At 32.3% G+C, this 72,089-nt stretch overlaps 1 protein-coding gene and 2 pseudogenes across 1 annotated transcript; 2 read left to right on the forward strand and 1 right to left on the reverse strand.

Moving 5' to 3' along the window:
• Nucleotides 1-39,469: 39,469 nt before the first annotated feature.
• LOC131173139 (uncharacterized) lies at nt 39,470-40,650 on the reverse strand (annotated as a pseudogene).
• Nucleotides 40,651-41,273: 623 nt separating this feature from the next.
• Nucleotides 41,274-56,243, forward strand: LOC131168869 (uncharacterized; annotated as a pseudogene).
• A 2,384-nt stretch (nt 56,244-58,627) lies between these two features.
• On the forward strand, nt 58,628-61,967 carry LOC131172873 (squalene monooxygenase SE1-like). Its single transcript, XM_058134413.1, has 8 exons — nt 58,628-58,870; nt 58,981-59,092; nt 59,219-59,393; nt 59,537-59,705; nt 59,852-60,070; nt 60,284-60,559; nt 60,720-60,998; nt 61,872-61,967. The coding sequence occupies exons 1-8, from the start codon at nt 58,640-58,642 to the stop codon at nt 61,965-61,967; spliced, it is 1,557 nt and encodes a 518-aa protein (XP_057990396.1). The 5' UTR covers nt 58,628-58,639.
• The last annotated feature ends 10,122 nt before the right edge of the window (nt 61,968-72,089 follow it).

Here is a 72,089-nt window from a genome sequence, read left to right on the forward strand (position 1 = left end):
CTGATATCAGCAGCAGAGACAAGTGAATCAAGCACCTCCGCCTCCCTCAAAATCAAGGTATGTCACTTGATGAAATTGTTAAGGTTTTGGCTAACAATACCCAATAGTTTCAACAGGAAACCAGAAATAGCATTCAAAACATAGAGAGGCAGATTGGTCAGTTAGCTTCATCTGTGAGTAAACTGGAAGCTCAAGGTTCTGGAAAGCTTCCATCACAAACATTCATGAATCCTAGAGAAAATGCAAGTGCAATACTATTGCGAAGTGGGAAAGAAGTTGATAATCAGACTCCACATGAGCCAATAAAAAAGAAGAAGCAAGGAGCAAAAGAGTCTGAAGTTCTTGAAGTTGAGGTAAATACTAAACATAAATTGAATAAGGTTAATAATTCTGTTCTTCCTCCATTTCCATGCAGGTTGGTTAAAAATAAGAAAGAAAAACAAGAGAAAAAAATTTTGGAGACTTTCAGAAAGGTGGAAGTGAATATACCTTTACTTGATGTGATCAAACAAGTTCCTAGGTATGCTAAATTCCTTAAGGAATTATGCACTACAAAGCACAAGTTGAGGAATAATGAGAAGATCAGTGTGGGGGAAAATGTGTCAGCATTAATTCAGCGAAAATTACCCCCTACGTGTAAGGATCCAGGTTCGTTTTCTATTCCCTGCAGAATAGGTGATTCTAAATTTGAAAGTGCAATGGCAGATTTAGGAGCATCTATTAATGTTATGTCAAATTCAGTTTTTCAAACTTTAAATTTGGGTCCTTTGAAAGAAACCAGTGTCATTATTCAGTTAGCTGATCGTTCTAATGCTTACCCATTGGGAGTAGTTGAGGATGTGTTGGTGCAGGTTGGAGGATTGATTTTTCCTGCAGATTTTTACATTCTGGATATGGAGGATGATAGTGCTCTCTCATCAAATTCAGCTTTGATTTTGTTTGGAAGACCTTTCCTAAAAACTGCCAAGACAAAAATTGATGTGGATGAGGGTACCTTAACTATGAAGTTTGATGGAGAGACTGTCAAATTTAATATCTTTGATGCTATGAAATATCCTGCTGATAATCATTCTGTCTTTTCTATTGATGTTGTTGATACATATGTGCAGGATAATTTTGAGTTAAGCATGGAGGATGAGTTAGAAAGAAAATCACATTTGCATAAATTAGAGGAAATTCGCCTTAAGGCTTATGAGAATTCTAGGATCTATAAAGAAAAAAACAAAGGCATTCCATGACAAAATAAGGAAGTAGTTTATGATTGGACAAAAAGTTTTATTGTATAATTCTAGATTGAAGCTAATGCCTGGTAAGTTGCGTTCTCGTTGGATTGGACCCTTTGTTGTTACTAATGTGTTTCCTTATGGTGCAGTTGAAATTCAATGTTTAGGAACTAACAAAGTGTTCAAGGTCAACGGTCATGAACTCAAGCCATTTTATGAGGGGTTTCAGAAGCATTCAGTGGATTAAGGAGTTTTACCATGTCGAGCTAACTACGTTAAACAAAGGCGCTTCTTGGGAGGCAACCCATGGGTGGCTTGTTAGCCACAATCAGATTTGTTTTCTTTCCCTTATTTTATTTTATTTTCTAGCATTTTTTTTCTTTTCTTTTTCATTTGGGCTTTACATTGGGGACAATATAAGTTTTAAGTGTGGGGGAGGAGAAATTTATTGCTGCAATCTTTTTAATTGTTAAGAAAAAAAAATAATAATAAAAAAAATTAAAAAAATAAAATAAATAAAATAAAATTTGTTCTCATAAGCTTGATTTATGATTCTATATTAACTCTCGAAGAGAAGTGCTTTGTCCTTGAAATGACTTTTCTATTTTAGATTGAATTTTTGAGTTTTTAGGCAAGGTAATAGTAACTTTAATGATAGATTTTCCTTCTTCTCCATACCATAGAGCAATTTTTTTCTGCATAAATCATTTAGGCTTGATTTAATGGTGAAATGATTAGTTATGTGAGCTTTATACTAGTGTCATGCATATTTCAAAACTTTGTTTAATCTATCAGGGCACATTATAATATGTAGATGTATAAATTGAGGGAAATAAAATGTTGAACTTGAAAATTGCCCCACTATTTTAGTTAAGCAAACTAACCAGGGGTCTTCATGAATCCCATGTCGATTCTCAGGCCAAAAGCTAGCTAAGATATGAGCAAGGTACTTTTCTGAAGGTGACGGTTGAAATAAAAAAAAAAAAGTAACTGTGAGAAGAGAGAAGTACCAATTTTAAATATATATATATATATATATATATATATATATATATATATATATATATATATATATATATATATATATATATAAAAGAAAGGCATTTCTATCTCCCCTAAGATTTGCAAAGAGCTATAATTGTTGTGCCTTGATAAATTAACCTTGTGTTTTGGTGTGTATTGACTTAAAATTTTATGAAACTTTAATTGTGTGAGCTTAATTGATTTCAAGCCTTTTGTTTTGTGTTGGAAAATTGTTGATATATTGGTATGGTGTTAATGAAATTTATTATGATGGTTATTACCTTACTTGCTTCTTCTTTCAAACTTTTAATCTTTTGTTAGAAAATGTTGTGATAGGGTGAATTTAAGGAACTTCTAAGTGGAGTTGATTGAAAGTTTAAATCATGCATGAGGACAAGCATGGAATAAGTGTGGGGGAATTTTATAAGTGCATAATTTATTAATTTTACTCCAATCACATTTAGTGTTTTTAGTCTGTTTTTATGTTTAATTCAATTGGTTAAAATATATTTATCGTTTAGACATATTTTTAGATAGTTGTGGAATAATTATGTTAAATGGAGAAATTTTCAGTGTTTGACTTTTGCTGTATTTTTCAGGTGTCTCTAAAGTTGTGGGTCTCCAAATTGATTGCTGTTTAATCCATTGAAAAGCTAAGATAGAGCACTTCAAATGATAAAGAGGGACCAAAGCCCAAATCAGTCTCCAAGGTTAACAAAATGAGCTATGGATCTATTGCAAAAGCCCAGACTCAATGGGTCACGACTAGTTTCAGTATTTATTTTGTATCTGGAGTTTCAGATGTCCAAATGAAGCAAGGCCAAGCCCAATTGAACCTTAAGAGCCACCTCTACAACTTCTATTAAGGGCTGGATGCGAGATAAGGCCATTTTAATTGTCAAAAATGGCAATGAAGTTGTCACAATGGGCTGGACCGTCTGACTGAACTAGTCCCGATTTTTGGGCCATAACTTGGGCTGTAGACCTTGGATTTGGGTCCATGAGTACTCGTTAGAAAGCTAAGAAATAGGGCTACAACTTTCCTGAAAAGGGAAGAGGCAGATTCGTAAAGAAAGTTGCTGAAATCTGCCTTAATTCCATAAACGTGAATGCAGGCTGAAAATCTGCATCTTGAATTTCGAAACCTTTCCTAGTTTGGTTTGGTTCCTATCTTTGGGATTAGGTTTTTTTTAGTATAAATACGTCTTTAGGCAGCAGCTAAGAGCATCCCAATTCAGACCTTCATTCTCCATTTGAAGGCTTTTATTCTCCATTCTCTTTTTAGATTTCTTTTTCATTTTTCTTTATTTTTCTATAAGCCATGAATATGAGTGGCTAAGTTTTTAATTCAGTTCAAGGGATTCATGTTCCTATGTGTGATTTGTGAGACCAGGTTCTTAATTTAATTTATGTCTTTTTGAATATCTATTGTTTTCTGATTTAATTGTTTTTGATCTGTTGAATGATTTGCTAAAAAGGCCTATTAGTTAATTGTTTAATTTGATCAATTACTAGTTCATTTTCATAATCCGTAATTGTTGTGTAAGATTGAACATGAGTAGCAATTAGGTTTTATTGATTATGATCCCAGTTTTCGATAATAACCTAAGGAAACAATAGGGTGGATTAAATGATTTATGCTTCATAAATTGTTATTCAGCTTAACTACTTCCTTTTCTTAAAGCAGTTATTAATTTGATGAAGATTGCTTAATACCAACTTAGTTAATAATTAGAGTCAATAAGAGTTCTGGGCTCGATTTGATGAGTATAGGGAAGTCAGGGGTTTACCTCGCTGTTTGCTAAATCTACGTTAAGTATTCAATAAGATATAATTGTATTTCTTTTGTCTATGATCAAATCAATGCATTGGAATGCGAATTACCTTGGACTGAAGTTTGTTTAATTGGAGAGTTTCTTATTTTTATATCTTAATTTTGGATTTTTGATTTCTTCTTTGGATTGTGAATTAACACTCCCCCCAGCTTGATGAAGCCAAGAATGAGGATGAAGTTGGAGGAGTGAGAATGCTCATGTTGAAAATGGTTTCTTTAGTTTTAACCTTAATTAAATAATGATCAAAATCACAAAAACACCCTTAAGACAATATTGTAAAAGTCGAAGAAAGGCGTCGAGCGAGGCGAGGTGAGCCATCGGAGAAGAGTTAGCCACCCCATACTAGCGAGGGGCATTAAGGCACCGCCTTGTCAAACTAACAGAAAATTTTTATTTTAATTTTGTCTTAACAGCATAAAACAAAAAGAACCCTAAACTATCTCAACTTAACGCACCAACAGAGCAAATTGTAAGGAGAAACAAAGCAGTTCTTCCTTCTTCTTCTTCTTCTCTCTCTCTCTCTCTCTCTCTCTCTCTCTCTCTCATCTTCACATTCTTTCCCCTCTCTCTCCTTTAATCTTCTTCTACCTTCTTCTCCTCTCACTCTCACACTGCGCAACCTGCGACCCAGATCTAGTGATTTTTTTTTATATATTTTTTTTCTTTTGTCTCCTCCTCTAATTCTGTTGAATCTATTCACGGCTTCATCACGTTGCACAACCAACCATTACTAGTCCAGCACTTTTTTTTTTATTAAATTTCTTAAATATTTAGTGTGATGTATTTTTATTATTAAATGGGTATTGTTGTGATATGTTTTTTTATTAAATGGGTACTGTGTTTGTGATATGCTTTTGTTATTAAATGGGCATTGTTGTGATATGGGTATCATGATTGTGATATATTTTTATTAAATGGGTATTAATGCTCTTGCTATGATGTGTAAATTGTAATTGAGCAAATTATTGAAAAAAATATGTTGTTTAATAATTTAATTTCTTATTTGCTTGAATTGGAAGTCTAGAGGACATGGACCTGGACCACCCTCAAAAGAGAGATGGTGGTAGAATGAGAAAATACAAAAGGTAGTGAAGAGAAAGAGGGAATGATATAAGAAATTACATAAGTGTGATAATAATGAGGCATATGAACAATATAAAATAGCAAAGAAAGAGGCAAAAAAGGCAGTTAGTCAAGCAAGAGCGCAGGCCTTTGAAAAGTTATATGAGAAACTTGGAACTAAAGAAGAGTTAGCCATCCCATACAAGCGAGGGGCGTTGAGGTACTGCCTCGTCATACTAACGGAAACTTTTTTATTTTAATTTTTTCTTAACAGCATAAAACAAAAAGAACCCTAAACTATCTCAACTTAACGCCACCAACAGAGCAAATTGTAAGGAGAAACAAAGCAGTTCTTCCTTCTTCTCTTTCTCTCTCTCTCTCTCTCTCTCTCTCTCTCTCTCTCTCTCTCTCTCTCTCTCTCTCTCTCTCTCTCACATCTTCACATTCTTTCCCCTCTCTCTCCTTTAATCTTCTTCTACCTTCTTCTCCTCTCTCTCTCACACTGCGCAACCCAGATCCAGTGATTTTTTTTATATATATTTTTTTGCTTTTGTTTCCTCCTCCTCTTATTCTGTTAAATCTATTCACGGCTTCATAACGTTGCACAACCAACCACTACTAGTCCAGCACTTTTTTTTTTTAATTTTTTTGTTAAATTTGTTAAATATTTAGTGTGATGTATTTTTGTTATTAAATAGGTATTGTTGTGATATACTTTTTATTAAATGGGTATTGTGTTTGTGATATGCTTTTGTTATTAAATGGGCATTGTTGTGATATGCTTTTTATCAAATGGGTATCATGATTGTGATATATTTTTATTAAATGGGTATTGATATCTTACTATGATGTGTAAATTGTAATTGAGCAAATTATTGAAAAAAATACGTTGTTTAATAATTTAATTTCTTATTTGCTTGAATTGGAAGTCTAGAGGACATAGACCTGGACCACCCTCAAAAGAGATATGGTGGTGGAATGAGAAAATACAAAAGGCAATTAAGAGAAAGAGGAAATGGTATAAGAAATTATCTAAGTGTGATAATAATGAGGCATATGAACAGTACAAGATAGCAAAGAAATGGGCAAAAAAGGCAGTTAGTCAAGCAAGAGCATACCCCTTTGAAAAGTTATATGACAAACTTGAAACTAAAGAAGAGTTAGCCACCCCATACTAGCAAGGGGCATTGAGGCACCACTTCGTCAAACTAACGGAAACTTTTTTATTTTAATTTTTTCTTAACAGCATAAAACAAAAAGAACCCTAAACTATCTCAACTTAACGCCACCAACAGAGCAAATTGTAAGGAGAAACAAAGTAGTTCTTCCTTCTTCTCTCTCTCTCTCACATTTTCACATTCTTTCCCCTCTCTCTCCTTTAATCTTCTTCTACCTTCTTCTCCTCTCACTCTCACACTGCGTGATTTTTTTTTATTTATTTTTTTTCTTTTGTCTCCTCCTCCTCTTATTTTATTGAATCTATTCACGGCTTCATCACGTTACACAACCAACCACTACTAGTCCAGCACTTTTTTTTTTTAATTTTTTTGTCAAATTTGTTAAATATTTAGTGTGATGTATTTTTGTTATTAAATGGGTATTGTTGTGATATGCTTTTTATTAAATGGGTATTGTGTTTGTGATATGCTTTTTATTAAATGGGCATTGTTGTGATATGCTTTTTATTAAATGGATATCATGATTGTGATATATTCTTATTAAATGGGTATTGATGCTCTTGCTATGATGTGTAAATTGTAATTGAGCAAATTATTGAAAAAAATTTGTTGTTTAATAATTTAATTTCTTATTTGCTTGAATTGGAAGTCTAGAGGACATGGACTTGGACCACCCTTAAAAGAGAGATGGTGGTAGAATGAGAAAGCACAAAAGGCAGTGAAGAAAAAGAGAGAATAGTATAAGAAATTACCTAAGTGTGATAAACAGTATAAGATAACAAAGAAAGAGGCAAAAAAAACAGTTAGTCAAGTAAGAGCGCAGGCCTTTGAAAAGTTATATGAGAAACTTGAAACTAAAGAAGGAGAGAAATATATTTATAGATTAGCAAGGAGGAGAGAAAAAAAATGTAAAGATCTCAATCAAGTTAGGTGCATTAAGGATAAAGAAGGAAAAGTGTTGGTGAAAAATGAGGACATTAAAGAAAGATGGAGAAATTATTTTGATGATCTCTTTAATAATAGTCAAAGTGATAATTGCGTAAATATAGACTACAGAGCAATAGAAAAGAATGTGAATTATACTAGAAGGATTAGATCTTTAGAAGTAAAGAAAGTACTTAAAAGAATGAAAGTGGATAAAGCCTGTGGACCCGATGGAATACCAATTGAAGTGTGAAAATGTTTGAGAGATATGGGAGTGGCATAGTTAACTAAATTGTTTAATAAGATTTTAAACTCAAGATTTTCCTATCTCAATTGGATTACACCAAGGTTCAGCTGTAAGCCCTTACCTTTTTATATTAGTTTTAGATGAATTGACGAAACATATACAAGAGAGTATCCCTTGGTGCATGATGTTTGCAGATGATATAGTTTTGGTAGATGAGACACGAGAAGGAGTCAATAAAAAGCTAGAACTTTAGAGAAGTACTCTAGAGTCAAAGGGCTTTAAGTTAAGTAGAACAAAGACAGAATACATGAATTACAAGTTCATTGAAGGCCGAACTAGTGATAGGGAAGGAGTTAGTTTGGATGGAGTAGTACTGCCCCAAAGTAATCACTTTAAATATCTCGGCTCAATCCTTCAAGTAGATGGGGGATGTGAGGAGGATGTTAGCCATAGGATTAAAGCCGAATGGTTGAACTGGAGACATGCCACTGGAGTTTTATGTAATCGCAAGATTCCCAATAAGTTAAAAGGAAAATTTTACCGTACAGCCATACGACCGGCCATGTTATATGGTAGTGAGTGCTGGGCACTGAAAGAGTCGTATGTGTCTAAGATAAAAGTTGCAGAGATAAGAATATTAAGGTGGATGAGTGACCATACTGGACTAGATAAAGTCTGTAACGAGAGTATTAAAGAAAAGGTAGGAGTGGTGCCAATTGAGGATAAGTTGAAAAATGAAAATTGAGGTGATTTAATCATAGGAAGCGTAAACATATGGAGGCTCCAGTTAGACAAGTAGAGCACATTAGGTTAGAGGATAGAAAGAAAAGAACGGGTAGGCCTAAACTTGTAACACCCTCCCTGTAGCAACTCCGTACATTCTACTGTTCCGGTGACCAGTGTCGGTCCGGACAGCTAGAACGTCTGGAAAAATATTTAAACTGAAGTGAGGAACCATAATTAACTCAAATATTAATAAGAAAAATTTAGGAAAAATTTTAGAAATAAAATACAACCAAGTTAAATGAGCCGGTGCCCTAACAATGGGTAACCTAGTGGCAAGTTGCGGTTCTCGCAATTAGGAGCCCTAGATCCAAGAGAAAATTCATAAAATAATTTTTGGAACTTCAGAGAAGGGTCATTGAGGTTCCTATGGCATTAGAATGCCAAGAAAATGCTTAGAAAATTTTTTTCAATCGGTACAGACGATTTTGGTTCAATAAGCCAAACGGAGGGCATTTTGGTTATTTCGTCTTTAGAGATGATTTTTGGCCGACTTGTCCAGTTAAATAAATAATTATTATGACATAATATGTGAATAAATATTGTTAAAAATTAAATTGAAATTTAGTGGACAAGAAAAGGAAAGAAAATTAAAGGAATTAGAATTATGACATCATTATGATGTCATTAAAAATCCTCCCACCCAATCAAACTTTGAAACATGGCATTAACTTATTTAAAATGACTTAATGGGCAGAAAAAAAGAAAGAAAAATCAGTTGCTTCTTCAACCTTTGGGCAGCCAAAAAACGTAGAGAGAGAAAGAGAGGAAGGAAAACTCCATTAAAGCTTCACCAAGCTTGAGTTCACCACCCAAATCACCCCAAAACCCTAGCTTCCCTTCACAAATATTTACCCTTACACCGAGAGCAAGTCTTGGGCAGCAAAAAGAAAGAGAAAAAGAGGAGTTCTCAAGCTTTGGGAATTAGCTAAATCAAGGTTAGTGTCCAAACTATTGCTATTTTGATTAAATTCATGTTTAATGGCATGAAGTAAGTAGAAAATATAAGAAAACAAGATAAACATGTGTGTGTGTGCACTCTAAAATTTTTGGAAGCTAGGGTTTGCTCATGTAATGGTTTATTAACCTTGTAATGGTCAATTAGTGACCATTTGAATGTGTGTGAGAAGGAATTGAAGTGAGTAAGGATGTTGGATTTGAGTTTAGGTGAGCTGCCTTGGCTAACCTGCAGGACTGAGTATGAGTCCAGTAGGTTTGGGCAGTTATAAATGGAGTTGTAGAGGTTCAATTGGTGCAAGGCCAATTGGACATGAAACTAGACACATAATGGCACAACTTTGGTGAAGAAACCTTGCTCAGAAAACCAAACCAAGTTGGCTTAAAAATTACCCTAATCCAGGTGACTTGCATTCTGCCTGGGCAAAATGACCAAATGAACAGTGTCTATTCATTTGGTCATAACTCAGTATAGAAAGATCCAATTGACCTGACATTTTACCAACAGAAAGCTGAGACATAGACCTAAAACTTTCATGAAGAACACAAATCCAAATTCTGATCATAACCTAGTCAAATTGCCAACCAAACTTAGGTTACCAAATCTGGCAGAACCAGTTTTGCCCAGAATTTTGGATTCTGTCCAATTCGGCCAGTTATGGTGTTTAAGCCATAACTTGAGCTACAAAATTTCAAATAGAGTGATTCAAAAAAGGAAATGTAACTAGACAAAATAAGAAACAACTTTCATAAAGACAACTTTGCCAAATTCCTACTGTAAAATTGACCAATGGAACAGTAAATACAAGGCTTGAAATCTAAAAATTTTGAACAACTAACATTAAGCTTAAAAATGGTATTGGCAACCAATACCAATAACTTTAGATGCAAAATGTGGTATATTGGGAGTATTAGAACCAATGTACCTATTGTCTATGCAAAAGTCAACATTTTAGTTGACTAATGAAATGAATAGTAACACCTAAACTTAAATTTCAAGAATTGTAAAGTTTAAAAGTGTAACATGCCCTAGTACACCTAGCAAGATTGGTTTGGATAGGTTGGCATGCCAATAGGGTTCAGTTAGCAGTACTGCACATGGCATTATGCCATTCTGTGATTTCATGGCTTTTAGCCATTTTGACATTGTGTTGAGACTTAGCCTTGTGCCTAATGTTATTACAGCTTATTAGCTGTTCTGTTGCACACCGGGAGACACATATGTGACTGATGGTGTGACGGCCCGAGGTACTTGATACCCAGTATCAGTTTACCCGTTTATCTAGTCCAGTCATCCAGTATAGGTTACTTGGGCAACTAAAAATGAAAGTTGATAAATTTAATGAAATAATGAATATAACAAATACCAAATAAATAAGACTACTAATAATTATCAAAAATTTATCTGCATGAGACATCAATACACTCACTGCATATTTTTTTTTATTAGTTCTTTTTATTTTATTATTGGCCCCACTAAGCATTATTGCTTAGCGCATCGCTTTTTGCCACGCGTAGGTTCTGGAGAGATAGACAGAGAGCCCAGCAGACCACAGACTGGGTTAGGTCACAGATCTGCCTAGAGTCAGAGTCACCTCTCATCTACAGTGCATCAGTGGTAGGACCTTTAGGTCCCTTTTGAAATTATGTTTTTGCATTTTGTAATAGGTAGTAGTTTGTGATTTGTAAATTATGAACTCATGTAAATAGTAAATTTATGTAATCATATGTTGATCTACATATTTTGAAGAATTTTGTTAATTAATATAATTTGAGAATATCTTCATGAAATTTTAGTTGATTTTGAATTTGAATGAAATTTTGGATTAATGTTGAGAACTTGAAATGATTGCTAATGTTGAGACCATGTTGATGGTTATTGGAGTTTGAGAATGATTGAAAATGATTATTGGAAGTGTTTTTCATAGGTTCTGAAGAACTATTTTCTCCAATTTTAGTCGGTACTCTGCCGGATTTTCTATAAAATTTTCGGAACCTCAAATAAATTATAATTTCAATAAATGACTTAAATGAATTATATGTCATAAATTGTACTTCATAACTATGAAAAAAATAAATTAGGATGAATAAAAAATGATTGAATTAAAATAAGGTGTTCCGGTATACTGTGTGACATATCTTACTCGGTTATACTGTAGACGGGTAAGGGGTGTCACATTTAGTGGTATCAGAGCACGGTTTAGGTGTTTCTGAGCCTAGATTGAGTCCATACCATGCATTGCATTTGTAAGAGTCGAGGTGACACTAATGCAGATCTATTTGTCTTTGTTATTTTGAATAGGATATGGACCCCATATCTCAGAGGGCAGTTGAGGAGAAAGTGGAGAGTCATGCTCCACCTGCAGCTGCTGAGACTGGGGGTAGGGGAGAATCTGCTCCACCAGCTCCAGCAAAGCCTGCTCAGCCTCCACAGGTCATGTTCCAGCAAATGGCTGAGTTTTTCAGACAAATGGCTGGGGAAATGCCACCACCACCACCACCACCACCTCCACAGCAGAAATCACATTTAGAAAGATTAAGAAAATTTGGAGCAGTGGACTTCTTTGGCAAGAGAGAAGATGATTCTGTTGCAGCCGAAAACTGGTTAAACAGAAGAGGGAGAGTTTTAAAACAACTCCACTGCACTCCAGAGCTAAACCTAGAAGCTGCTGTATCTCTGTTGCAAGATGATGCCTACCAATGGTGGGATACAGTATCTAGTGAAGTGCAGCCATAAGTAATAACTTGGGACTTCTACCTCTCAGAATTCAATAAGAAATATGTGGGTAGTGTATACCTGAAAGAGAGAAAAAGAGAGTTCATTAGCCTGAGGCAGAGACAGCTGACAGTGGCCGAGTATGAGAAGGAATTTGTCAGACTGAGCCGCTATGGAAGGGAGATAGTCCCTAATGAGGCCAAAAGGTGTAAGAGATTTGAAAAGGGATTAAATGATAATATAAAGATCATGATCACTGCCTTGGGAATTACAGACTTCATCAAGTTAGTGGAAGCTACTATAAAAGTTGAAAAGGTTAGAATAAGTGAGCAGACTAGAAGGGAGAGACAGCAGAAGAGGGGCCCGGGTCAGTCTAGCTCATCTCCTGCACCTGGGAAGAAGTTCAAAGGTCCACCTGCACAGAGTTCAGGTCAACCACAAGGTCAGGGTCAGTCCCAGGGGCCCAGACCACAGTTCACTCCTCTGAGAGGTCAGTCCACACCATCAGTGGGCAGCTCTCCAGGGACGGGGTTCAGGGGACCAGCCCCAATATCTTCTGCATGTTCACATTGCCTGAAGTGGCATAAGGGAGAGTGTTGGAGAGTGACTGGTGCCTGCTTAAGGTGTGGGTCGACAGAGCATCACCGAGGAACGTCACCTTGAGAACTACTACAGCTGCTCCAACACAAGCGGACAGACCTGCTCCTGCACCACAAAGGGGTAGGAAATCTGGAAAATCTGAGGCAGTGGGACCATCACAGAGGCCTGCATCTGAGCTAGCAGATGAAGGAACGGAAGCATGAAAAAAAAAAGTTTATACCATTGAGCCAAAAATTTTCACCTAGGGTCACATGCATCATGCAAGATTTATTTTTATCTATTTGATTTCAATGATAAACAACATATTAAAACTCTTTTAATATGTTTTTGGATCTGTATTTGCCATTTAAGATTTTTAAATTAATCAGATTAATTTAGAACCCTAGATTAAATAAAAAACAAACACACTAACCTCTTAATGCACTGTAGTGTATTTGCGCCTTTGAGATGCGTCTTCAGGACACCAGATGCTATCCCTCTAGCTTGTCCACACCAAGAACACCTATGGCAGCCCTTGAACAGCTTCTAAAGCTTTTTCTATGAATTAGAAAATCAAGTTCTGCCTTTTAAGAGACTAAAGATGTAAACAGGACACTAGAAATAATTTCTAGCATTTTTAATTCAAGAGATTGATGGCTAATCTCTTTGAATTGATGAGAGATGAAGAAGAAGAGAGGGAGAGCTTCAAAATGGCGTGACAAAGGAGGAGTGGCGGCTGGTTATCATATTTTTAATTCATAACAACACTTATATAGCTAGGTCAACACATTAAACCCTTGCCACATGTCACCCTTTGATTGGTTCTAGGTTTAATTGACCCAATCACATTGTGCCAAGTGTCAAACCTATATTTAATCTTAATTTTAATCATCTTACATGATTAAAAGACATTTGACAAGTTTATGTATAATGCCATGTGTCACCATCTCATGGTTCCACATGTCCCCTTGTGAAATGACCAAAATGCCCTTGTGTCTTAATTTTGAGTTCTTAACTCAAAATAATTATTTCTCTTCTTCTAATCAATTTATATCAAATATAAATTAATTAATTAATCTCTATTAATTAATTTCTCATTAATTAAATTCATATTTAAACACTTTAAATATAAATTTAACTTATACTATACATCTAATAATCTAGATTTGGTTTCAAGTCATGCTAGGAACTTTGCAATCTAATTGCAAACCAAACCTATTTAATTAATCAATTAAACTCTTTAATTAATTAATTAAATCATATTTAATTAGGTGATAACTTGTGTATGTGTGTGACTTACTAGGCTCATCACTAATTGGCAATGAGATATGATATCAACTCTTGATATTATCAGAACTCTTTCTTACCATAAATAATTTCTCTAAATCATTTTATGCACCTCATAGACCATGGTTAACACCTAGCATAGCATTCCATGGCCACCCAATTAGTAATAAGGTTTACCTTAAATGAACCTTTAATCATATGTTACCATGCACTAGAATCTCTTTGTAACAAAATCCTAACTCAAGCTGGAGTCATGGTTTATGTCAAACTCCATTTGCTATGAATATTATGTTCTCTTTTAATTCCAGTTCTTGATTAAAAAGATTTTCTCATCAGAAACTCTTTTCTGAATAAATCTATCTGTCCTGGCTAGGAACTTGAAATATCAAGAACAATTAAATGAACATAGGATTTTATCTCTATTTACTTAGAAGAACAGATTCCATCTTGATCAACACCTACCTCCATATATAACTAGTAGGAGCCAACACATGCCCATATACCCATACACAGTACAAGTATGAAAGCAGTATCAAATTTAAACTACCTATATACAAGATAACTGTGCTATCTCAGGTCTAAAGATTGTATGCACTAATATGATTTATGACAAAACATTGACAAGAGTAAACTCCATGCGTTTGTCATAAGTGTCACTGGTTCGGCCTACTTATCATTTATGAGTGCCTATAATGTTTGTCATATGGCATGAGACTCACCATTCCATTTTATTTATATCTCATATAAATAACTTGGGAACAAACATGAATACAATCTTTCTGGATAAGTCATGTCCTTATTATGAAGTATCCTCGATTGTGAACCTATTTATGATACTTTGTACTAGAAATACTGTCACTTATATTCTTAACAACTTAAGAATAGAATTTCTAACAAAATATCAATGGACCTTTTCTATTACACATAAATATCTTATGTAAACGGAAAACTGAAAATGCATTTTATTAATAAAAACATGTACAAGATACATACTAAATGATATGCTTTAGGACATACTACTAACAGCAGAGAGGCCTGAGGGCAGACCACCTGCCAGAGCCTATGCCATAAGAGCTCAGGAGGAGCAAGATGCCCCGGACGTCATCAGGGGTACGTTCTCCCTCTACAATACATCTGTGCATGCATTGGTGGATCCAGGATCCACTCATTCATACATCTGCATCAACCTACCCGTAGAAAGGGGGATACTAGTAGGAGAGAGTGACCAAGACATCCTGGTCACTAATCCATTGGGCCACAATGTAGTGGTGAACAAAGTATACAAAGGTTGCCCGTTAAGGATTCAGGGGTATGAATTCTTGGCAGACTTGATTGAGTTGCCTTTCAATGAGTTTGACGTGATTTTGGGAATGGACTGGTTGTCACGTCATCAGGCAATGGTTGATTGTAAACTGAAGAGGATTTCTTTGAAAACTCCTGAGGGTAATGAGATCACAGTTGTGGGAGAAAGGACATATTTCTTGTCCAATGTCATCTCAGCCACAGTGGCAAGAAAACTGACGAGAAAAGGCTGTGAAGCCTACCTAGCACATGTGATGGATACTAGGCAGGCTAAGCTAGATCTATGTGACATACCCACAGTAAGAGACTTCCCAGATGTGTTCCCTGAAGAATTGCCTGGCTTGCCACTAGAAAGGGAAGTCGAATTTGCTATTGAGATCTCGTAGATGCAAAGACCAATCTCTATTGCTCCTTATAGGATGGCACCCACAGAATTGAAGGAACTAAAAATCCAATTACAGGAGTTACTGGATAAGGGGTTCATACGCCCCAGTGTGTCACCATGGGGAGCTCCAGTGCTATTTGTGAAAAAGAAGGATGGGACTTTGAGGTTATGCATTTATTACCGGCAGTTGAATAAAGTGATAGTGAAGAATAAGTATCCGTTGCCTAGAATTGATGATCTGTTTGATCAATTGAAGGGAGCAGGAGTATTTTCCAAAATTGATCTCAGATCAAGGTATCATCAGTTAAGGGTGAAGGATGCAGATGTGCCAAAAACTGCATTCAGGACTCGGTATGGGCATTATGAGTTCCTAGTGATGCCCTTTGGCCTAACAAATGCACCAGCAGTATTCATGGACCTTATGAACCATATCTTCCATCCATACCTAGATCAGTTCGTAGTGGTTTTTATTGATGATATTTTGGTGTATTCCAATACTAGAGAAGAACATGATGAACATTTGAGAATTGTTCTGCAAACCCTGAGAGAAAAGAAGCTGTATGCTAAGTTGTCAAAGTGTGATTTCTGGTTAAATGAAATTGCATTCCTTGGACACATAGTGTCAGCTGATGGGATTAGAGTGGATCCCAAGAAAATAAAAGCAGCGATGGAATAGAAGCCTCCCAGGAATACAACTGAGGTCAGAAGTTTCTTAAGGCTAGCTGGGTATTACATAAGATTTGTGAAGGGATTTTCCTTAATAGCTGCTCCAATGACCAAGTTGTTACACAAGAATGTCATATTTGACTGGAATGATAAGTGTCAGACCAGTTTTGAGAAGTTGAAGGCTATGTTGACAGAGGCACCAGTGTTAACACAGCCGGTGTCAGGAAAGGACTTTGTGGTCTATAGTGATGCCTCGCATAATGGGTTAGGGTGTGTATTGATGCAAGAGGGGAAGGTGGTCGCTTATGCTTCCAGGCAGTTAAGGCCACATGAACAGAATTACCCTACCCATGATCTAGAACTTGCAGCAATTATCTTCGCACTGAAGATATGGAGGCACTACTTGTATGGTGAAAAATGCTACATTTACACAGACCACAAAAGCCTGAAATACTTGCCAACCCAGAAGGAGCTCAACCTTAGACAGAGGCAATGGATTGAGTTCTTGAAGGACTATGATTGTGTAATTGACTACCATCCTAGGAAGGCAAATGTAGTTGCAGATGCTTTGAGTAGAAAATCCATCACAACTTTGAGATCATTAAATGCCCGTCTATCCTTGGCTAGAGATGGAGCTATTTTGGCTGAGTTACAAATAAGGCCAAACCTGCTACAACAGATTTTAGATGGGCAAAAGTTAGATGAAAAATTAATGACTACTGTGAGTAAAATCTCATAAGGGAAAGCAACTGACTATGAGGTGAAAGCAGATGGGTGTCTGTACTACAAAGGAAGACTGTGTGTACCAGATGATGGGGAATTGAAGGCCAGTATTCTAAAAGAGGCACACACCAGTGTTTATGCTATGCACCCAGGAAGTACAAAAATGTATCATGATCTGAAGCTTCAGTATTGGTGGCCTGGTATGAAGAAGGACATAGCTGACTATGTGACTAAATACTTGATATGTTAGCAAGTCAAGGCAGAACATCAAGTTCCATCGGGTTTGCTACAGCTTATACGCATACTTGAATGGAAATGGGATCGGGTCACCATGGATTTTGTAAATGGTCTACCTCTCACCCAGAAGAAGCATGATGCAGTATGGGTGATAGTAGATAGATTAACGAAGTCGACACTTTCGCCGATTAGGGTGACTACTCACTGGAGAAGTTAGCAGAATTGTATATCAGTGAGATAGTTAGACTGCATGGAATTCCACTTTCCGTCATATCTGATTGAGACCCAAGGTTTACATCGAGATTTTGGAAGAAATTGCATCAATCATTGGGTACACAACTCCACTTTAGCACAGCTTTCCATCCTCAGACGGATGGGCAATCAGAAAGAGTAATCCAGGTAAACAATTGAAACCAATTGAGCTAATATAAATATTAAACTGAAATAATAATAATAACATGAAATATATGTCAGGTCCTTGAGGATATGCTAAGGAGTTGTGTCATTGAGTTTGAGGGAAGTTGGGATAGATACCTCTCACTGGCAGAATTTGCATACAACAATAGCTACTAAGCTAGCATCCAAATGTTAGTAGTATGCCCTAGAGCATATCATTTAGTATGTATCTTGTACATAATTTTATTAATAAAAGGCATTTCCACTTTTCCGTTTACATAATATATTTATGTGTAATAGAAAAGGTCCATTGATATTTTGTTAGAAATATTATTCTTAAGTTGTTAAGAATATGAGTGACAATATTTCTAGCACAAAGTATCATAAATAGGTTCACAATCGAGGATACTTTATAATAAGGACATGACTTATCCAGAAAGATTGTATTCATATTTGTTCCCAAGTTATTTATATGAGATATAAATAAGATGGAATGGTGAGTCTCATGCCATATAACAAACATGATAGGCACTTATAAATGATAAATAGGCCGAACCAGTGACACTTATGACAAGCACATAGAGTTTACTCTTGTCAATGTTTTGTCATAAATCATATTAGTGCATATAATTTTTAGACCTGAGATAGCACAGTTATCTTGTATATAGGTAGTTTGAGTTTGATACTGCTTTCATACTTGTACTGTGTATGGGTATATGGGCATCTGTTGGCTCCTACTAGTTATATATGGAGATAGGTGTTGATCAAGATGGAATCTGTTCCTCTAAGTAAATAGAGATAAAATCCTATGTTCATTTAATTGTTCTTGATGTTTCAAGTTCCTGGCCAGGACAGATAGATTTATTCAGAAAAGAGTTTCTGATGAGAAAATCTTTTTAATCAAGAACTGGAATTAAAAGAGAACATAATATTCATAGCAAATGGAGTTTGACATAAACCATGACTCCAACTTGAGTTGGAATTTTGTAACAGAGAGATTCTAGTGCATGGTAATATATGATTATAGGTTCATTTAAGGTAAACCTTATTACTAATTGGGTGGCCATGGCATGCTATGCTAGGTGTTAACTATGGTCTATGAGGTTCATAAAATGATTTAGAGAAATCATTTATGGTAAGAAAGAGTTCTGATGATATTAAGAGTTGATATCATGTCTCATTGCCAATTAGTGATGAGCCTAGTAAGTCACACACATACACAAGTTATCACCTATTTAAATATGATTTAATTAATTAATTAAAGAGTTTAATTGATTAATTAAATAGGTTTGGTTTGCAATTAAATTGCAAAGTCCCTAGCATGACTTGAAACCAAATCTAGATTATTGGATGTATAGTATAAGTTAAATTTATATTTAAAGTGTTTAAATATGAATTTAATTAATGAGAAATTAATTAATAGAGATTAATTAATTAATTTATATTTGATATAAATTAGAAGAAGAAAAATAATTATTTTGGGTTAAGAACTCAAAATTAAGACACAGGGGCATTTTGGTCATTTCACAGTGTGACACGTGGCACCATGAGATGGTGACACATGGGATTGCACATAAGCTTGCCAAATGTTTTTTAATCATGTAAGATAATTAAAATCAAGATTAAATATAGGTTTGACACTTGGCACAATGTGATTGGGTCACTTAAACCTAGAGCTAATCAAAGGGTGACATGTGGCAAGGGTTTAATGTGTTAACCTAGCTATATAAGTGTTGTTATGAAAAAGAAAAACAACCAGCAGCCACTCCTCTCCTTTGTCACGCTATTTTGAGGCTCTCCATCTATTCTTCTTCATCACTCATCAATTCAAAGAGATTAGCCATCAATCTCTTGAATTAAGAACACTAGAAATTGTTTCTAGTGTCCTGTTTACATCTCTAGTCTCTTAAAAGGCATAACTTGTATTTCTAATTAATAGAAAAAGCTTTAGAAGCTGTTCAAGGGCTGTCATAGGTGTTCATGGTGTGGACAAACTAGAGGGACAACATCTGGTGTCCTGAAGACAAATCTCAAAGGCGCAGACACGCTACAGTGCATCAAGAGGTTAGTGTAATCGTTTTTTATTTAATCTAGGGTTCTAAAATTAATCTGATTAATTTTAAAATCTTAAATGACAAATACAGATCCAAAAACATATTAAAGGAGTTTTAATATGTTGTTTATCATTGAAATCAAATAGATAAAAATAAATCTTGCATGATGCATGTGACCCTAGGTGAAAATTTTTGAATTCAATGGTATAAACTTCTGTTTTTCACGCTTCCGTTCCTTTAATTGGTATCAGAGCCACTATATTTGCCATTTAGATTGATGTTTATATAATTTAATTGTGTGTTTGATCATGAGATCAAAAGTTCATTGCTGGTTGCAAAGCCAAGGTGGTGGCATAAATGATGAACACCATGGCGCGTATGGTTGATGCACCACAATGGTGTGCAAAGGTAAATGGATGGTGAATGTGCAATTGTTGTATGATCTAAGATCCATTTTATGTCTAATTAAATTGTTTAATTAGAATTTTTATCACACAATTAAATTATGATTCAAATCAGAATTTTAAAAAAATTGTTTGAATGTGATTCAAATCTGAATTTTAAAAGTTGTTTGAATGTGATTCAAATCTGAATTTTTAAAGTTGTTTGAATCATATTTAAATCTGATTTTTTAAAATTGATTGAATAAAATTCAGATCTGATTGTTTAAAAAATGTTTGAATGTGATTCAAATCTGAATTTTTAAAGTTGTTTGAATGTAATTCAAATCTGAATTTTTAAATTTGTTTGAATGAGATTCAAATCTGAATTAGATTCAAATCTGAATTTTTAAATTTATTTGAATCATATTCAAATCTGGATTTTTAAGTTGAATATGAGATATTCAATTTAATTTAAGTATGTATGTTTTATTTAATTGTTAAATAGTGATATGCGTGATGGATGATCATGGACTATAAAAGACCAATGTGATTAGATTTATTTCTTTTATGTTTCTTTGGAAATGTAAATTAATTAATTTATTTTAATTTATTTTAATTTATTATTAAGTTTGTAATAATTTTTGGGTTGTAATTTCATTTATTTAAGTTCTTGTAAATTCGCCTTGGTATGCCATGGATTACTATGTAATATTGGATTGCAAGAAGTTCGAGGAGGTTAAGAGCATTGGTGGGACCAGTGGGAGGAATTCAAGATCAAGTGTTGATTATGTACTCCTTCAGCAACTCTTGTAAAATGAATGAATGAAATGCACCTAAGAATGCCCTGATTCAATTCTTGGTGGCTCAGAATTGAATCCCTTAGAAAGTCCTTGATCATACCATATTTATTGCTTATCCATGAATGCATGAGATGTATGAGAATGTATGTTATTATATGATATATGCATGCTAATTGGATAATGTGCAAAGTGAGACCTTAATAGTAATTAGAATGACCATAAAATCATCCAAACAAATGATTAAGTTGGAAATGCTATAATTAAAGTAATTATAACATAGGCCCTCCATTGGGGCAATTATTTTAAGAAATTTTAAATAGTTGCATAAGATGCAATTAATTTAAGAGATTTTCTTAAGAATAATTGTTAAGCATGAGATATTGTAAATATGTAAATAGTTTGGTGGCCAATATTGGATGTACCTGAGGACATTAAAATTATTTGCATAATTACTGGCTCAATGGGATCAACTTAACTAATGCAAGATAAGTCAAAAACGAATGTACCTGAGATTTTGAGCATTGGGGGCTAGGAAAAGGATTGAACCTCACATGAGATGTAATGGGCAACTGCTCACTTATAGTTTATTGTAATTCCAATAATGGATGTACCTGAGGATGATCAATAGAATTATAAGAATTCAATCACCCACTAGAAATCCATCCAACTAGGATTTCCGTTTTCTACTTTGGAAGTGTAGGATTCGCTAAGTTAGTGGGAGGACCAATTTGATTAAAAGACCATAATCATTTTGGTTAATTACATGATAAATTTACTAATTAATCTGGTTATTTTCTGCAGTTAATTTTCTGATAAAAATGAGCACAGAACAACCACCACCATCCAATATCCTAGCAAGCATACTTGATCGTAATAGGTTGACAGGACCTAATTTGTCTGATTGGCTAAGAAATTTGAAACTTGTCCTGAACCTTGAACATATAGGATATGTTCTAGATTCAAATGTTCCTGGTCCCTTACCTCCAGAGGCCACACAAGAGGAACATGAAACTTTGGATAAGTGGAAGGAGCATGATATGAGAACTAAGTGTAACATGCTTGCTTCCATGAGTAATGAGTTACAAAAGCAGCATGAGAACATATTGAGTGCGAGTGAGATCCTCCTTCACCTACAAGAGTTGTATGGTGAGCACAGCAAGAATGCTAGGTATGAGATATCTAGACAGCTATTCCGTATGAGGATGTCTGAGGGACAGAATGTTGGGGATCATGTCCACAAGATGATTCGGCTGATTGAGCAATTGGAACATCTTGACTTCAACATAGATTTCCAACTCCAGATGGATTTGATCCTTCAGTCCCTTCCTGAGTCTTTTGGGAATTTTGCGACAAATTTCCATATGACTCAACAGGAATGCACCTTAGCTGGTTTACTCAACATGCTGGTTATTGTCCAAAAGAATATGCCGGGCAATAAAGGAAAAGAGGTAGCTTTGATTGCATCTTCTTCTGCTGGAAAATCCAACAAGAAGAAGGGCAATAAGAAAAAGAAACCTCAGATTTCTGGTCCTTCCAAGAAAATAGCTAAACAGAAAAGGAAGACTAAAGCTGATGGAGGCAAAGGAAAGTGTTTCCACTGCCAAAAGGATGGGCACTAGAAAAGGAACTGCCCAGAGTATCTTGCTTCTCTGAAGGACAAAAAGGATACACCTTCGGAAGGTATGTCCATATCTTGTTATTTAGATTCTGATGATACTCATAGTTCATCTACAGCTTGGGTTTTAGATACTGGTGCCAGTTCTCACATTTCTAATGATATGCAGGAACTAGCAAATAGTAGCAGCTTGCGTTCTCAAGATATTAGAGTCCGGATTGGTAATGGCTTAACTGTTGAAACTTTAGCCATAGGATCTAAATCTTTTTACATGTTTGGACATGTTTTGTGTTTGGATAATATTTTATATGTACCTGATGCTTTTAAGAACATCATTTCTATATCTAGTTTGACTAGAAATGGCTATGAATTTCAGTTCACAGATGATGTTTGCAATATTTATTTTGGAAATAAATATGTTGGTTCGGGTTATATGAATGATGGTCTTTATTATTTGGATAATAATGACAAACACAAATTGAATGCAAGTGATCTAAAAGAATGCAATGCCATGGTGAAAACCAACTCAAGTTCAAAATATATTTGGCACTTAAGGTTATGTCATGTTGCAGAAGATAGGATTGCAAAACTGGAGAAAATGGGGATTCTATCCTCATTGGGCTCTGAGCCTATTCCAACTTGTGAATCTTGCCTTCAGGGCAAAATGACTAGATCACCATTTGTTGGACAAGGGCTAAGAGCTGAAAATATTTTGGAGCTAATACATAGTGATGTATGTGGTCCATTTAAAGAAATAGCTAGAGGGGCTTTCATTATTTTATTACCTTTACTGATGATAAATCAAGATTTGGGTATTTGTATTTGATGAAATACAAACATGAATCCTTTGAAAAGTTTAAAGAATTTAAATCTGAAGTAGAAAATCAAACAGGAAAGAGTATTAAAGCTCTTCGATCAGATCGTGGAGGTGAATATTTGAGTACTGAATTTGATGAATACTTGAGAGAGCATGGCATTGTTTCTCAGCTGACTCCTCCAGGAACGCCACAGCTGAATGGTGTATCTAAAAGGAGAAATCGTACCCAATTAGATATGGTATGTAGTATGATGAGCTATACTGATATGCCAATCTTCTTTTGGGGATTTGCATTAGAATCAGCTTTGTATATTCTGAATAGGATTCCATCAAAATCAGTTTTTTCTACACCTTATGAGATATGGCATGGAAGAAAACCAAGTCTTAAGCATGTTAAGATTTAGGGTTGTCCAGCTTATATCAAAAAGCTAAACACTGATAAATTGGAGACCAGATCAGAAAAAGGTCGATTTGTTGGATATCCAAAAGATAGTTTTGGATATTATTTTTATTTGCCTACTTCACAAAAGGTTGTGATAAGTAGAGATGTCACATTTCTTGAACAACAGTTTGTTCAAGAAGGAGGCAAAGGAAGGCAAATAGAGTTAGAATTGGAGAATTCTGACCAACCAACAGATCAGATGGATATAGATCCATCTAGTCAACCTATACCCGTTGATGAAACATCTACAGCTGTTCCTTGTAGAACAACCAGGGTATCTCACCCACCAGTGAGATATGGTTTTCTTCATGAAGAAGAACAAGAGTTGTCTACTCATGAAAAAGTAAATCATGGAGATGATCCACTTACCTATGAAGAAGCTATATCAGATATAGACTCTTCAAAATGGATTGATGCTATGAAATCCGAGATTGATTCCATGTATAAGAATCAAGTTTGGGATCTTGTTGACCCACCTGAAGGTATTGTACCTATAGGGAACAAATGGGTTTTCAAGAAGAAAATTGATTCTGATGGAAAGGTAGAGACCTATAAGGCAAGGCTAGTAGCGAAAGGGTTTCGCCAAAGGCAAGGAGTCGACTATGAGGAGACTTTCTCGCCTGTTGCCATGCTTAAATCAATTAAGATTTTATTAGCAATAGCTGCATACTATGATTATGAGATTTGGTAGATGGATGTCAAAACAGCTTTTCTCAATGGATACATTGAAGAAAACATTTTCATGGAACAACCTAGGGGTTTTGAATCCCAAGTTGGTTCCAAGGTATGCAAGCTAAAGCGATCCATTTGTGGGTTGAAACAAGCTTCGAGGAGTTGGAACATCCGTTTTGATGAAGCCATTAAATCCTTTGGTTTTATCAAAAATGAGGATGAGCCATGTGTATATAAGAAGGTTAGTGACAGTACTATCACTTTCCTTGTCTTATATGTGGATGACATACTGTTGATGGGTAATGACACAGGTATGTTGACAACTATAAAGGTATGGTTGTCAAAAACATTCTCCATGAAAGACTTAGGGGAGGCAACCTATATTCTTGGGATTCGCATATATAGAGATAGAGCGAAAAGAATAATTGGTTTATCCCAAAGTCTATACTTGGAAAAGGTGTTAAAGAGGTTTAACATGCTTGATTCCAAGAGAGGATTGTTACCAGTGAGACATGGTATCCACCTTTCTAAAGAGATGTCTCCAAAGACACCTGAAGAAAGAGATAAGATGGCCAGGATTCCATATGCTTCGGCTATTGGAAGTTTAATGTATGCAATGTTGTGTACCAGGCCGGATATCGCATATGCTATTAGTTTGACTAGCAGGTATCAATACAATCCAGGTTTGGAACACTGGATAGCTGTCAAGAATATCCTTAAGTACTTGAGAAGAACTAAGGATTTATTCTTGATTTATGGAGGTGGAGACTTGCAATTGGATGGTTATACTGATTCTGATTTCCAATCAGATATCGATGATAGAAAGTCTACCTCTGGATATGTGTTCATTTGTAATGGAGGTGCAGTCAGTTGGAAGAGTTCCAAATAGAGCACGATTGCAGATTCCACTACAGAGGCTGAGTATATTACTGCATCAAATGCTACAAAGGAAGCTGTTTGGATAAAGAAGTTCATGACAGAACTTACAGTAGTTCCTTCCATTGAGTCAGCAGTTCCACTACACTGTGAAAACAATGGAGCAGTCATACAGGCTAAGGAACCAAGGTCTCAACAGAAATCTAAACACATAGAAAGGCGCTACCACATTATCAGAGAAATAGTTAGGCGAGGCGATGTAGCCATGCAGAAAATAGCATCAGCTGAAAATCCAGCTGATCCATTCACTAAGCCTATTTCACAGACTCAGTTAGACCGACATCTTGAGAAGATAGGTCTAAGATATTGTAATGAATGGCTCTAGTGCTAGTGGGAGATTGTTAGTAGTATGCCCTAGAGCATAGCATTTAGTATGTATCTTATACATAATTTTATTAATAAAAGGCATTTTCACTTTTCCGTTTACATAATATATTTATGTGTAATAGAAAAGGTCCATTGATATTTTGTTAGAAATATTATTCTCAAGTTGTTAAGAATATGAGTGATAATATTTCTAGCACAAAGTATCATAAATAGGTTCACAATCGATGATACTTCATAATAAGGACATGACTTATCCAGAAAGATTGTATTCATATTTGTTCCCAAGTTATTTATATGAGATATAAATAAGATAGAATGGTGAGTCTCATGCCATATAACAAACATGATAGGCACTTATAAATGATAAGTAGGCCGAACCAGTGACACTTATGACAAGCACATGGATTTTACTCTTGTCAATGTTTTGTCATAAATCATATCAGTGCATATAATCTTTAGACCTAAGATAGCACAGTTATCTTATATATAGGTAGTTTGAGTTTGATACTGCTTTCATACTTGTACTGTGTATGGGTATATGGGCATCTGTTGGCTCCTACTAGTTATATATGGAGGTAGGTGTTGATCAAGATGGAATCTGTTCCTCTAAGTAAATAGAGATAAAATCCTATGTTCATTTAATTGTTCTTGATATTTCAAGTTCCTGGCCAGGACAGATAGATTTATTCGAAAAGAGTTTACGATGAGAAAATCTTTTAATCAAGAACTGGAATTAAAAGAGAACATAATATTCATAGCAAATGGAGTTTGACATAAACCATGACTCGGCTTGAGTTGGGATTTTGTATGAGAGATTCTAGTGCATGGTAACATATGATTATAGGTTCATTTAAGGTAAACCTTATTACTAATTGGGTGGCCATGGCATGCTATGCTAGGTGTTAACCATGGTCTATGAGGTTCATAAAATGATTTAGAGAAATCATTTATGGTAAAAAGTTCGATGATATTAAGAGTTGATATCATGTCTCATTGCCAATTAGTGATGAGCCTAGTAAGTCACACACATACACAAGTTATCACCTATTTAAATATGATTTAATTAATTAATTAAAGAGTTTAATTGATTAATTAAATAGGTTTGGTTTGCAATTAAATTGCAAAGTCCCTAGCATGACTTGAAACCAAATCTAGATTATTGGATGTATAGTATAAGTTAAATTTATATTTAAAGTGTTTAAATATGAATTTAATTAATGAGAAATTAATTAATAGAGATTAATTAATTAATTTATATTTGATATAAATTAGAAGAAGAAAAATAATTATTTTGGGTTAAGAACTCAAAATTAAGACACATGGGCATTTTGGTCATTTTACAGTGTGACACGTGGCACCATGAGATGGTGACACATGGGATTACACATAAGCTTGCCAAATGTTTTTTAATAATGTAAGATGATTAAAATCAAGATTAAATATAGGTTTGACACTTGGCATAATGTGATTGGGTCACTTAAACCTAGAGCTAATCAAAGGGTGACATGTGGCAAGGGTTTAATGTGTTAACCTAGCTATATAAGTGTTGTTATGAAAAAGAAAAACAACCAGCAGCCACTCCTCTCCTTTTATGAAAAAGAAAAACAACCAGCAGCCACTCCTCTCCTTTGTCACGCCATTTTGAGGCTCTTCATCTATACTTCTTCATCTCTCATCAATTCAAAGAAATTAGCCATCAATCTCTTGAATTAAGAACACTAGAAATTGTTTCTAAAGTCCTGTTTACATCTCTAATCTCTTAAAAGACAGAACTTGTATTTATAATTAATAGACAAAGCTTTAGAAGCTATTCAAGGGCTGCCATAGGTGTTCTTGGTGTGTACAAACTAGAGGGACAACATTTGGTGACCTGAAGACAAATCTCAAAGGCGCAGACACGCTGCAGTGCATCAAGAGATTAGTGTAATCGTTCTTGATTTAATCTAGGGTTCTAAAATTAATATGATTAATTTTAAAATCTTAAATGGTAAATACAGATCCAAAAACATATTAAAAGAGTTTTAATATGTTGTTTATCATTAAAATCAAATAGATAAAAATAAATCTTGCATGATGCATGTGACCCTAGGTGAAAATTTTTGAATTCAATGGTATAAACTTGTGTTTTTCACGCTTCCGTTCCTTCACCAAATGGCCCCGTATGAAGTGCTATATGGGAGGAAATGTAGAATTCCAGTGTGCTGGACTGAATTGGGTGAAGATAAACTGGTAGGGCCAGACCTAGTGAAACAGACTGAGGAGAAGGTAAAGCTAATCAAAGCCAATCTGAAGGTTGCCTCAGACAGAAAAAATTCTATGCTGACCTGAAGAGAAAAGAAATAGAATATGCAGTGGGTGACAAAGTGTTCCTCAAGGTATCACCATGGAAGAAGGTACTAAGGTTTGGAAGAAAAGGTAAGTTAAGCCTTAGGTTCATTGGCCCATATGAAGTCATTGAACGTATGGGTCCAATGGCCTACAGGCTAGCTTTACCACCAGAGCTGGACAAGATACACAATTTGTTCCACGTATCTATGCTACGAAGATACCGCTCAGATCCTTCACATGTCATCTCCATGGGAGAAATTGAAGTACAACCGGATTTGACATATGAAGAAGAACCCATACGGATCCTGGCTCGGGAAGTGAAAGAGTTGAGGAATAAGCAGATTCCACTGGTAAAAGTACTTTGGAGGCACCACAACACCGAGGAGGCAACTTGGGAAAGTGAAGAGACGATGAGGCAACAGTCCCCTCAACTGTTTGCATTACGTAAATTTTGAGGACGAAATTTAAATTAGAGGGGAAGAGTTGTAACACCCTCCCTGTAGCAACTCCGTACATTCTACTATTCCGGTGACCCGTGTCGATCCGGACGGCTAGAACGTCCTGAAAAATATTTAAACTGAAGTGAGGAACCATAATTAACTCAAATATTAACAAGAAAAATTTAGGAAAAATTTTAGAAATAAAATACAACCAAGTTAAATGAGCCGGTGTCCTAGCGATGGGTAACCCAGTGGAAAGTTGCGGTTCTCGCAACTAGTAGCCCTAGACACGAGGGAAAATTTATAAAATAATTTTTGAAACTCCAGAGAAGGGTCATTGAGGTTCCTATGGAATTAGAATGCCAAGAAAATGCTTAGAAAATTTTTTTCAATCGGTACAGACGATTTTGGTTCAATAAGCCAAACGGAGGGCATTTTGGTCATTTCGTCTTCAAAGATGATTTTTGGCCGACTTGTCCAGTTAAGTAAATAATTATTATGATATAATATGTGAATAAATATTGCTAAAAATTAAATTGAAATTTAGTGGACAAGAAAAGGAAAGAAAATTAAAGGAATTAGAATTATGACATTATTATGATGTCATTAAAAATCCTCCCACCCAATCAAACTTTGGCACATGGCATTAACTTATTTAAAATGACTTAATGGGCAGAAAAAAAGAAAGAAAAATCAGTTGCTTCTTCAACCTTTGGGCAGCCAAAAAATGTAGAGAGAGAGAAAGGAAGGAAAACTCCATTAAAGCTTCACCAAGCTTGAGTTCACCACCCAAATCACCCCAAAACCCTAGCTTCCCTTCACAAATATTTACCCTTACACCCAAAACAAGTCTTGGGCAGCAAAAAGAAAGAGAAAAAGAGGAGTTCTCAAGCTTTGAGAATTAGCTAAATCAAGGTTAGTGTCCAAACTTTTGCTATTTTGATTAAATTCATGTTTAATGGCATGAAGTAAGTAGGAAATGTAAGAAAACAAGATAAAAATGTGTGTGTGTGCACTCTAAAAATTTTAGCAGCTAGGGTTTGCTCATGTAATGGTTTATTAACCTTGTAATGGTCAATTAGTGACCATTTGAATGTGTGTGAGAAGGAATTGAAGTGAGTAAGGATGTTAGATTTGAGTTTAGGTGAGCTGCCTTGGCTAACCTGCAGGACTGAGTATGAGTCCAGCAGGTTTGGGCAATTATAAATGGAGTTGTAGAGGTTCAATTAGTGCAAGGCCAATTGGACATGAAACTAGACACATAATGGTACAACTTTGGTGAAGAAACCCTGCCCAGAAAACCAAACCAAGTTGGCTTAAAAATTGCCCCAATCCGAGTGACTTGCATTCTACCTAGGCAAAATGACCAAATGAACAGTGTCTATTCATTTGGTCATAACTCAGTGTAGAAAGATCCAATTAACCTGACATTTTACCAGCAGAAAGCTGAGACATAGACCTAAAACTTTCATGAAGACCACAATTCCAAATTCTGATCATAACCTAGTCAAATTGCCAACCAAACTTAGGTTACCAAATCTGGCAGAACCAGTTTTGCCCAAAATTTTGGATTCTATCCAATCCGGCGAGTTATGGTGTTTAGGCCATAACTTGAGCTACAAAACTCCAAATTGAGTGATTCAAAAAAGGAAATGTAACTAGACAAAATAAGAAACAACTTTCATGAAGACAACTTTACCAAATTCCTACTGTAAAAATGACCAATGGAACAGTAAACACAAGGCTTGAAATCTAAAAATTTTGAACAACTAACATTAAGCTTAGAAATGGTATTGGCAACCAATACCAACAACTTTAGAATGCAAAATGTGGTATGTTGGGAGTATTAGAACCAATGTACCTATTGTCTATGCAAAAGTCAACATTTTAGTTGACTAATGAAATGAATAGTAACACCTAAACTTAAATTTCAAGAATTGTAAAGTTTAAAAGTGTAACATGCCCTAGTACACTTAGCAAGATTGGTTTGGATAGGTTGGCATGCCAATAGGGTTCAGTTAGCAGTATTGCACATGGCATTATGCCATTCTGTGATTTCATGGCTTTTAGCCATTCTGACATTGTGTTGAGACTTGACCTTGTGCCTAATGTTATTACAGCTTATTAGTTGTTCTGTTGCACACCAGGAGACACATATGTGACTGATGGTGTGACGGCCCGAGGTACTTGATACCCAGTGCCAGTTTATCCGTTTATCCAATCCAATCATCCAGTATAGGTTACTTGGGCAATCAAAAATGAAAGTTGATAAATTTAATGAAATAATGAATATAATAAGTACCAAATATATAAGACTACTAATAATTATCAAAAATTTGTCTGCATGAGACATCAATACACTTACTGCATATTTATTTTTTTTATTAGTTCTTTTTATTTTATTATTGGCACCACTAAGCATTATTACTTAGCGCGTCGCTTTTTACCACGCGTAGGTTCTGGAGAGACAGACAGAGAGCCCAGCAGACCACAAACTGGGTGAGGTCACAGATCTGCCTAAAGTCGGAGTCACCTCTCATCTACAGTGCATCAGTGGTAGGACCTTTAGGTCCTTTTTGAAATTATGTTTTTGCATTTTGTAATAGGTAGTAGTTTGTGATTTGTAAATTATGAACTCATGTAAATAGTAAATTTATGTAATCATATGTTGATATACGTACATATTTTGATGAATTTTGTTAATTAATATAATTTGAGAATATCTTCATGAAATTTTAGTTCATTTTGAATTTGAATAAAATTGTGAATTAATATTGAGAACTTGAAATGATTGCTAATGTTGAGACCATGTTGATGGTTATTGGTGTTTAAGAATGATTGGAAATGATTATTGGAAGTGTTTTTCACAGGTTCCGAAGAACTGTTTTCTCCATTTTTAGCCGATACTCTGCCGAATTTTCTATAAAATTTTTGAAACCTCAAATAAATTATAATTTCAATAAATGACTTAAATGAATTATATGTCATAAATTGTACTTCATAACTATGAAAAAAATAAATTATGAAGAATAAAAAATGATTGAATTAAAATAGGGTATTCCAGTACACTGTGTAACATATCTTACTCGGTTATACTGTAGACGGATAAGGGGTGTCACAAAACTAACTTGAAGGAGAGTAATACAACATGACCTAGAAGTATTACACTTTCCGAGGTTTTAACCCAAAATCGTTTAGAGTGGAGAAAGAGAGTCCACATAACTGACCCCAAATTTTTTGAATAAAGGCTTAGTTGAATTGAGTTGAGTTGTATAATTTTCTTCTATATGTTGCATTGTTGCTAGTATTGTAAATGCTTTCTAAATATACCATGATGTATAATTGTACAAATTAATGAAAAAAAATAATAATTGTTTAATACTTTAATTTATTATTTGCTTGAATTGATAGTTGTTGCTTTAATTTCTTATTTTCTTATATTTGTTACTTTTGTTGCTACTATTGAATCAAGATAGCACAACCTTTATAGTATTGCTTTTTTGCTTTTTAATTGTGTACTTTTTTTTTTGTTAGATTGTGATAAGTGTAATATAGCTGAATCTTTTACAAGCAGTGGAAGAACGAACCCAGGATGGACATATGTGATTCAAGTAAATGAAAATAATAGCAATAATCTTCAATGCAGCTACTGTATAAGAGTTCATAAAAGGGGAGTTAATAGAATCAAGTAACGCCTTGTTGGAGTTACAAAAATGTGGTTCGGTGTCCAAAATATCCAGAAGATGTAAGGAGTCAAATTCAAGAATTTATTAGTAAAAAAAAAGAGAGCAAAAATCAGTTATGAATATGGAAAGACTGCTTGAATTTGAGGATATTGAAACACTAGGAATTGATGAAAATGAGGAAGATGATGATATGATCAAGAAACTGATAGTGGAAAATGAAGGGAAGCAATTCATGGTAATGATACTAGTGTTTCAAAATAACCAAAAGTTCCACAACCATAAAGCAGTAGAGGGCTTATTGATACTTATTTTTCTCTTAAACTGACTGTTATGAGAAAAAGTATGAGGCAACTACTATTGATGAAAATAATCCAAATAAGGAGTTTGCCATAGCACGGTGGATGTATGATGCAGGAATAGCTTTTAATGCTGTAAATTCTGATAGTTTTAGGGAAATGATTCGAAAAGTTGAAAATTATGGGAGGGAAATGAAATTTCCATGTTATCATGAGGTTAGATACTAAATAAGGAAGTGCAGACCACAAATAATCTTCTTGAGTCTCATAAAGAAGAATGGGGCAAATTATGAATATACATTGATGTGTGATGGATAGACGAATAGAAAAGGGAGAATCTTGATTAATTTCTTGGTTAATAGCTCAAAGGGAAGCGTGTTTATTAAATTAGTTGATGCAAGTGATGAATAAAAAATAGTTGCATTGTTGACTAGTTAAATTGAGAAAGAATTGGTGTAAATTAGTCTTGAAAAAGTTGTTCAAATGGTTGCAGATAATGCATCAAATAGTGTTGGAACAGGTAAAGTTTTATTCAACATTTTCTATTAATGAAATATAATTAAAAAGAAAAAATTATTTGTTTATTTATTTTTATTATTAATGAAATGAATTATCTATTTTTTTATGACAAGGAGAATGTTGGAAGTATATTTTCTCCATCTATACTGAACTTTATGTGCAGCCCATTGTATAGATTTGATGTGGAAGGTGTTTTTAAGATAAGGATTTTCAAAGAAACATTCCGCAAAACTATTGAGCTTACTGGTTTCACATATGGCTCTTCAGGAGTTTGATTATGTTGCGAAAGTTTACTAAAAGAGTAGAATTGCTAATGTCAAGGCAAACTAGATTTACTATTGCTTTCATTACATTGAGAATGATTCATCTTCAAAAGGCCAATATTAGAAAAACGTTTACTTCGGAAAGCTGTACAACTAATAAACGGGCTAAAGAAGTGAAAGACAAAAAATGTGAAAGAATAATTTTAAGTTCTGCCTTCTAGAATCATGTTGTATATACTTTTAAAATTTCTGGTCCTTTTGTTCGTGTGCTTTGACTAGTTAATAATGAAAAAAAAAGTCAAGGGATATATTTATGAAGCTATGAATAAAGCCAAAGAAATCATTGTCAACTAATCTCGTTATGAATCAAGATTGGTTGCAAAATCAACACCAATTGAAACTCCATCATTTTGAGGGTCTCGTTCAATGAGAGGTGCATCCTCTTTGCAAGTTGATAATAATGAAGAGGAGGAAGAATTTGTGATAGAGGCTGTTAAAAATGAAAATAATTTTTGAAATCTAAATGATAAGTATTCTTAATTTTAAGTTTTTTTTTTATGCATTTGTTGCATTTGGATTGTTATGACTTATTTCTATTTATTAAAATTTGAACTTTTAAAATTTATATATGCTATTCAATGATTTAACAACTCCTATTATTATTAGTATTGTTACTTATGCTATGAATTCCAATTTTATAACCTCAATTGTACTTAAGTTAAAAATGCAAGTGTGCACTATATATATATATATATATATATATATATATATATATATTATTATTATTTTTATTATTACTTATGTTATAAATTTTAATTTTATAGTCTTACTTTTATCTTCTACTTAAGCTGAAAATGTAAGTATGCACAATTTTAAATTTTTTTTTTATCTTACATATAGATATAATATAAATAATTTTTTTTTCTTTTTAATATGTAATTTTTTACTTGTCAAACTAGTTAAAAGTATGAAATTTTATGTTAAAGTACACACACACATATACGCGCACACACTCACGCATGCACACACATATACAACACATACACATACAATTTAAGCAATTTAGACTATGACACGTTACTTTAAAAAAGTTTTCACCTCGCCTCGCCTCTCATCTCTCATCTAACCATAAATTTTCCTATCACCTTAATATTGCCTTTCGCTTTGATAACACTACCCTCACGTTAGGATATATTTGTTACAAGATCCTTATCATCTCAATTTGTAATTATTAAATCTTTAAATTTTAAAAATGATTTATAAATTTCATTGATATATTATATTATTTTAAATATACACACATACATAAATAAAAAATATCATATTGTACAATTTATTAATTTAATTAGCATAATATTTATTAGTAATATTTTATTATAAATTATAAAAATTTCATAATAAAATTATTTTTAACTCTGATTGTAAATATATCTGATCATATTCACATATGTTTTGGTTCTATAAATCGATACGAGAACAAAATACATTTTCAACACGAAAAAGATATTTAAACACAATTATTCTTAAATTTTAAAACACGTCATATAGATAATATATTAATAAAAAAAACATATTTACTATAATTTTAATATATAAAATATAATAATTTAAATATAATCACTTAATTATTTCAAATGGCGAGAAAACAAAAATCTGAAACTGAAAAAACTTATGATTTTTAATATACCTACCAACTAACTTATAAGTTAACATAGTTGAGTAATTATTAGAATCCTTACCCACGGATTACTCTAAATCAATTGAACCAAATTCAATTTTATTTAATTAAGAATTGGTAGTACAAATGATTCCAATTAAAGCTACGTTTTTATAGTCCATGATATGCATCGGCCAAACCATTGCAATAGCTTCTCCGAAGTCTTAACCCATCATCAAAAATATGCAACTCTTCCATTTGGGGAAAAATATACTCACATGGGATCTATAATTTCCACTAAGGTTGATGGTACGAAATTAACTATCTCATATTTAAAATTAATTTCTTGAAAAATCTAAAACCGATTTGATTTGAAATTATAATATAAACTTTTATTTTAATACATTACAGCCACGAAAATTATAGATAATAATGTAGCAAAAGAAAAAATCATTGGCATTACGCTGCTAAATTCATTTGTAAGAGTAATTAATTTCCCCACTTACATATTAATTTTACATGTAATTAAAAGAATTTAGATAACTAATTATTCATTAAAAACTTCAAGGAATGCAGAGAATTTTGCAGCATAAGATTTTTAAAAATAGCAAGGAGTCAACAGAGATAACAGCTTTATGCTTTATAAACTACAACCACCATTAGAAAAATCAGTGCACTGTTAACAAATACAAGGAGGATTCTCTAATCCCTGTGCAAATCAAAGGAATAAAACCGATATTTTCGATGTGTCAATGAGAAATCGAGAAGATAAAATTGAAGGAAAACGCCAACCTGGAAATGAAACTTTCCAAGAGACAACAGCTAAGTCTTGTATCTGTTTCACAGATGAAATTGGTGTCAACAAACTGCGTATTACCAAACTATGAAGAATAATATGAAGAGAAACAAACCATCTATCTTCATCCATAAGCATTACAAGACAGCAGTTCTGAAAACTGACATTTACTTAACTTAGTGACATGTAAACTTTTGCAAGACAAAACAATATATATATATATATATATATATATTTACATACATTTCCAGTCATAATTCATTCAATGATGCTTAACAAACTAAACAATTTTTTTATGAAAACTCAAAATGGGCAAAACCTAGGAACAATAACACCGTACATTTATGTTCATAATATTATAGAAACTTCCAACAGCCAACATATAGTATCTATCCACAAGATAGTCATGCTATATTCAAAAAGAGAAATTGGAGACTTTTAAGAATTGGTCCTTGCACGGAACCCCCTTTTTGTGCTTCTTAAATCTTTGGCATCAAGGGCTTCTAGAAAGTTAACTGTAGCTGCAATCTATACAATTGAAGGGCTTCACTTTGTTAATTTTATAATATTCATATCCTTCTCATCCTTGCATATATGCACATGTGAGCACATGCACTCGTGTCAAATAACAATAAATAAAAATCCGTTAGTATTATGCCATCATCAGGACCCATACTAAGCCCTTGCTAGAAATTCTCATGTTAAGGACCTATGTAGTAATTTCTACATAAACATTTTTCACTTTCTTCCTTGACAAGTAACACTGCTGTACTTCATTCCAAAACCTAAAAAGATTTCCATGTACGAGATGTGAAATGAATGCGCAAAAAGATTACTTCAATGAAACAAGAAAAAGAACCAAGCTGGATGCGTCCAAGGCTAGAGGCAGGCAACGAGAAAAGGAATGCCAAAGGCCAAACTGACTTAAGGTAACATTGGTGAATGGGCAGCTCAATTACTAAACAATCTAATCTAGTCTACTTCAATATGCATGCAAGCACTTGTGACCTTAGTCTTGAGAAAAACATGTTTAGAACTAAAGAAAAAAGAGTAATAGAGAACTGATGCAAGTCTCTATCAAAAATATTCAGAGAAAGCCAACTATTCTCAAGAGAAAACCACCCAGCAGTTGACTCAAGGAATTACATGGGAAACGTAATAATATATAAAAGACTACAAATTACATATTTAGCACAAATGAGCCACTCCTCTGTAACACACAGCATCCCAGGTAGGTAGTTACATGCTCCACACATCTATCTTCCCATAAAATTACATGCATATCAATAAATAGTACATCATACATACCCGTAAACACTCTTGGTACTACTACTCATTTCAATACCTATTCCACCTGCTTAAAACATCTAAGTTTACCATATTAAATAGCTTCTCATCATTTCTTCTTATTTTATTTGCAGACAACAAGAGCTCAAACTAAAACCCAGAAGGAAATCTTGAACTGCAACAATTCTACTTCACACAGGCAGAGTGAAGCGTCACCTTGTCATAACAATTAGATTCCTCATCTTCTCTTTCTTCAAGATTTCTCTTCATCTCATGAGTTGCCTCATTATAACTATTTCCCAAATTCTCATGAACTTCTCTCAAGTCTTCAAGATCATATTTCATTTCCTAAAAATCTCGAATCCTTCATCATTCAAATCTTTTATGACAACATCATCAAAACCTTTTAAGTGCCCAAGTACTCACAAAGCAACTTTATTTTCTGCATCCTTCATAAAGGCTTTAAATATTATATTATGTTTTCTGTCCAAATCATGTATATTATAAAATTGGGAAAAGAATTATTTGCGTTAAATTTTTCACGAGTAAATTTTCAGCAACAAATTTGGTTTTTAACTAACTCCTTGAGAATCATGAATAGAATCGTCACAACAATTGGCGCTACACCTATGGTCTTCAAAACACTTGGTTGTTATTGACGCCTTTGTGTCTCTAGATAGGAAGTTTTCTACACAATCTCAATTTATCAAAGCACTTGGCCTTTTTTGCCATCTTCAAAAGACCTCTCATCCATTCATCAATCTCTATAGAGTCTCACACCTTAGGACTTACACTTTTCCAATGGGTTTTCTACTCTTCCATGGATGTAAAGAATTCTCACACATAGGATTTTGCAAGCCTTAAGAATCAAATTCAAAAGAGAGTTTCCTCAAAACACCTTTATATATCCTTTTCTTTTGCTTCCCAAGATTGACTTACAATCTAATAACATTTTGGTGGGGAATTTAAGGATATTAAACTCAAAAGTAGAGAAAGTAACATAAATAAAATATATAAATAAAAAAAAAAAAAAACTGTTTGTATATTATATAAAGTGATATTAGAGCAATAGAGCTTAAATTTTTCAACCAACTGATATCAGTGTATAACTCAATCATAAAGGCACCTTTTTAATGAAACTCTCTGTTTACAGTGATCTTGCATGTTTGTAGAAGGAACCCATTGAGAGGGTTATTTGAAATCAAATCAAAAGCACAAAGAATCTTACAACAGGTCTGTTGAGAAGATGAGTCCTAAACTGAAACTCAACAAGGAGAAGAGTAGCATAGACAAGATTTTCTAAGAAAGTGAAAAAGGTGAAGTCAAAAGTGCCTTGACAAAGTGCGGTTCTGCAGAAAATCTGCAAAACTAATAGAGAGGCACAAAGGTGTTAGCAACAACAAAGTATTTGAAGACTATGGACAGTATTCCATCAATGGTAGTGAGCATTCCATTCAAGATGGTTATCAAAAAGCTAATACTAGCAGGAAAAAAAAAGCAACAACAACTACTAATTTTTCCAACCAGTAGCTTACTCATGCGTGAAATCCAGTCCATATCATTTTCTAAATACTATATAGCATGTATAAACTTTGAACATATATTTGGAAGGAAAAAATAGAATGGGTTTAAAGCGTATACAAACAAGGCAATAGAAAATGAAACTGCTTTGAAAAAGTGATTAGGTTAGGCACTTGAAAAGTCTTTATGCAATTGTCATCAAAGATGTGAATAATGGAGATTATATGAAGTTGAGTACAATCTTCAAGACTTAAGAACAGATCATGAGAATTTGAGAAACAACTATGATGAGGCAATTCATATGTTGAAGGGAAACTTGGGGAGAGAGAGTGCTACATATCAGACCTGCACAATTACTGAATAGAGAAATAGGGAGAGAGAGATAGAAAAGGACTAGGTGAGCAGAGAATTAGACTGGGTGAGAAGAGAATAGAAAGGGATGAGATTAGAATTAGAGAAAAAGAGAGAAAGAAGAATTCTGCATTTGTTATTGATTATAGAATGCCCAATTACAACTATTCTTCCCCTATTTATTCTAACCCCTACAAAATACCAGAATGTTGCCCTGTATATTACATACAGTCCACCAGCCCACCAAAGTCAACTTAACCAGCGCAGTCAACTCATCTAGCTCATCCCATCCCTTAGTCATAACAGAGAGGCCGAGGAATTTGGCAATAATGATGGGATGATGCAAACCTAGCCTGTTTGAAGGAAAATGATTGCAGTTGACGGTTTTGATGAAACCACAGTGACAAAATCAAAGAACTACAATAGTTAAAAGCTGCTTAGTCAACTTATTATTAATTAGATTTTATTAATAATTTAGACTTACAAGGACTTCACAATAACTTACAGAACAAAGACACGGCAATTCAACGTCATGAGGAAAAACCATAGTCCATTTATCATTGACCCACACGCCATTCCCGATTGGTAATAACCAATAAACACATGAAAACTAACAATTTGATATATAATGTCATCATACAACAACAAGTGCTTAATACACAATGCATTGTCGCCATCAATCAATAAGTCTTCAGTGCTTTAGAAAGCATTAAATCTAAAACTCAGTGAATACAACTAAAACGCAGTACTTCTCCGAAAATAGCTAAATTTGAGTACTTAACATCAAAGAGTCCACATACTTGTATCAAAGATTACATATGTAGAAACTTACAAATGATGCCATTTCTTCATCATTTGGCGCCCCTTAGTCATCCAAGTTCTCCATCTGAATGCTGCTTTTCAAAGGCACATATTCTCCAAGGTAGCCACCAAGATGATCATGCAAAACACTCTTATCGATTCCTTGGTGGTGATAGCTCTTGCAAACATAGTAAAAAACACTCTGCACCAACAAACCCACCAGATTTACAATCACCAACACCCCCACGAAAAACCCACCAACAACAATTCTCGTAAAAACACCATATTTGTCTCCTCCATGCACCACCACAGAGCCAAAAAATCCCTCCAATGACCCCACAAATTGCCAAATACCCAAACACAAGCACCGCAGCCATACGAGCCCTACCTTTTAGCAACTGATAGCTCTTCTTCATTGCGGCAATCCCATAAATGGGCTCAAGCACAGAAACCACACTAGCCAAGTGCCATAAAGCAGTTATATACACATGGACAACCAAGAAGAACACGAAAATCACCACCAGAGATAAAAAGAGCAAAACGACGTTCTGGGTATCGACGGCAATAACGAAAACGACCAAGAAGATAAGGATTACAGAGTTATAAAGCAACATCAACAAAGACACCCACAAAAACGTAATAAACAAGCGCTTGAAAACCCTGGGTATAGCAGAAATGGTAGAAGAGAAAGTCGCTTGGATGTGTAAAGAGAGGCAACAGTGAAAACAACAGCAGCTGTTGAGAGCAGAGAGAAAGCAAAAAGAAAGATTAGATAACAGAACTGGAAGATCATGAGAAGGGTCCATTCATGGCGGGTCTGATTGGGATCAGCTGATGGGTGGTCTTCAAGTTGAGCCAAGAGAGGGTGAGTAAAGAGAGAATGGGCTAAGATGGCAAAAGAAAGAGGGAAAATTAGGGTTATGGTTATGAGGTAGAAGGTTTTTGGAGAACGTTTGGTGATTGCAATTGATTCCCTCAAAATTTCTGGTATGGTTAAGAATTGGAGCTCTTCCGGTTCAAGATCCATGGCGTGAAAGGGTGTTCTGGCTGGAAAACAGAATGCAAGAAAAGTCGGTGGAGTGAGAAGCGATTTTATCAAGATTCTGGAGAGAAATAGATAGATCAGTGACCCAATGAATGAGGTAAGAACTGACAAGGGACAAAGAAGATAGAATGGAAGGCTAGTAAAGAGTTTGGGCTTTTTATTTTGTCTTTTGGGCCGGTTTTTCTTTCAATTATAGGGATTTTCTAATTAGCCTAAATTAAAAAACAAATTAAACTACTTTAATTATTTATATCAATTTTTTTATTAAATCTTATCATAATTAATAAATTCTATAATAATAAATACAAATAAATTTAAATAATTATATAATAAATTATTCATTAGAAATAATATTTATTAATTTAAAATTATTAATCTCAATTAATCTGTACATGGGTATATATATACAATTGATTTCTATAATTATATTCTACTAATTAGGAAGAAATCCTAAATAGGAATACAGAATACATAATATAATTATTTAAATTTATTTGTATTTATTATTATAGAATTTATTAATTATGATAAGATTTAATAAAAAAATTGATATAAGTAATTAAAGTAGTTTAATTTGTTTTTTAATTTGGGCTAATTAGAAAATCCCTATAATTGAAAGAAAAACCGGCCCAAAAGACAAAATAAAAAGCCCAAACTCTTTACTAGCCTTCCATTCTATCTTCTTTGTCCCTTGTCAGTTCTTAACTCATTCATTGGGTCACTGATCTATCTATTTCTCTCCAGAATCTTGATAAAATCGCTTCTCACTCCACCGACTTTTCTTGCATTCTGTTTTCCAGCCAGAACACCCTTTCACGCCATGGATCTTGAACCGGAAGAGCTCCAATTCTTAACCATACCAGAAATTTTGAGGGAATCAATTGCAATCCCCAAACGTTCTCCAAAAACCTTCTACCTCATAACCCTAACCCTAATTTTCCCTCTTTCTTTTGCCATCTTAGCCCATTCTCTCTTTACTTACCCTCTCTTGGCTCAACTTGAAGACCACCCATCAGCTGATCCCAATCAGACCCGCCATGAATGGACCCTTCTCATGATCTTCCAGTTCTGTTATCTAATCTTTCTTTTTGCTTTCTCTCTGCTCTCAACAGCTGCTGTTGTTTTCACTGTTGCCTCTCTTTAAACATCCAAGCGACTTTCTCTTCTACCATTTCTGCTATACCCAGGGTTTTCAAGCGCTTGTTTATTACGTTTTTGTGGGTGTCTTTGTTGATGTTGCTTTATAACTCTGTAATCCTTATCTTCTTGGTCGTTTTCGTTATTGCCGTCGATACCCTGAACGTCGTTTTGCTCTTTTTATCTCTGGTGGTGATTTTCGTGTTCTTCTTGGTTGTCCATGTGTATATAACTGCTTTATGGCACTTGGCTAGTGTGGTTTCTGTGCTTGAGCCCATTTATGGGATTGCCGCAATGAAGAAGAGCTATCAGTTGCTAAAGGGTAGGGCTCGTATGGCTGCGGTGCTTGTGTTTGGGTATTTGGCAATTTGTGGGGTCATTGGAGGGATTTTTTGGCTCTGTGGTGGTGCATGGAGGAGACAAATATGGTGTTTTTACGAGAATTGTTGTTGGTGGGTTTTTCGTGGGGGTGTTGGTGATTGTAAATCTGGTTCATTAGAAATAATAATTAAAATTTTAATGCTATTTTTTGCTATTATTTTTTTAAAAAAATTTTAATATTATACCGTATTATCATAATATTATAAATATTATGTTTAATTATTTAAATTAAAATATTAATTTTAATGTCATTTTAATTAATTATATAAATAAAATATTTATTAATTTAAAATTATTTTTTATTTGACTATATTTTCATGAAAGCTATATGTTATGCTATTAATATATAATATTAACTTAATTATAATATTAAATGTAATATAATAAAAAAATATGTAATAATAATTTTTAAAAATATATATTAAATACAAAGAGCTAATTTATATTTATTATTAATTTATTTTAATTTTTAAATATTTGCATATATTTTATTTTAATTTTTTTTTATAATTTATAATAATGTGAACTTGCATAATGAAATTGCATATCTAGATTAATGTGAAAGAAAATTATTTGTAAAACTAAAAAAAGGAATAATTTGAAATAAATTTTGGCTATTTAGTACATTATCATTATAAAATTTTTATTTTTATTATAATGATATCTTGAAATTTGATATTGTCATCTTATTTAATAAAAAAAATTTTAAAACCTATTTAATATATTAATTATTTAATATATTTAATAAGTATTTCTATTTTTTAAATTATAAATTATATTATATATGTTATAAATACATTATTAATTAAAATATAAATATAAAATGTATCATCCATGTTATAATTAATATATATATATATATATATATATATATAGAGAGAGAGAGAGAGAGAGAGAGAGAGAGAGAGAGAGAGAGAGAGAGAGAGAGAGGCTTCTAATTCAAAATTAAAAATTATAACAAAATTTTTTTAAAATAATTTTTAAAAAAATAAAATTTATAAAAAGAAAAATATAAATTTATACTATTAGTATTTATAAGAATATTTTTATTAGTTTGTTTAAATTTTAATTGTATTAAAATTATATTTCAAAAAAATAAAAAAATATATATTTTTATAAAATTAATTTCAATGTTAATTATTTTTTTATTTGATATTTAGTATAACTAATATGATTATCAATTCAGTTATTAATAAAAAATTCCTATATCAATATAATAAAATAATTATGCAACAATACAGTTTTATTTTTACAATTTTTTTTTATTTAAAAGAATAAAAACTATAAATACTACTATTTTCAATACCAAAAAGAATAAAAATAAAAAAAATATTAATAAATGTAATAATATAAATATAAATTTAATTAATTAATATATTATTAATATTACTCTTTTATTTATTATTAATGCAAAATATAATATTTTATAAATAATATGACGTTAGCTCTTAATAATAATTTTTAAGAAATTATAATTATAATAATATAGATATACATAAAAATAAATTAATTAGATTTAAATTTAATTATCTTTAATGATTTTTTTTGTTAGAATTGATCTTTAATTAAAAATAAATAAAATCCCTCTTAAGTTATTGGTTTAACAAATTTTAAAATTAATAATAATCTTGTGATGATTTATATTTTTTTATATTTTTATTTTTAGAAATTATAGTTATTAAAATATTTAATTTTAATTAATATTCATAATTTTATAAATATTAATATATTGTTTTATTGCAATAAAAAAATCTTAGATGAAAATTAACTTAAAAAATAATATGTAATAAATAAAATATTTTTAAATATATATAATAAATAATTAATTGTAAATATAAATTTAAAAAACTAAAAACTAATAAAGTATTTTATTTAATATTATAATACGATTAAATTATATTTTTATTTTTTATTTATTAATTTTTTATTTTAATTAATTACTTCTAGTAAAATTTCATATTTAATTGAAGTTAGAAATAAGTAAGATTAAAAATTTTAAATTTATATTAATTTTAAAATTAAAAATTTTAAATTTATAGAAATTTTAAAATTAATTTAAATAATAATTAATTTTAAAAATATAGAACAATTTGGATAATTCAATACTATCCTGTTTTATACATTTATATATATCAACTATGGAAAATCACTCAATATAAAAGACTGAATAAGAAAATGAACTATGGAAGGCCATCTTAATTAGCTGATGAACTAACATATTAGCATCCTCCCTATCAAAATGAAAGAAGATGTTTGAGAAGCCTAAAGTTTTAGGGCTTTTGATAAAAAAAGGTGTAATAAAAAATACAATAATACAAAAAAAAAAAGTACGTTTGAAAATAATTACTAAAAAGAGGTGAATTATGCTGAGCTGGATGAGGTGAGTGCGGGACACTAACTATAATCACGTTTTTAAGATACGGACGCTATTTAAAATAATGTCCGCATCAAAAATTTGAAAGGAGAGCTGGACGCTATTCAAAATAGCGTCCAGCTCTCCTTGAAATAATAAAAAATTAATTAAAAAAAGTTTAAAGGTTGGACGCTACTTATAGTAGCGTCCAACCTTTTTTTTTAATTTTTAATAATTTTATTTTATATTTTAAATAAAATATAAATATTATTTTAATAAATAAAATTATAATATGTAATATTAAATATTATAATATTTTTATTATAAATATTATTTTTTAATTTAAAATTAAATTAAAATTTAATAAAATAAAAAATTAAAATTAAAAAAATAAATAATTAAAAAAATTTAAGAAAAGTTGGACGCTACTATAAGTAGCGTCCAACTGTTTTTTAAATTTTTAATTATTTTATTTTATATTTTAAATAAATTAAAAATAATATTTTAATAAATAAAATCATAATATTTAATATTATATATTATAATATTTTTATTATAAATATTATCTTTTTAATTTAAAATTAAATTAAAATTTAATAAAATAAAAAATTAAAATTAAAAAAATAAATAATTAAAAAGGTTTAAAAAAAATTAGACGCAACTTATAGTTTAATTTTTTTAATTATTTTATTTTATATTTTAAATAAATTAAAAATATTATTTTAATAAATAAAATTATAATAATTAATATTATAATATTTTTAATTATTTTATTTTATATTTTAAATAAATTAAAAATATTATTTTAATAAATAAAATCATAATATTTAATATTATATATTATAATATTTTTATTATAAATATTATCTTTTTAATTTAAAATTAAATTAAAATTTAATAAAATAAAAAATTAAAATTAAAAAAATAAATAATTAAAAAGGTTTAAAATAAATTGGACACAACTTATAGTCTAATTTTTTTTAATTATTTTATTTTATATTTTTATTATAATTTTTTTATATTTTTTATTTTTTTTTAATTTTATTATAAAATATAAAATAAAATAATTAAAAATATTATAATATATAATATTAATTATTATAATTTTATTTATTAAAATAATATTTTTAATTTATTTAAAATATAAAATAAAATAATTAAAAATTTAAAGAAAAGTTGGACGATAATTATAGTACCGTCCAATTTTTCTTAAATTTTTTTAATTATTTATTTTTTTAATTTTAATTTTTTATTTTATTAAATTTTAATTTAATTTTAAATTAAAAAATAATATTTATAATAAAAATATTATAATATATAATATTACATATTATTATTTTATTTATTAAAATAATATTTATATTTTATTTAAAATATAAAATAAAATTATTAAAAATTAAAAAAAAATATTAGACGCCACTATAAATAGCGTACAACCTTTAAACTTTTTTTTAATTAATTTTTTATTATTTCAAGGAGAGCTATAAGCTATTTTGAATGGCGTTTAGCTCTCCTTTCAAATTTTTGATGCGGACGTAATTTTAAATAGTGTTCGGACTTTAAAAACGTTATTATAATTAGCGTCTCGCACTCACTTCGTTCAGCTGGTAATTATTTTCAAACGCACATTTTTTTTGTGTTATTGTATTTTTGATTACACCTCTTTTATCAAAAGCCTAAAGTTTTAATTTAATATCGTAAGCAGTTAAGCTCATAGAACCCAAAGCCGAGTACTGCGACGTCATTGCCACGATCAATCCAGAAGAATAGAATATTCAAAAATCACGATCACTAGCAACACCCAAACCATACTATAATGCCATTACTTCTGTTGCAATTATGTATGCTGGGCCTAACAATTTCTTCACAGTAGCAACCATAACTTCTTCTAATGTGTCTTGTAGAATTAGAATTGCCAACATCCACATGGAAATGATGGGACACCACTGGGCCTGTGCATTGTGGCTCTCCATTTGTTGAGTAACTGGGTACTGACATTTATTAAAAAGGCAAATCACAACTTAAGAAAGTGTAGTGTGATTCGAATTAAACTTTTAATATATATATATATATATATATATATATATATATATATATATATATATATATATATATATATATATATATATATATATATTGCATTATATTCATAGAGAAATATATACACTACCTATTTAATATTACATTTGGGGGCAAAAATTATTTTTTTAAATAAAAGTATCATTTTAAATATTATTAAAAAAAATAATTTAGAAAAAATTATTTTATTATTCTTATAATTAAAACTTATCAAATTTAATTTTAAATTATTTTTTAATACTATTTAATTATTATATTTAAAAAAAATAACTTTCTTAATAGTAATTTCAATAGCAATATGAAACAATTCCATAGTTAATAAAATTTGTCTACAGTATTGAACAGGTTGAACTAGGTATTCTTTATAACGTATTTAGAGGCAAGGGTTATTATTTAATGCACAATAGTTTATTTGAATATGAATAAGTATTGGATAATAGATTTGTGAATATTTGTTCAATTGAAGACGTGGGTTTTTATTGAATACTAATGTCTTGGAATGTTTTGCTACTCTTCATACAGTAATTCTTGTTAATTTAAAGGAGAGGTTCTATCCAAAATTGTTTTTTAATTTGTTTTGCCTGAAAGACAAACAAACCGTAGTTAAGTTTTGGGGGGCATTTAATGGGATGAAAGCTCAATTATTTATTGTAGAAGTTTAATTTAATTTATTTTTAATTTTTTATTTAATTTAATTTAAAAGTTTAAATTTAAATTTAATTTAATTAAAAATAAAGAAAATAAAAAATTGAGTTTCTTAATTTTGGGTTTATATTAACAAATCAAGAAATTAAGTTTAAAAATCAAAAAATTTGGTCCATAAATTTTAAATTTTTGCTAAATTAAGTTTAAATTAAAATTTTTTTACTAAATTAGACAACAAGTTGAAAAATAGTTAAATTAAACTTCTTTAATAAGTATAAAAGCTAAATTAAATATTTTACCATATTTATTTAATATGTTAATAAAATTGATAATTTTTCGTGTTAATTTGTTTTTAAGTAAGAGTTTCGAATTTTGATAAGTTGTTTCACAGTATGCATAAATTATTATAAAAAATATATAAATAAATTGTTTGATATTTTTAATAAAAAAGTAATTATCAATTAGTAATTTTTAAACGTGTAGTTTTAATTTTATTTATCTTATTTTTAATAAATGTATATTATCAAAACTCAATGTATTGTGAAATTAGGAATAAAAGATAAACATTTTCTATTAGATACAAGTATTTATACGTATATTAAGTAAAAAATGTATACATTTATTTTATTATTCTTATGATTAAAACTTATCAAATTTAATTTTAAATTATTTTTTAATACTATTTAATTATTATATTTAAAAAAAATAACTTTCTTAATAGTAATTTCAATAGCAATATGAAACAATTCCATAGTTAATAAAATTTGTCTACAGTATTGAACAGGTTGAACTAGGTATTCTTTATAACGTATTTAGAGGCAAGGGTTATTATTTAATGCACAATAGTTTATTTGAATATGAATAAGTATTGGATAATAGATTTGTGAATATTTGTTCAATTGAAGACGTGGGTTTTTATTGAATACTAATGTCTTGGAATGTTTTGCTACTCTTCATACAGTAATTCTTGTTAATTTAAAGGAGAGGTTCTATCCAAAATTGTTTTTTAATTTGTTTTGCCTGAAAGACAAACAAACCGTAGTTAAGTTTTGGGGGGCATTTAATGGGATGAAAGCTCAATTATTTATTGTAGAAGTTTAATTTAATTTATTTTTAATTTTTTATTTAATTTAATTTAAAAGTTTAAATTTAAATTTAATTTAATTAAAAAATAAAGAAAATAAAAAAATTGAGTTTCTTAATTTTGGGTTTATATTAACAAATCAAGAAATTAAGTTTAAAAATCAAAAAATTTGGTCCATAAATTTTAAATTTTTGCTAAATTAAGTTTAAATTAAAATTTTTTTACTAAATTAGACAACAAGTTGAAAAATAGTTAAATTAAACTTCTTTAATAAGTATAGAAGCTAAATTAAATATTTTACCATATTTATTTAATATGTTAATAAAATTGATAATTTTTCGTGTTAATTTGTTTTTAAGTAAGAGTTTCGAATTTTGATAAGTTGTTTCACAGTATGCATAAATTATTATAAAAAATATATAAATAAATTGTTTGATATTTTTAATAAAAAAGTAATTATCAATTAGTAATTTTTAAACGTGTAGTTTTAATTTTATTTATCTTATTTTTAATAAATGTATATTATCAAAACTCAATGTATTGTGAAATTAGGAATAAAAGATAAACATTTTCTATTAGATACAAGTATTTATACGTATATTAAGTAAAAATGTATACATTTATTTTATTATTCTTATGATTAAAACTTATCAAATTTAATTTTAAATTATTTTTAATATTATTTAATTATTATATTTAAAAAAAATAACTTTCTTAATAGTAATTTCAATAGCAATATGAAACAATTCCATAGTTAATAAAATTTGTCTACAGTATTGAACAGGTTGAACTAGGTATTCTTTATAACGTATTTAGAGGCAAGGGTTATTATTTAATGCACAATAGTTTATTTGAATATGAATAAGTATTGGATAATAGATTTGTGAATATTTGTTCAATTGAAGACGTGGGTTTTTATTGAATACTAATGTCTTGGAATGTTTTGCTACTCTTCATACAGTAATTCTTGTTAATTTAAAGGAGAGGTTCTATCCAAAATTGTTTTTTAATTTGTTTTGCCTGAAAGACAAACAAACCGTAGTTAAGTTTTGGGGGGCATTTAATGGGATGAAAGCTCAATTATTTATTGTAGAAGTTTAATTTAATTTATTTTTAATTTTTTATTTAATTTAATTTAAAAGTTTAAATTTAAATTTAATTTAATTAAAAAATAAAGAAAATAAAAAAATTGAGTTTCTTAATTTTGGGTTTATATTAACAAATCAAGAAATTAAGTTTAAAAATCAAAAAATTTGGTCCATAAATTTTAAATTTTTGCTAAATTAAGTTTAAATTAAAATTTTTTTACTAAATTAGACAACAAGTTGAAAAATAGTTAAATTAAACTTCTTTAATAAGTATAGAAGCTAAATTAAATATTTTACCATATTTATTTAATATGTTAATAAAATTGATAATTTTTCGTGTTAATTTGTTTTTAAGTAAGAGTTTCGAATTTTGATAAGTTGTTTCACAGTATGCATAAATTATTATAAAAAATATATAAATAAATTGTTTGATATTTTTAATAAAAAAGTAATTATCAATTAGTAATTTTTAAACGTGTAGTTTTAATTTTATTTATCTTATTTTTAATAAATGTATATTATCAAAACTCAATGTATTGTGAAATTAGGAATAAAAGATAAACATTTTCTATTAGATACAAGTATTTATACGTATATTAAGTAAAAAATGTATACATTTATTTTATTATTCTTATGATTAAAACTTATCAAATTTAATTTTAAATTATTTTTTAATACTATTTAATTATTATATTTAAAAAAAATAACTTTCTTAATAGTAATTTCAATAGCAATATGAAACAATTCCATAGTTAATAAAATTTGTCTACAGTATTGAACAGGTTGAACTAGGTATTCTTTATAACGTATTTAGAGGCAAGGGTTATTATTTAATGCACAATAGTTTATTTGAATATGAATAAGTATTGGATAATAGATTTGTGAATATTTGTTCAATTGAAGACGTGGGTTTTTATTGAATACTAATGTCTTGGAATGTTTTGCTACTCTTCATACAGTAATTCTTGTTAATTTAAAGGAGAGGTTCTATCCAAAATTGTTTTTTAATTTGTTTTGCCTGAAAGACAAACAAACCGTAGTTAAGTTTTGGGGGGCATTTAATGGGATGAAAGCTCAATTATTTATTGTAGAAGTTTAATTTAATTTATTTTTAATTTTTTATTTAATTTAATTTAAAAGTTTAAATTTAAATTTAATTTAATTAAAAAATAAAGAAAATAAAAAAATTGAGTTTCTTAATTTTGGGTTTATATTAACAAATCAAGAAATTAAGTTTAAAAATCAAAAAATTTGGTCCATAAATTTTAAATTTTTGCTAAATTAAGTTTAAATTAAAATTTTTTTACTAAATTAGACAACAAGTTGAAAAATAGTTAAATTAAACTTCTTTAATAAGTATAGAAGCTAAATTAAATATTTTACCATATTTATTTAATATGTTAATAAAATTGATAATTTTTCGTGTTAATTTGTTTTTAAGTAAGAGTTTCGAATTTTGATAAGTTGTTTCACAGTATGCATAAATTATTATAAAAAATATATAAATAAATTGTTTGATATTTTTAATAAAAAAGTAATTATCAATTAGTAATTTTTAAACGTGTAGTTTTAATTTTATTTATCTTATTTTTAATAAATGTATATTATCAAAACTCAATGTATTGTGAAATTAGGAATAAAAGATAAACATTTTCTATTAGATACAAGTATTTATCATTATATTAAGTAAAAAATGTATACATTTATTTTATTATTCTTATGATTAAAACTTATCAAATTTAATTTTAAATTATTTTTTAATACTATTTAATTATTATATTTAAAAAAAATAACTTTCTTAATAGTAATTTCAATAGCAATATGAAACAATTCCATAGTTAATAAAATTTGTCTACAGTATTGAACAGGTTGAACTAGGTATTCTTTATAACGTATTTAGAGGCAAGGGTTATTATTTAATGCACAATAGTTTATTTGAATATGAATAAGTATTGGATAATAGATTTGTGAATATTTGTTCAATTGAAGACGTGGGTTTTTATTGAATACTAATGTCTTGGAATGTTTTGCTACTCTTCATACAGTAATTCTTGTTAATTTAAAGGAGAGGTTCTATCCAAAATTGTTTTTTAATTTGTTTTGCCTGAAAGACAAACAAACCGTAGTTAAGTTTTGGGGGGCATTTAATGGGATGAAAGCTCAATTATTTATTGTAGAAGTTTAATTTAATTTATTTTTAATTTTTTATTTAATTTAATTTAAAAGTTTAAATTTAAATTTAATTTAATTAAAAAATAAAGAAAATAAAAAAATTGAGTTTCTTAATTTTGGGTTTATATTAACAAATCAAGAAATTAAGTTTAAAAATCAAAAAATTTGGTCCATAAATTTTAAATTTTTGCTAAATTAAGTTTAAATTAAAATTTTTTTACTAAATTAGACAACAAGTTGAAAAATAGTTAAATTAAACTTCTTTAATAAGTATAGAAGCTAAATTAAATATTTTACCATATTTATTTAATATGTTAATAAAATTGATAATTTTTCGTGTTAATTTGTTTTTAAGTAAGAGTTTCGAATTTTGATAAGTTGTTTCACAGTATGCATAAATTATTATAAAAAATATATAAATAAATTATGATATTTTTAATAAAAAGTAATTATCAATTAGTACTTTTAAACGGTAGTTTTAATTTTATTTATCTTATTTTAATAAAATGTATATTATCAAACCAATGTATTGTGAAATTAGGAATAAAGATAAACATTTTCTATTAGATACAAGTATTTATACGTATATTAAGTAAAAAATGTATACATTTATTTTAGTGTTCTTATGATTAATAACTTATCAAATTTAGTTTTAAATTATTTTAATACTATCTATTTAATATATTTAAAAAATAACTTCTTAATAGTAATTTCAATAGCACATGAAACAATCTCCATAGTTAATAAAATTTGTCTACAGATGGAACAAAAGAACTAGGTATTCTTTATAACGTATTTAGAGGCAAGGTTATTATTTAATGCACAATAGTTTATTTGAATATGAATACATTGATAATAGATTTGGTGAATATTTGTTCAACTGAAGACGTGGGTTTTTATTGAATACTAATGTCTTGGAATGTTTTGCTACTTCTTCATACAGTAATTTGTTAATTTAAAGGAGAGGTTCTATCCAAAATTGTTTTTTAATTTGTTTTGCCTGGAAAGAGACAAACAAACCGTAAGTTAAGTTTTGGGGGCATTTAATGGGATGAAAGCTCAATTATTTATTGTAGAAGTTTCTAATTCTAATTTATTTTTAATTTTATTTAATTTAATTTAAAAGTTTAAATTTAAATTAATTTAATTAAAAATAAAGAAAATAAAAAAATTGAGTTTAATTTGGGTTTATATAATAAATCAAGAAATTAAGTTTAAAATCAAAAAATTTGGTCCATAAATTTTAAATTTTTAAGTAAATTAAGTTTAAATTAAAATTTTTTACTAAATTTTTTAGATAACAAGTTGAAAAATAGTTAAATTAAACTTCTCTTTAATAAGTATAGTTTTTAAATTAAATATTTTACCATATTTATTTAATATGTTAATAAAATTGATAATTTTTCAGGTTAATTTGTTTTTAAGTAAGAGTTTCGAATTTTGATAAGTTGTTTCACAGTATGCATAAATTATTATAAAAAATATATAAATAAATTGTTTGATATTTTTAATAAAAAAGTAATTATCAATTAGTAATTTTTAAACGTGTAGTTTTAATTTTATTTATCTTATTTTTAATAAATGTATATTATCAAAACTCAATGTATTGTGAAATTAGGAATAAAAGATAAACATTTTCTATTAGATACAAGTATTTATACGTATATTAAGTAAAAAATGTATACATTCAAATGATGATGTATATTATTATTTTTTTTTTTGGTGAACACAGAGATTGGCACAATAGCTGTAACACCCCAAATTTTTAAATAATTTTTTTATGTGTAGTAAATGAGTTTTGACTAGTTTGAAGAGCCTAGGAAGGGCCAGATGATATTGTAGAGATATGAATTTGAGACTTGTGATTTTAAAAGTGTGATTTAAGCTACTTTACAGATTGAGTAGGTCCTAGGTACAGGGAAAACTTTGCCAGATTTTCAGTATAAGTTAGGCTGTCTTTTGATTCTTTGAAGTCTTATTTTGAGTTAATTATGATAACTTTATAATATAATTATTTAGGTGATCAGGGTCAGCCATCCTCCTCCACTCAGCGGCCACAGTGATTCCCGATGTACTGTGAGTAGATATTTATTTTATTTACAATTTTAATATTATTATACATACAAGGCATGTTCATGCATTCACTTATAATTATATGTATATAGCTATTATAGGCATGCTTTGTGTTGTATTATTATTTGATGAAATTGATGTGGGTGTCACTTTAGGGTAAATTGAAACTGTGTGCATGTGTTGGTGTGCGTGAGGTGTGGTACTAAATATGGGTAAGACGGCAGATCAGCTTAAGCTAGTCTTGCTTAGGGCCCGATCCTTTTTGTGATAAGTCGGGATGAGCACAGCTTTGAGTCTCGCTAACCCCTGTATTTGGATTATTAAGAGAAAATCTGACTCGAGTTGATCTCACCAATAGAAGTTGGAATTAAGAGAGCTGTGTAGGAAATCAGCTCTCATATATTTATATATTTGATTAATGTGACACACGGGTGTATGAGTGCTCCAAATTATTCTTTGTGTGAATATTATTTGAACTTGGTTGAATGTATTGATATATACTGCATTTCTTCCTTAGGGATGCATTAGTCCTAGATAGTTATAGAAATTATATTTAAAATCAATATCTTACTTTATGAGTTTAACGCTTACTCCTATTCACCATATTTTTTTCCAGGTTATAGGAGTTTCTCTTTCTTTGTGATTAACCTGCTTCTTTCCTCACAGGTATACTGGCAGTAAATATCAGTATTTCATAGTATTGATTAAAAATTTAGACTCCGCATGTGCTAGGAATATTATCTTTGGCATGGGACTATAAAAGATTATTTGCTTTGAAATTGTAAACCTATATTTATGCGTGTGTGGTTGAATGGGATGAATATATATCTTGGATGAGGGAGCTGAGCTCTCATTTAATAATATAATTATGTTGAGGATTATGAGGGCAAGAGCAAGAGTTCTAAATTTATATGGTATTTGTGATCATGGTGTAGGGTGAGCTAAAACTCCCCATTGGGTTTTCTAGTTTATGGTCGACTGGTCTCCGTTGATTTCTTAAAATGGCTCTAGATATGGGCTTTATGGTTGGGCTAAAAATCAAGCAGCTTACTATGGGCTTTGGGAGTCTTATATTGACTCCAAGTCCTAGTCCTGACTCCATTATTTGGGTCATGACAAAGTTAGTATCAGAGATTAGGCTCTAGATTCATGGGAAATGTTATCTTAGGTTTGTCACATGCAGAGTATAGGATCCTATTTTATCTTTTTATAATTTCTTGCTTCTAGTTTCTGCATTTTCCTTTGTAGTATTTCTTGGTATGTGTCCAATGTATCGATTCTCATGGGACTACAAGTGATATAATTGGAGTTAGCAGAAATGCCGATATCTGCCTTAGTGATAAGTGTCCGAAGAGATGATGTGATTAGTCGCAAGATATGGGCCGTGGCATGTCTAATTAATGTAAGGCAATTTGTGCAGATAGAATGAGTCATGATAGTGTAGTTGCTCTTAAGTGAGGGTGTGGGTACTTCCACCGAACCGCCTAGTTAGGTAAGTTTATGGTATTAATTGAGTTGTTCTATCGTGATAGTTTTCCATACGCATTTATATGGAGGTGTAAGGGACGGAGATGACAAATTGTTGGGATATACTACAAGAACTCATGCAAGGCTCTCATTGTTTGTGTTATAAGTCATAGACAAGGTAATATGGATATAAGACTATTGTGTAGAGCTGTGTATATCCCATGGTGTTTTATGATAAGATTTTGTAAACAAATTCTTTTTGGTATAGTTGTGCCATAACGAAATTCTATTCTTGTAGAGGAGTTAGGAAACTCCTAATTATGGTCTAAAACCCTTTGGATAAAGTATCAGTTATTGCTTTTAGGTGATAACTAGAGTTAGTGACTTGGTTATCCTAACTTAAGCATAACGTTATAGCTTGAGTTACCATGAGATTAAAAGTTTTAGTATGGTTGCAGTATAATGGACCATCTAGTTTCTTGTATGGGATCTTGGATAGTTTTGGCATTATGATGGATGTTTTGCTTAGAGTTTATTGAGGTAGCATCTCCTTGGTGGGGCAGCAAGGTGTAGAGTACGGCTTTACTCCCTAAAGGAGACCTAAGGTTATGAATAATGTTCATAGCCTATGAAATGACTTTTTAGAAAAGTTTGTAGCATGAGAAGAGAGTAGATGGCCTTGCATAATTATGGCAATATGATAAATATAATACCTTTCTTGTAGTCAGTTGTGCTGCAGAATGTGGTAATGTCTTTTTAAGAGAGATAAAAGGTTACTACTAATGTAGTGACCTATGGAATGATGTCCCGAATGGGACTAAAGTTCTCTAGGCATGCTAATGCATTTTTTTTCATTTTGGCATTGATACATATAGATAATAGTGCAAAGGAGCTCATAAAAATAACTCGATTTATGATGCTTTGAACTTTTTAATATGAAATTTCACGTGCATTTGACAAGTCATTTATCTTTTAATCTTTAGGATAATCAAGAGCTTTTATTTGTGTTTCAGACTCCCCAAGAGCTACGTGATGCATTTGATTTTGCAATTAACAAAGGAAACATAAGAACAATGCCTAATAGAAGCATGCGTGCTGCTCCTTATCCCACTCCTGGTGCTCTTCTGTTAGGGGATGCATATAACATGAGACACCCTTTAACAGGAGGAGGAATGACAGTTGCGCTATCTGATATTGTTTTATAGAGGAATCTTCTGAGGCCTTTTCATGATCTAAGCAATGTATATTCCCTTTGCAAGTATCTTGAGTCTTTCTACACTCGACGCAAGGTGATTAAATGATTTTTCACAAGTTACATATGAGCATTGTTTTCATAATTTCTAGACTTAAATTATTTAGGATCTAGTTTGGATAAACAATAGGGTAGTACTCATGGCCACAACTGTGAGATTAAAATTGGTGCTAACCCTTCATATCCACTTCCATTCAGCCTGTGGCATCTATCATAAATACTTTGGCTGGAGCCTTATACAAGGTTTTTAGTGCATCAACTGATCCTGCAAGAAATGAAATGCGTGAAGCATGTTTTGACTATTTGACTCTTGGAGGTGTATTTTCGAATGTGGGACCTTATTGCTTCACTCTCTGGTCTAAACTCGTCCATTGAAATTGGTTCTCCATTTCTCGTGGTGGCTACTTCATGGCATCAGCCACTTAATAGTTCCATTTCCTTCAATTCCACGCATGTGGATTGGAGCTAGAATGATCTCGGTGTGTATTGCTAATAGTACTTTCGATGATTTCCTATATTGAAAATGACTTCCATTAATATATACTTAAAGTTCTAATTTCTATCATATTCTTTTCTTTCTTTGGGTTGCATTAGGAATCATTTTTCCTATCATAAAGGGAGAAGGAGTTCGACAAATGTTCTTCCCTACAATGCTCACGCGTTGCAGATCTCAAGTTGTTTGAGAACATGAAATGCAAAGATTTGAAATCAAAGAAAGTTGGTAGCGGTGCATCTTGTTTTTGGAGATAACCTAACGATTTAGGAGATGAACTAAGCCATGTGAATTTCATATTAGATTGCTAACAGATTTTCTTTGGCTAGAACACATGTAAATGTATTTACCCTATATTTTATCAACGAAGTTTTAGTTCAATGATTTTGTACTCATCTTTAACACTGTGAACTCTTGAGTTCGAGTTGCAGTTGGAGTCAAATGCAAAAGAAAATCCACGTTTTTTGAAATATTATAAATTGTTTGTGCTATGTGAATGGGTCAACCTCTATGGACTTGTATACATTTGAATATAGCTCAAATTTTAATTCTTTTAGGGGAGAGAGTCAATCAGACTTCCAACACTTTCCTTATAATTAGACTAATTAAACATGCCCTTACGGATGATAGTAAAATGAGTCAATAGCCCTGATTCTCCAAATTCAACTCAATTCACAATGTTCACTAAACCATTAATTTACATTCATTGTATCAAATACTTGAATACAAAATAAGGTTTGCAAGCCATACACCACTTAGTTTTAGAAACTCCAAATTAGTTTGCATGCCAAAATGTTTGTCTAGACTGGGAATTTGTACACAATTCAAAATTTAATTACATCATTAATTGTTGCAAGGTCTACAATACAACCATAATACAACATTAAGGGCCTGTCTGACATTGCCGCCATAGCTGCTGTTGAGAAAAATTTTTTTAAATATATTAGTTAAAGAGTATTAAAAATGATCTAAAATCAAATTATTAGATCACTAAAAAAACAAAATAATTTTTTCAAATTATTTTTTTCAACAGCATCTAAAATGATTTTGGCCTCAAATCGCAATGATTTCCTATTATTTAGAAACCACGCCATGAATATTATTGATATTGACATAATGATTGGCAAGGAATGGGTACTTTATTTCAAAAAAAAAAAAAAAAAAAAAAAAAAAGAAACTCTTGGTTTCTTTGGGCTGTATTACGCTAGCATTTCTCTTATGGCACTTTCAGCCGAGTTTCATGTTCCTGTACATTTCAGATTAATTTCATTGCTAACGTCCTCCAGCTGCATATCTCCAGAACGTTCCACTCTCTCTTTATTCTCTTTATTTCAGCTCTTCCCTCTTTTTTCTGCAATGCGCTTTAGCTTAGTTGTTTTGGGCCTGGATCCATAGCTTCTGGACTCCTTCCTATACTGCTATCAGATATTAACAAAGAAACACTCTTGAAATTGACTGGCCTTCCATTACCATCATCCCATAACTCCAAGTCAAATAGTCAATAGTTTAATATACTTCTTCTGCTAGAGTCCAACAAAGAAGTAGTTTAATAATCTTCACTTATTTTTCTTGATCTTGACAACACTTTTGACCTTACCTGAAAATTTATATTCATCTGTTCAACTCCCAAATTTTACAAGCTATATTTGACCACTTGACCGATTTAATTAGTCCTACTTTTGGAGAGTTATTTTGTGTACAATCTTTTGACCAACTGAACCTATAAGAGGCGCCAACAATGGCTTCATGCACAACATAGCCTGCAAGTTGAAGACTCAAGTACTCATCACCACTAAAACAGATAAAAAGTCCACTTCTTTTTACACTTCAACGTTGGTTTTGCTCAATCCTTGTCAATGGAATATCAATATGTAATAGGAGGAATTCTAGCTTCTGTTTTGGGGTTTGTACTGTTGAATAGATCAAGAGGAATGAAGAAAACTAAAGAAGCAAAGGAAAATATGAGGGATGAAGTTGTGAAGAGCTCAGAACAAGTGTTATGCCAGTCGGAAAATGCCACTAATGCTGATATTATTATAGTTGGAGCAGGTGTTGCTGGGTCTGCTCTTGCTTACACTCTTGGCAAGGTGAATCTAATCTTCTCCCTCTACTTTAGATGGCAATATATAAGACGAATGCTCACAAAACTAGCTACCCCATCGGGCAGTTTAACCTCTTTTCCTTCCTTCAATTGCAGGATGGACGGAGAGTGCATGTGATTGAAAGGGACCTGACTCTGCCTGACAGAATTGTTGGAGAACTTCTGCAACCTGGGGGTTACCTGAAATTAATTGAGTTGGGCCTTGAAGGTGAATAAGAAATTTCTATAATCTTTTATGGATTGTTGAATCTGTATGAATTCCATCAGTCCTTCTGTCTGAGTCTACTATTATTGAACTTTTTCTCTAATTCTTAACATGTATGCTTGGTTGCAGATTGTGTAGAAGAAATTGATGCTCAACATGTATTTGGATATGCTCTTTACAAAAATGGGAGAAGTACTAAACTATCATATCCCTTGCAAAGATCAGATCCAGATGTGGCTGGAAGAAGTTTTCACAATGGACGTTTCATTCAAAAAATGCATGAAAAAGCTGCAACTTTACCCAAGTAATAATCTTCATTTACCCCGAAGTTACTTCTTTCACTTTGCCATGCCTTTCATGTTCAAAATCTTTTAATTCGTGCTGCATAATTAATAGCATCATTTTATTGCTTTTAATAGTTAATATGTTCCCTGATTTTCTTTGTAGTGTAAGACTGGAGGAAGGGACAGTAACATCCCTACTAGAAGTAAAGGGGACAATCAAGGGCTTGCAATACAAAACTAAAATTGGTCAACAACTTACCGCTTGTGCTCCACTTACAATAGTATGCGATGGTTGTTTTTCAAATTTGCGACGGTCTCTCTGTAATCCTAAGGTAATGATTATGTTTCAACTTGGAAACGAAAACTTCTATGAATCTAATTGGCTTCTCTATGAACGTCACTGATAGATCCGAAATTGGGTGGCTGTTTTCTTTTTCATGAGTTTGAAGTGAAGTTTGGAAACTTTGGGTTTTTACAGGTTGATATCCCCTCCTGTTTTGTGGCATTGATCTTAGAGAATTGCGAGCTTCCATACCCAAATCACGGACATGTTATTCTGGCAGACCCTTCACCAATCTTGTTCTATCGTGTTAGTAGCTCTGAAATTCGATGCTTGGTTGACATACCTGGCCAAAATCTACCATCCATTTCAAATGGTGAAATGGCTAAATACTTGAAAACTGTGGTGGCTCCCCAGGTATTCTTAGTTTTCTGGGCATGCTATTTTTTATTTTTATTTTATTTTATTTATTCATTTTTTTTTTAATTTTTCTTTTTCGCATTTTGGCTTTGATACTTGTAGTTTGTAGTGCTAAGGGGGATTATAGAAATGACTCGATTTAATAAGCATTGGACCGTCATTTATCTTTGAATCTTTAGACTAATCTAAGAACTTTTATATATGTTTCAGATTCCCCAAGAGCTACGTGATGCATTTGTTTTTGCAATTAACAAAGAAAACATAAGAACGATACCTAATAGAAGCATGCCTGCTGCTCCTCATCCCACTCCAGGTGCTCTTTTGTTAGGGGATGCATTTAACATGAGACATCCTTTAACAGGAGGAGGAATGACTGTTGCCCTATCTGATATAGTCGTATTAAGGAATCTTCTAAGGCCTTTGCATGATCTGAGCGATGCATTTTCCCTTTGCAAGTATCTTGAATCCTTCTACACACTACGCAAAGTGAGTAAATGATTTTCACTTAGTTGCATATGAGAACTAAATTTATAATTTCTAGATTTAAATTCTTTAGAATCTAGTTTGGATAAACAATATGGTGGTATACTTGCCACAACAATGAAACTAAAATTGGTGCTAACCCTATATATCCATTTCATTTCAGCCTGTGGCATCTACTATAAATACTCTGGCTGGAGCCTTATACAAAGTATTCAGTGCATCAACTGATCCTGCAAGGAATGAAATGCGTCAAGCATGTTTTGACTATTTGAGCCTTGGAGGTGTATTTTCAAATGGACCTATCGCTTTACTCTCTGGACTAAATCCTCGTCCGTTGAATTTGGTTCTCCATTTTTTTGCTGTGGCTATCTTTGGTGTTGGCCGCTTAATAGTTCCATTTCCATCAATTCCACGCTTTTTGATTGGGGCTAGAATGATCTCGGTGCGTATAGCTAACAATAATTTCAATGACTTCATAACAATAACATTAATTATTTGTGAGTGCTCCTCTATTGTTTCCAAAATTTGGAATGTCACCATGTATTGTGTTGGTTTGTGTTTCCATAAGACAGTGTTCCTTGATCCGTGTTTCACCATGGCACATACAACAAGTATGGGTATGAGATACGCTAATTTTTATAATTCGCGAAATAGTAGACGATGGACTTAGTTGATGCACCATATATGCTAAAACATATCACTCAATGCACATGAATCATGTGCGTGTAAAATCATGTAATTCAAATCTACCTAATTTATAAAATTTAAACTACATCACATGTATATAAAATTCAAATAATAAAAGCAAATGGAATTATTAATAACTCAAATTTGCTTTGATTTAAATTTTAATTTATTGTAATAAATCTTATTTCATGGACTAATGATTAGAAAAAAATAATAAGTATCCCATCTTTTATAAAATTTGATAATTTAAGCATTTCGATACATCGACATGTGGCAAGTAGAAAACAAAATCAAGTACTTTAAATTGTCAACAAATCCAGTCAAAACGAGTTGTCGTATAAAAGTATGAACACCAGACTCAAAAATTCCACTTGCCCAATCATCAAACGACTTGTCATTTACAAATCAATGTCAGTTCACTTTAATTGATATTGCCCTCCATGAACGGCATATCGTACCGTGACAAAGACAAAATGCTTGGTCATGGTACAGTGACAAAGACAAAATGATAGGATCTTGTTTTTGTTTATATTTTTTTCCCTCTTTTGGGTATTGTTCTATCAATTGTGTCATATTCATGGATTTGTCTTTGCTTGATAAGCTTTTATGGGGTTTTAGCATTTTTCAGCTTGCTGCAAATGCAATATGTTACATTGCTCAAGATTTTTTGATAAAAAATAAGTCAGGAGTTGGTCATTCAAGATTCCACATGGATGGTTGTTGACAGCATGTATGTGTGATATAAATCTTAGCAGGCTTTGATTAAATTACTATGATTTTGTCAAATAATGTGTGCTTCTATCCTATGTCTATATTCATTGTAAAGTTGTAAAAAAGAATGGAGAAATTTTTCAAATCAGTCAATTAGGGAAGAAATTTTACAATACCAGGACGAACCAAAAAGCATATTTTCAAAGTTCAGGTTTTCAACCCATTGATTCATGCAATTTTTTTTTAATTTTTCATTTATTGTTTTTTTCATATGAAAATTATGAAAAACATTTGTACAAAATTATGGAAAAAATATTTTTGGACTCCTTACAATATTCTTATTTCTCTAACTTGAAAATTTTATTTGTTTTGCGGAAATAAATTGGGCATTAAAAAAATGTGATTTTATTGTATTTTACTTCTAAAGGCATCCAAAAATTATATAAAAATTTTTTTTTTTGAGTTTCTCATAATATTTTTATTTTTCTAACGTAATTCTTTTTATTTATTTGTGAAGCATGAATAATTTGAGCATAAAAAATATTATTGTTTTTCACGCAAAAAAAATTTGATATGAAAAAAATAAAAATATTATTGGAAAAATCAAAAATAAATTTTTTATAATTTTATGATCTATAAAATTATTTTTTCATGATTTTAAAAGTAATACACAATAAAAAAAATAATCTTTTTTAATGCTCACTTTATTCCTGCATTAAAAATAAAAACTCTCATGAAAGAAAAATTAAGAATATTTTAAAGAGTTGAAAAGTATTTTTTCATAATTTTCTAATTTGTAGAAATATTTTTAATGAATTTTACATAAAAAAAACAACAAATGCAAAATAAAATATAAAAATTGCATGAGGAAGACATATTGTTTTTTGCCAGTCATATTGGTGAAGATTTTGTAACCCATTGTTCCCCACTTTGAATGGCGAACAATAGGTTGAAAACCCTGCTCTAAAAAGCATCTTTCTCTCCATGGTAGTTTTGTAAACTTTTTTCCCCAATACTCTAGTTTGATAAAAGTCTCTGTGGTTTGTTGGTGTTAGTGGAGGGCTATTACTTCGGGATCCCACATTGTTGCGGATAGCGCGTGTTCCCTCAGTATCCCAAATCAGTTACAGACAATGTGTGTATGCCTTCCCTATTGCAAAAAAGAAAATTAAAAAAAAAGTTCAGGAGTTTGAAGGTTGTTTGATAATTTAGGCTGCAGTGTGTCCAATTGCAAATTCCCTGCAAGAAGAGGAATGATTAACAATATAACAAATACAAAGAGATTTTGTATATTGATATAGTATGGATAAAATTCCGATCCAAATGGAAAGTAATCGAGAACTTAAAATCCGGATTAGATTAGAACATGAGGTGTTTGGTTAGGACATAATATGTTCATATAAAACATGAGGTGTTCGGTCAGGACATGAAATGTTCAATTAGAACACAAGGTGCTCGGTCTGGAACTACATTCAGATAAGACAGGGTGTTTGGACAATGAGCAAGAAGTTCAGATGAAATATAGGATGCTAAAAAAAAATAGGGTGTTCAGTTAGAAGTTCGATGCATCCTGATAGGATGTGCTAAGTTCCTACCGGGAATCTCGCTACACTGTTAGTCACCGCTGCCATTTTTTCCCCTCGCTGTTCATAGAGATTCTATGCCAGCTAAAACCAATAATTCCTCCCCCATGTCCTGTAGACTTCGAAACATCCTTCCCAGCCACCATTCTCTACAATAAATTTAGGCTTTAACAGGTTAAAAATTTAAAAACAAGTTATTAATAAGAATTATCAGTAAGCATAAAGTGATACATAAACCCCACAACCTAAAGTTTTTAACAATACTTTCATACTAATTTATAACATTATTATGCATAATGTCGTTATATGCTGTCATGACATCTAAATACATTGTCTTGATGTTATTTATTACTTTGTACAAAATGATGTTAATTTTACGATACAATTAGACAAAGCATATCAACTTTATGATATATTTCTGCTAGTCCTATATTAGACTTGTGACGCCTCTTACCCATCTATTATATAGCCAAGCAAGAAGTGCCACATTCGGTGCCGGAGTACCCTATCTTGTCTTATTATGTCTATTATAAATTTTAATGTCATTTAAATCAGGTAATTTATGTGTAGAAATTTTTTTTTTTATATCTTATTTCTGTGGGGACCCGGACAGATCCTCCTCTGTTTTATTAGCATCTGGCGGGTTCCACTATCACCTGTTAACATATTCATAGTCATCTCACATATTTCCATATCATATTCTCTTTTATCATATCATTCACAACTATATATGAGATCTCAAAATGAAGTGTCATCTATTGCATTCATATGGAAATTCATAGATAATAAATTATAAGTTTTCATTTCAAGTCCAAAATGAAATACATCATAAACTAGTAATTACATCATGACTAAACATAATGAACCAAAATACTAGTCTATACATGGGCCCTACCAAAATACAAAGGACCGGTGAGGTGACTCTGGACAATGGCAGATCGATCGAGCTGTCGATTGCACTACTAGTCTTCTTTATTGCTGCTTTGTGGCTCTTGGGTGATCTCCGATCACCTCTGCGATGGAAAATCAACGCGCTAAGCATAACGCTTAGTGGTGCATAATTTATAATAACAATAATTTAATAATTTGAAACAATATATGGAACTCATAATTTCTGGGTCTTTTACATTTTTATTGCTCTTTGGAAATAATTAACATTATCGGGATCTTTTATGATTACTTATTGTATTTTAAGTCTTAATTAATTTTTTTATCAGTGCCCAAGAAAATCTATAACAAATTATAAAAGCTGGATGCACGGGTGTATACTGGTTAGACAGCCATATGTTTATCCAATATACGTCTGTCAGGCACGAGGCCAGCTGTCGGGCACGAGACCCGCTGTCAGGCTTGTAAAGCCAGAAATAAAGTAGGCACAATGTCCAGTAAGTAAGCATATAACCTGTAGAACAATCATACCAGACATATATTGTCAGTTCATAATTTTCTCGATAGGCAGTACTGCTATCTGTAGTCCCTAATTGGTATACCAATTTATCCAAACTAAATAAATAAGTCTAGGAATACTATGGGCAATTAAATATTTTTAATTAATTTAGCACTATTCACTATTACTATTTTCTAGTACTGTTTATTGGTACCATTAATTTCATATTAATAGGACATTAGTCCTAATTTACATATTCATATAATTTTTAATATTAAATTTTCCTTATGAATATTTTAATTATCCTATATAGCATTTTTCCCATTAACCTTTCTTTAGGTTCATGTTGATGTGTTATATTTATCTAGGAATTTGACTAGGTTAGGATGTCTATTTAGTCACACTTCCTTCATAACAATTGCTCCTCTATTTTAAACTTGAATTTCAGTTTTTGAATCACTGAATTTGGGATTATAGAACTCAAGTTATGGTCAAAATACCAAAGGAATAGTATTTTGGGACAATTTCTGGGTTGGCAGTTTTAGTGACTAAACTTGTGCTAACAATTTAATTTGGTTAAAGGCAAAATTGGATCAAGTGGTCTTCATGAAAAGTGTAGCCCTATGTCTAAGCTTTCCATTGATGAACTTTTAGGTCATTTGGACAAGTATAGAGAGAGTTATGACCAAATGAACACATACTGTTCATTTGGTTATTTTCTGGGTTGGCAGTTTCAGTGACCCAACTTGTGCTAACAATTTGAATTGGTTAAAGGCAAAACTAGGTTAAGTGGTCCTCATGAAAAGTGTAGCCCTGTGCCTAAACTTACCATTGGTGAAATTTTAGGTCATTTGGACCAGTATAGAGAAAGTTATGACCAAATGAACACGTACTGTTCATTTGGTCATTTTCTGGGTTGGCAGTGTTTGGTCATTCGGGTTTAGGCAGAGAATTCGTCATGATTTTGACAGAATTTGGGCAGGATTTCTTCTTGAAAAATAAAGGTTTGGATGTCCCAAAACACCTCCAATTGGCCTCATACCAATTGGAGTCACACATTGTCAGTTAGGGTTTAACAAACACACTGGACTCATTAAGTCCCAACCTGCAGAAAATTTGACACTCCAAAAATTCAATCTCCTCCTTCTCCAAACTCCAAATAAGTATACATGTCACTTCTATTATCATCAATCTCAACACAATTAGGTCAAATTCAAAAATGTCACAAAATCCTCAATTTCAAGTGCACAACCCTAATTTCAAACATCAAATGCATATATATAACCATGAAATCAATTCCCACATATAATACCTTGTTAATTAACTTCCCTAACTAAACTAAAACCAACAAAATTCATCATTTTCATGGTTCCTCTAAGGCTGCCAAATTCAAGGGTTTCTTTCCCAAATTTTTCTTTTTAATTTCATGTAAATCTTCACTTGGTTTAGCATGATTTTCATGCTTAAAGAAGAGATTAAGAGTTTTGAGCACTAACCTTTTTGGGTGTCTCGCCAAACTTCAATTTTTTTGCTTCTTTTTGGTATCTATAGCTTCCTTAGGGTGTAGAGAGTATTTTTTGTAAAGGGAGCTATGAGTTTTGGTGTGTGGAAGCTTGGAAAATCAAGCTTGAAAGCTTGACAAAAATGGTGGACTTGAGGGGCCAAGGTGGGCGGCACAAGGGAAAGGGAGAGAGAAAAGAAGTGGAGGAAAAAGAGGAAGGTGGTTGGGGTTTGTCTTATGTGGCTTATATATTTATATTTTTATTGTACTTAATTTTGTTTTAAATTTTCATAAGCTTGTTTTTCTTTTCTTTAAATGCCATAAGTCTTTTTATTTTCCTTTCTTTTCTTTTCTTTTCTTTCCTTTTCTTTTCTTTCTCTTCCCATTTTCCAAATTCAAATTCATAAAATTAATTTATGTTAATTATTCTATTTCTAAATTTTAATTTGACAAATTCACCTCTAGGGGTAAAATGACCAAAATGCCTTTAATGGTACTCATCGGGTTATTTTTATTATTTTATACCAATTTATAAATTCTCTAAACTTTAATTTATTTTTCTCTAAATTTTTTTTATATTTTCTTAACATTTATTTCTTCAATTTATGCCTCCTCACTATAGTTTAGGTGTAGTTCCAGACATTTTGACTGTCCGAATAGACATTAGTCGTCAGAACAGTAAAATGTACAAACTACTTACGGCGAGGGCGTTACAATTCTTCCCCTCTAATAATAATTTCATCCTTGAAATTTACCTAAGGTGAAGAGCTGAGGGAACTGCTGCCTCATCATCTCCTCGCTTTCTCATGTCGCTTCTTCTGTGTTGTGGTGTCTCCACAAGACTTTCACTAGTGGGATCTTCTTGTTTCTGTGTTCTTTCACTTCCCGTGCCAAGATTCTGACAGGTTCTTCTTCATATGTCAAATCAGGTTGCACAATTATCTCCTCTGCTGAAATGACATGTGAAGGATCTGATCTGTATCTCCTGAGCATCGACACATGGAATACACTGTGGATCTTATCCAACTCAGGTGGTAAAGCTAGCCTGTAAGCTACTAGACCCACGCACTCAATGACATCGTATAGACCAATAAACCTAGGGCTCAACTTACCCTTCTTACCAAATCTTAGCACTTTCTTCCAAGGTGATACCTTAAGAAACACCTTATCGCCAACCTCATACTCTATATCCTTTCTCCTCAGGTCGACATATGACTTCTGTCTGTCCGAGGCAACTTTCAAATTATCTCTGATGAGTTTCACTTTTTCCTCTGTCTGTCTCACTAAATCTGGGCCCACTACTTTCTCCTCACCCATTTCTGTCCAGCATAAGGGAGTTCTACATCTCCTCCCATACAACACTTCATATGGAGCCATTTTTATACCGGCTTGGTAGCTTTTGTTATAAGCAAACTCTAGCAAAGGAAGATACTTCTCCCAACTTCCTCCAAAATTAATGATGCAGCTTCTCAACATATCCTCCAATACCTAAATCACCCGTTCTGACTGTCCATCCGTCTGTGGATGAAAAGCAGTACTGAAGTGTAGTCGAGTGCCTAAAGACTCTTATAGCCTCTTCCAAAACCTCGAAGTAAATCTCGGGTCTTTGTCAGATATGATCGATGTTGGCACTCCATTTAGCCGGACTATCTCATCTATGTAAATTTCTGCTAATCTCTCTAATGAGTAGTTGGTTCTAACTAGTAGGAAATGAGCTGACTTGGTCAATCTATCCACAATCACCCATATAGTATCATGCTTCCTTTGTGTCAATGGTAGCCCAGTCACAAAATCCATGGTAACGCAGTCCCATTTCCATTCTGGTATGGATATAGGTTGCAACAACCCTGATGGGACCTGATGCTCAGCCTTAACCTGCTGGCATGTCAAACATCTAGTCACAAAATCACCAATCTCTTTCTTTATTCCAGGCCACCAATAATGTGTTTTCAGGTCTTGGTACATCTTGGTACTTCCTGGGTGCATAGCATGGAAGCTACTATGCGCCTCTTTCAAGATATTCTTCTTCAGTTCCTCATCTCTTGGTATGCATATTCTGCCTTTATAGTACAGGCACCCATCTCCTTTCAACTCATAATCAGTCTCCTTCCCCTCTTGAGTTTTGCCCATAACAGTTAGTAACTTTTCATCCCTTAACTGTGTTTCTTGTATTTGCGGTAACAAACTTGGCTTTACACACAACTCAGCCAAAAGTACCCCATCTTGTGCTAAAGACAATCGAGCATTAAATGCTCTTAAAGCCATCATGGACTTCCTGCTTAGGGCGTCAGCCACTATATTTGCTTTCCCAGGATGGTAGTCGATCACACAGTCATAGTCTTTGAGGAATTCAATCCATCTCTCCTCTCATTGAGTTGAGTTCTCGAGTTGGCAAGTACTTTAGACTCTTGTGATCAGTGTAGATGTAACACTTCTCACCATATAGGTAATGCTTCCATATCTTCAATGCAAATATTATTGCCGCCAATTCCAGATCATGAGTTAGGTAGTTCTTTTTATGTGGCCTTAGCTGTCTAGAAGCATAGGCAACTACTTTCCCTTCCTGCATTAGAACACACCCAAGCCCATTGTGAGGGGCATCACTGTAGATCACATAGTTTTTCTCTGACTCTGGCTGTGTCAACACTAGAGCTTCTGTAAGCATAGCCTTCAGCTTCTCAAAGTTGGTTTGACATTTTTCATTCCTGTCAAACTTTGCATTCTTATACAGTAACTTAGTCAGTGGGGCTACTATAAGGGAAAATCCCTTCACAAATCTCCTGTAGTATCCAGCTAACCCCAAAAAGCTTCTGACTTCTGTTACATTTCTGGGAGGCTTCCGTTCAACTATTGCTTCAATCTTCCTTGGATCTACCCTGATTCCATCTGCTGACACAATGTGTCCAAGAAAGGATATCTCATCCAACTAGAAGTCACACTTGGATAACTTGGCATACAACTGCTTTTCTCGCAGTGTCTGTAGTATTACTCTTAAGTGTTCATCATGCTCCTCCCGGTTATTAGAATACACCAATATATCATCTATAAAGATCACAACAAATCGATCTAAGTAGGGATGAAAGATGCGGTTTATTAGGTCCATGAAAGCTGCTGGTGCATTTGTTAGCCCAAATGGCATCACTAGGAACTCATAGTGTCCATACCGGGTCCTGAACGTAGTTTTAGGAACATCTGTCTCCTTCACTCTCAACTAGTGATAGCCTGATCTGAGATCTATCTTAGAGAATACACCAGCTCCCCTCAACTGATCAAACAGGTCATCTACCCTAGGTAAGGGTATTTGTTTTTCATAGTCACCTTATTCAGCTGCCGGTAGTCTATACATAGCAGAAGGGTACCATCCTTCTTTTTCACAAATAGCACTGGTGCTCTCCAGGGTGACACACTAGGGTGTATGAAGCCCTTGTCTAGTAGCTCCTGTAACTGAACTTTCAACTCTCTCAGTTCAATAGGTGCCATCCTATATGGAGCAACGGACATTGGCGCAGTACTCGGCATAACCTCTATAGCAAACTCCACTTCTCTATCGGGTGGCAAACCTGGCAACTCTTCCGGAAACACATCCGAAAAATCACATATAGTGGGGATCTCCTGCATGCTTGGGCTAGTCTTCCTGGTATCAACCACATGTGCTAAGAAAGCCTCACAGCCCTTTCTTATCAATCTCCTGGCTGTTGTGGCTGATATGATGGTGGAAAGACAACCCGTTCCTTCACCCATAATTGTAACCTCATCCCCATCTACTGTCTGTAGTGACATCCTCTTTAGCCAACAATCTACCATCACCTGATGACATGATAACCAGTCCATACCCAATATCACATTGAACTCATGGAATGGTAGCTCAATCAAGTCAGCTAAAAACTCATACCCTTGTATCTTCAGAGGACAACCCTTGTAGACCTTTTTCACCATGACACTATGGCCTAAAGGGTTTGTGACTTGTATGTCCTCCTTTAGCTCCTCTACTTGTACCCCTCTATCAACTGGTGGTGTGATACACACATATGAATGTGTGGAACCCGGATCAATCAATGCACATACTAGCAGGTCATAAAAAGAAAATGTACCTCTAATGACATCAGCTGGTTCTAGCTCATCTCGAGCTCTCATAGCATAAGCACGTGGTGCTACCCTAGTCTCCTGCCTCTGCACTGTCTCTGCAGTAGGCCTTTGTGATGTACCAGCTGTATTAGGCCTCGCAGGTCTTCTACCACTATGTGCTGCTGGGGCAGACCTCTCCATCTGAGGTGGAGCAGTGGGAGCACTAGTGTTCCTCTGTGGACAATCCTTCAGGAAGTGATCTGTAGACCCACATCTGAAACATCCACCTGTCAACAATCTTCACTCTCCTTTATGGGGTATACCACAATGTACACAAGCAGGTGGTGGGGCTGATCCCCGTGTAACTGCACCAGGTGAACTACCCATTGATGCACCAGATTGTCCTCCTCCTCTCCTTGGAGCAAACCGAGACTTCTGTTTCTTGTCCCGACCCTGAGTCTGACCCTGAGACTCCTTGGGTCTCTTACTACCCGTGTCCGCTGAACCGGACTGACCAAACCCAGAACCCCTCTTGCGTTGCCTATCCTTTCTAGACTGCTCTTTATTTCTGACTCTATCCACATCAAGGGCTGATGCTATCAACAGAGAGAAAGCTGTGAAGTGGTGAGATGTCACTATCAACCTGATGTTATCATTCAGTCCGTCCTCAAATCTTCAGCATTTATCAACCTCTGTCGGCATCAACTCCAATGCATATTTGCTAAGTCTCATGAATTCTCACTCATATTTAGAGATTGTCAGCTGCCTTTGTCTCAGTGCCAGGAATTCTCTCCTTCTGCCCTCTAAGTATACATGACTGATGTATTTCTTTCTGAATTCAGCTAGAAAGAAATCCCAAGTGATTTGTGCAGCCTGTACCACTCTAGATATTGTCACCCACCATCTATATGCATCCTCCTGTAGCAGTGACAGAGCACACTCCAACTACTGCTCTGGGGTGCAGTACAACTGCTGCAATACCCTCTCTGTCCTCTCCAGCCAATACTCTGCTGTGGCTGGATCATCATCCCTCTTACCTCTGAAGTCAACTGCCCCATACTTTCACAGTCTCTCTAGTGGAGATCTATGTACAGGTTGCGACTGTGGGGGTGGAGGTGGCTGTACAGGTGGTGGTGGTGGTGGTGGCTGTGGCTGTGGCTGTGGTGGTGGAGGTGGCTGTGGCTGGGGAATGGCTCCGGTGATCTGACGGAACAGCTGTGTCATCTATTCATAGAAGGCCTGCTGTGCCCTACTCACAGTACGTCGATATGACTCTGCTCTACTACCACTAAATGTGACGCCCCTTACCCGTCTATTGTACAGCCGAGCAAGAGGTGTCACATTCGTTGTTGGAGCACTCTATCTTGTTTTGTCATGTCTATTGTAAATTTTAATGTCATTTAAATCAGGTAATTTATCCTGGAGGTCCGTGCTCTGAAGGATCAGATGCCATCGATCCAAAATACAAAAGACCGGTGAGGTGACTCTGGACAATGGCAGATCTGATCAGAGCTCTATCAATGCACTACTGGTGCTGCTGTTGCGGCTGCTGAGGCTAATCTCCAGTACCTACGTGATGGAAAACCAATGCGCTAAGCA

The sequence above is a fragment of the Hevea brasiliensis genome, chromosome 14, assembly GCF_030052815.1.
Source record: "Hevea brasiliensis isolate MT/VB/25A 57/8 chromosome 14, ASM3005281v1, whole genome shotgun sequence".
In the NCBI taxonomy this organism is placed as follows: domain Eukaryota; kingdom Viridiplantae; phylum Streptophyta; class Magnoliopsida; order Malpighiales; family Euphorbiaceae; genus Hevea; species Hevea brasiliensis.

Coding starts and splice junctions, on each gene's coding strand:
- LOC131172873 (XM_058134413.1), top strand. CDS start 58,640: ATGGAATATCAATATGTAATAGGAGGAATTCTAGCTTCTGTTTTGGGG. Junction 60,071..60,283: donor AAACTGTGGTGGCTCCCCAG/GTATTCTTAGTT, acceptor TATATGTTTCAG/ATTCCCCAAGAGCTACGTGA. Junction 60,560..60,719: donor CCTTCTACACACTACGCAAA/GTGAGTAAATGA, acceptor ATTTCATTTCAG/CCTGTGGCATCTACTATAAA.